Genomic DNA, 72,089 nt, shown 5'->3' with positions numbered 1-72,089 from the left:
CCTCCCCCCTGTAAGGTGGAGCACTGTTGAGCCCTCAACCCAAAGCGGGTATATAATTTGGAATAATTCCAAAAAAGCGACAAAAAAAAATGCCTCTACTGCTACCTGTGCCCCTGGCAGTTCTGCCACTGCTGACGCTACCAATCCTACTGCCCTTGCAGCATCCGTGCCGAGCCAGATGACTCTGCACGAGATTCTCAAGGAGCAGCGGGAAAAAACTCGCAAAGGAGAGGAAGTGATGGCCATGCTGAAGGCCGAGTCGGAGGCCCGTAATAAGAAGCGGACGACCACCCTGCCTCGCCGATTACAAAGTGTCGGCCAGGATGGTCAAACGGATAGTATCCTCGAATGAGAAGCGGGACCCCAACCAGATGAGTACAACAAATTATTACAATATTCTTTCTGATGCTGATATGGATGTGGATGCTGACTGCAGCGAGGGAGAGACGGAAGCCGAGGAACCTGTTCCCACAAACAGGCCCTCTACTTCTCATACCACCCCCCGCCTGCCCTACTACTGCGCACGCTAACAATGCTGCTGCTACTGCTGACGCCAAAATTGTGCGGCCAGCCCCATTTACATTCCTAATGTCACAGATATTTTTTCCCCTACTACAGTGCTTTGATAATGCCATTGGCGCTGGTACATATGATACCAGGCCGGCTGCTAATAGGTCTTTAAAGGTAATGTGCCACACCATAGATGGACATAGGGCCCTGATCCGGCTCCTAAATGAGGGACAAGGTGTCGAACACCACACGTTTCGCCTGAAAAGCGAGAGGGGAATGCGTATTGTTATACGCCACCTGCACCGCTCCACACCACAGATTGGGTGCGTGAACAGCTCGGAAGACTCGGATATAAAGTGAGGCATATTGCCAATATCTTTAAAAGGTTTACAAAGGAGCCACTGGACCTATTCGAGGTTGAGCTAGAGCCTCAGGATATTAACAATAACATCTATGAACTAACGGCAATCTGCAGCCAACGGGTCAAGGTGGAGAAGCCCATACGTGCGCCAGTGTTCCTCAGTGCCATAAGTGTCAGATGTTTGGGCACTCGAAGAATTACTGCAACCGTGCAGTTATTTGTTTGAAGTGCGGCGATAAGCACGACCCTAAGGACTGCCCAAGAAGCGGGAGGAGGTGCCGAAATGCGCAAATTGTGATGGTCCCCATGTTGCCAGCTACCGTGGCTGTGTGAAGTATAAGGAGTACTGCAACAAAAGAAGAAATGGGTTAGATCAGACCAACAGATGCTAAATAAACTTTCGATGCCTACCTTACCCGCCACTCAGGCGTTTGCGGCGTCCCCGCCAGCCACCCGTCATGAACCAGCAGGATTTCCAGCACTGCAGCAACCTAGCCGCCGGCGAGCGCGCTCTGGCGCAAGAGCTCCTGCTCCTCCAGTTCAAATGAGCAGTTATGCCGATGCACTCCGCACACGGCAACCAGCGAGTCATTCCCAGCCTCTTCCTGGGAGCAAGTATGGCATTCGGTGCCGCAGCAGCGACCACAACTGGATTCCAGCCCGTGGCGAGCAGTCAGAGTGTCCGTCCTAGCGATGAGCTCAGCCAGAAACTGGACTATCTCATCACCCTGCTGACTCAGGAGCGGATCCAGCATGCGGCGCCGCTGCTGAATCTACTCAAAAGCTGGAAGGAAAAATGGATGTGTTAATTGCTCAAATGACAAAGCTTACAGATGTTTATACGCTAGCATTCAGGCGAATTCATTTGCCAGAAATGTATAATCCTAATGCTAACTACTCTACCCGCCACCACAGCAATCTAAAGATTGTATTTTGAACGCCTCGGGACTCCGAGGAAGACAGCTGAACTTGCGGCATTTGCATGCAGACACGAAGTTGACGTTCTGATGGTCTCTGAGTCTCATTTTAAAAACTCAGAGACCTTCAGCGTCAATGGATACTGTACTTACGGTGCCAATCACCCATCTGGGACTGGTCGTGGGGGATCCCTGCTCTTAATCAGAGCTGGAATCCTTCATATTGCCCTGCCAAACATAACAACGGACCACATTCAGTGTGCATCCGCTACCCTGACCCTGCCTGATGGTGGCCGACTGGTGGTCTCTTCCATTTACTGCCCCCAATGCAGGAATGGACTGAGGAGGACTTCTTGGCATTGTTTGGTCAGTTGGGGCCGAGATTTGTTGCTGCTGGCGATTGGAACGCGAAGAACTCGTGGTGGGGAAACGCAAGGCGTGCAGAAGAGGCGGAAAGCTGCTCAGGCCGTTCAGGAAAGTAGCTGCAACATCCTGGCTACTGGATCTCCAACCCACTACCCATATAACACTCGGCACACACCATCGGCAATCGACTTCGCGGTCTACAAGGGCGTGAGGATGAGTTGCTGCATATCTCCCATCTGAATGACCTCTCATCTGATCATCTCCCAATGGTGGTTCAGTTGAGCATGTCTCCAGCGGAGGCGGTGAACAGGAGACGCCTCTTGCCCCAGGGTCCAGCATTGCGAGGTTCCAATCTTGGCTTGACTCGCACATCCATCTGAATACCGAGCTCAGGTCAGCAGAGGATGTTGATGACGCAGCTAGCATTCTGGAGAGGAACGTGTTGGAGGCAGCTGAACATGCCACAAGCGGTTTGAGGAGGCCCGTCCGACCTAGAGTCCAAGCTGAGTACCAGGTCAGCAATCGCATACGGCTGATGATTGCCACCAAGAGGCGCCTGAGGAATCTACTGAAGCGGAACCATGATCCGGCAGTGCGGCACCTGTACAACATGCTAGCCAACAGGATTCATAAGGAGCTGGAAGCGGACAAAGCCAGACGCGCGGACGCAATCATTGGTTCAATCGATCCCACTGATCGCTACAGCATGGCAAAGCTGTGGAGATTGACCAATGGATTGAAGCGGCAGCCAGCAGCCAACTTGCCTGTCCGAAAGTTTTGCGCCGATGGAGATGACAATTCAGACGATCCCTGGTGTAAGAGCACGGAGGAGAAGGCAGAGTCCTTTGCGAGGCATCTGGAGCAGCGTTTCAAGCCTGTACTGACCAGCGCGGCAGCCGACATACGAGCAATCGAGGAGTCTCTTGAAGAGTTTGGATCCCCTGGTCCCAATTTGAGATTCAGGGCGATCACTCTTCCTGAGATTGAGGCACAAGTCAAGGTACTGAAGGTAAAAAAGGCCCCTGGAATGGACAGGATTGACAATCGGACGATAAAAGCTCTACCCAAGTCTGCTCTCCTGTATTTTGCACTCATATGCAACAGCTCCCTTAGGATTGGTTGCTTTCCTAACAGGTGGAAACACGCGGCAGTTAGTATGATCCCCAAGCCAGGAAAACCCGCCGATAAGTTGGCATCTTATCGCCCCATCAGTCTGCTTTCGGTCTGTCCAAACTGTTTGAGCGTCTCATTCTGACCAGGATGATGGAAGCTGATGGATTTGTCGAGGCTATTCCAAACCATCAGTTCGGCTTCAGACAGGGTGCACGCGGCTGAACACCAATTGGGGAGAGTCTCGAAGTTCATTTTGTCCACATATGAGAACAACCTGTACTGCTCAGCCATCTACATGGACATACAGGAGGCATTCGACCGAGTCTGGCATTCGGGCCTGAAGTACAAGATGAAGCAGCTGTTGCCGGCAGCAATATACAGAGTCTTGTCCCACTACTTGGACGATCGAACTTTCTATGTGGAATGCACAGGCGGAGTCAAGTCAGGGTACAAAAGATTGCAGCAGGCGTTCCTCAGGGCAGCGTACTTGGCCAGTTCTATTACAATCTGTATACATACGACATGCCGCTTCCTCGCGACAGGGGTATGCTCTTGGCTACCTATGCTGACGACACAGCAATCCTGGCGACTGGCATGAATCAGCTCATGGCTACCCAAAAGCTCAACCGCTTCCTGCTCAGCATCTCCAACTGGGCAAGCAATGGGGCATCACCATCAATGCCTCCAAAACTGTGCATATAGTGCATACGTTGCGCACGATCAGCAGCCAGATGATGATTTGCAGCCGCACATCGCCGACCAGCGAATCAGTAGCGTCGCCGTGCACTCATATCTGGGGGTCAAGCTGGACGCCAAGCTACAGTTCCACCTGCACATCAGCAACGTCGTCACAAAGGTCAGGGCAAGGGTCCAAAAACTGCGCTGGCTCCTGAACACAAGCAGCAAATTGAACCTCAAAACCAAGTAATGCTGTACAAGCAGATGATCGCACCGATCTGGCAGTACACATTGGCCGTATGGGGTCCATTAGCTACCAGCGCAGAATTTGGACGGATCCAGGTTGAGCAGAACAAGACCCTTCGACTGATATGTAACGCTCCATGGTATGTGAGGAATGACACCATCCACAGGGACCTGGAAGTGGACACGGTTGAGGCAGTTTACGAGAGGACGTGCAAGAGTACACGGGGCAAATGAGATCCCACCACAACATTGAGGCAGCCAAAGTGGTCAATGACCCCTACGTACCGCACCGAATCTCTAGACCCCGGTATTCCGAGTATCTTGCCAAACACCTTCCCAAAGAACTCGCGAAACACGAATGGAACCGAATTGAGATGATCCCTAATCAGCGCCCGTACACGGAAGAGACCAAATCAGCCACGACAGGAACCTTGATGAAATGCGGAGGATGCTGATCAGGATGGATCGCCCAGTGTCGCCACCACAAGAGTATAACTACTACACAGAGGTCATACTCCCAAGACGAAGGTTACTGGAGCCTGCTCCCATAGCCACAATAGACTTGACGATCAGCAGCAGAAGACAGCGATTAGAGCAATTGGGCCTGGCAATTGAAGCAGCTTTGAATGATATATCCACTGATCTAACGGCTGACACACATTCGCGGCATAGCGAGAACGGCCAAGGCAATGGAAGCGCACACACACACACCAGCACAAATGCCATGAAGTCAACCACCGTCAGCAACAGGAACAAGAAGCACTGAAAACAACAACCAAAATGCTCAGCAGCAGTGAATACTTACCGCCAACAAATTCCCGTTCAGCCCTAAGAAGGCAACAACCATGGCTGCCCCTTTTGGACACAGCACACACAAACGCACGAAAGAAAACACAAATATATGCGAGCGCGACGAATGCCCCGGACAAAGCAGACACCGAAATGGCCGTTACGGAAGATCACTCCGATTAATATGTTCTTAAGCGATCAACTAAGGATACTAGAATGGACAACTGCGAATTATCAAAAAGCAGTAGAAAGACTCATGCGAACGATTGCCAAAAACGCGTCCGAACAAGGCGCTGCTGTTCAAAGCTATGAGCGTTAGCATTTCTGCTGCGCAATTTCTGTCTCCTCCTTCTCCTATAGATCTCGAATTGCCGCCAGTGAACTCCCTGAGAGGAAGAGAGAAGCCAACAACAACTGGAAGGTGGTGGACTTCGGCCATTTCACTGATGAGACAACGGACCGATTGCGCACATACAAGCGCACATACAAACGCACATCCACACAAACGCTCAACTCAATGCTTGGCTGCCCCGGACCAGAGGGCGGAACAGTAACGAAGGAAGAAATGAAGACAGAAACAAAACAAGCAATAGCTCTGGCTGCCCCGGACCAGTGGGCAGAGAGAAACAAAAACAAACAAAACAAATAGAATACAACACATAGAATAGATAACATAATATATGTATACAATCTCCCTTTTCTGCAATGAAGGCAACCAAATGTTCCCCTTAATTATAATCTACTTTTAAATCTATCTATAGTATCAAGAGTATTATGCTTTAGCTCTACCCACTCCCTCTCCCCCCTCTGGCAAACGGACTGTTTACCAAAGTGGAGAGATTTCCCAAAAATATGTTTGCGCCGGCAGCACTGCTGGCAATGGAGAATTCGCGCTGTAAAAAAAAAAAAAGCATTGTATTTGCTGCCTACGGCTGCTAACAGCAGCTTGTAGACAGCTATTTACAAATATTTATAAGATACAGCCTCAACATATTGTACCTAAAATGCTAGATTAAGTATTGGTATAAATAAAGTCCCCATAGCGCAACGTAACTCTGGCTCCCCTAACCTGCTGGATCAGGCCAAGGCTCGAGCTGGGTTACGTTACGTTATGTTAGTTACGTATCGCCTCCGCTGCATACGACACACAAAAAAAAAAAAAATAATTAATATTAAATAGCCAAAATCGCCACAAATCCCCGAACAATATTGCACATGTATAATTATACACTGTGCAATATTCAGTAAATACATTCCGGGCAACGCGAAGTGTTGTGCCGTTTAGAAGTTTTCAACATACATACTACATAACCAAAGTGCCAAAGTGAAAAAACGTGGGGTAGGCTTCAGCCGCTGCTGACCACCCCCCCCCCCCCCCCCCCCCCCCCCCCCCCCCCCCCCCCCCCCCCCCCCCCCCCCCCCCCCCCCCCCCCCCCCCCCCCCCCCCCCTCCGCCTATATTAACACTTGTGTCTGTTTTGCACCAATAAAGCTACGGAAAACAAACAATGGTACGTAAACCGTGCCCCAAATCCAAAAAGAAGACCAATTTGGCCTCGAGTGCTCCGTGTTCGGACAACGAAATCGATCTTCTCTCCCCCCTCGGTACCAATGTCGGGTATATCGCAGAGTGATCTACGCCCCCTTTCCTGTCGCTCGAGCTCATTGGCAGATTTGACCAGCGACATGCCATCAACCTCAGCTGCCGCTGCAGCCAAGTTGATGCAGGCCCCGATCACTGTGAAGCCATTGCTAGCCCCCCCCTCTGCCATGCTGACCAGAGCCTCTGCTGCTACTGCCTCTGCTGCTACTGCCTGTGCTGCCATTCCTGGTGCTGCTGCTAAAGCCACCGCCCCTACTCGCGTAGCTGCCGCCACAGCTAAACGCCCATCAACATCTACAGTTCCTAGTACTGCTCGTGTAGTTGCTGCTCAACGCACGCCAGTTTCTACTGGTGCTGCCCGTGCTGCTGCTGCCTCTACTGCTACCTGTGCCCCTGGCAGTTCTGCCACTGCTGACGCTACCAATCCTACTGCCCTTGCAGCATCCGTGCCGAGCAGATGACTCTGCACGAGATTCTCAAGGAGCAGCGGGAAAAAACTCGCAAAGGAGAGGAAGGTGATGCCATGCTGAAGGCCGAGTCGGAGGCCCGTAATAAGAAGCGGACGACACCCTGGCCTCGCGATTACAAAGGTGTCGGCCAGGATGGTCAACGGATAGTATCCTCGAATGAGAAGCGGGACCCCAACCAGATGAGTACAACAAATTATTACAATATTCTTTCTGATGCTGATATGGATGTGGATGCTGACTGCAGCGAGGAGAGACGGAAGCCGAGGAACCTGTTCCACAAACAGGCCCTCTACTTCTCATACCACCCCCCGCCTGCCCCTACTACTGCGCACGCTAACAATGCTGCTGCTACTGCTGACGCCAAAATTGTGCGGCCAGCCCCCATTACATTCCTAATGTCACAGATATTTTTCCCCTACTACAGTGCTTTGATAATGCCATTGGCGCTGGTACATATGATACCAGGCCGGCTGCTAATAGGTCTTTAAAGGTAATGTGCCACACCATAGATGGACATAGGGCCCTGATCCGGCTCCTAAATGAGGACAAGGTGTCGAACACCACACGTTTCGCCTGAAAAGCGAGAGGGGAATGCGTATTGTTATACGCCACCTGCACCGCTCCACACCCACAGATTGGGTGCGTGAACAGCTCGGAAGACTCGGATATAAAGTGAGGCATATTGCCAATATCTTTAAAAGGTTTACAAAGGAGCCACTGGACCTATTCGAGTTGAGCTAGAGCCTCAGGATATTAACAATAACATCTATGAACTAACGGCAATCTGCAGCCAACGGGTCAAGGTGGAGAAGCCCATACGTGCGCCAGGTGTTCCTCAGTGCCATAAGTGTCAGATGTTTGGGCACTCGAAGAATTACTGCAACCGTGCAGTTATTTGTTTGAAGTGCGGCGATAAGCACGACCCTAAGGACTGCCCCAAGAAGCGGGAGGAGGTGCCGAAATGCGCAAATTGTGATGGTCCCCATGTTGCCAGCTACCGTGGCTGTGTGAAGTATAAGGAGTACTGCAACAAAAGAAGAAATGGGTTAGATCAGACCAACAAGATGCTAAATAAACTTTCGATGCCTACCTTACCCGCCACTCAGGTTTGCGGCGTCCCCGCCAGCCACCCGTCATGAACCAGCAGGGATTTCCAGCACTGCAGCAACCTAGCCGCCGGCGAGCGCGCTCTGGCGCAAGAGCTCCTGCTCCTCCAGTTCAAATGAGCAGTTATGCCGATGCACTCCGCACACGGCAACCAGCGAGTCATTCCCAGCCTCTTCCTGGGAGGCAAGTATGGCATTCGGTGCCGCCAGCAGCGACCACAACTGGATTCCAGCCCGTGGCGAGCAGTCAGAGTGTCCGTCCTAGCGATGAGCTCAGCCAGAAACTGGACTATCTCATCACCCTGCTGACTCAGGAGCGGATCCAGCATGCGGCCGCCGCTGCTGAATCTACTCAAAAGCTGGAAGGAAAAATGGATGTGTTAATTGCTCAAATGACAAAGCTTACAGACTGTTTATACGCTAGCATTCAGGCGAATTCATTTGCCAGAAATGTATAATCCTAATGCTAACTACTCTACCCGCCACCACAGCAATCTAAAGATTGTATTTTGGAACGCCTCGGGACTCCGAGGGAAGACAGCTGAACTTGCGGCATTTGCATGCAGACACGAAGTTGACGTTCTGATGGTCTCTGAGTCTCATTTTAAAAACTCAGAGACCTTCAGCGTCAATGGATACTGTACTTACGGTGCCAATCACCCATCTGGGACTGGTCGTGGGGATCCTGCTCTTAATCAGAGCTGGAATCCTTCATATTGCCCTGCCAAACATAACAACGGACCACATTCAGTGTGCATCCGCTACCCTGACCCTGCCTGATGGTGGCCGACTGGTGGTCTCTTCCATTTACTGCCCCCCAATGCAGGAATGGACTGAGGAGGACTTCTTGGCATTGTTTGGTCAGTTGGGCCGAGATTTGTTGCTGCTGGCGATTGGAACGCGAAGAACTCGTGGTGGGGAAACGCAAGGGCGTGCAGAAGAGGCGGAAAGCTGCTCAGGGCCGTTCAGGAAAGTAGCTGCAACATCCTGGCCACTGGATCTCCTACTCACTACCCGTACAATACTCGGCACACACCATCGGCAATTGACTTCGCGGTCTACAAGGGCGTGAGGGACGAATTGCTGCATATCTCCCATCTGAAACACTCTCTTCTGATCATCTCCCAATGGTGATTGAGTTGAGCATGTCTCCAGCGGAGGCGGTGACTAACAGGAGACGCCTCTTGCCACCAGGGTCCAGCATTTCGAGGTTCCAATCGTGGCTTGACTCGCACATCCATCTGAATACTGAGCTCAGGTCAGCAGAGGATGTTGATGACGCGGCTAGCATTCTGGAGAGGAACGTGTTAGAGGCAGCCGAACATGCCACAAGCGAGTCTGAGGAGGCCCGTCCGACCTAGAGTCCAAGCTGAGTACCAGGTCAGCAATCGCATACGGCTGATGATTGCCACCAAGAGACGCCTGAGGAATCTGCTGAAGCGGAACCATGACCCGGCAGTGCGGCACAGCTGTACAATCATGCTTGCCAACAGGATACATAAGGAGCTAGAAGCGGACAAAGCCAGACGCGCTGACGCTATCATTGCTTCAATCGATCCTACAGATCGCTATCAGTATGCAGAAGCTATGGAGATTGACCAATGGTTTGAAGCGGCAGCCAGCAGCCAATCTTGCCTGTGAGGAAGTATTGTGCGCGATGGAGATGATAATGCAGACGATCCCTGGTGCAAGAGCACTGAGGAGAAGGCAGAGTCTTTTGCGTTGCATCTGGAGCAGAGATTCAAGCCTGTTTTGACCAGCGCGGCAGCCGACAGACGAGTCATCGAGGAGTCTCTTGAAGAGTTTGGATCCCCTGGGCCCAATCTGGGCATTCAGGGCGATCACTCTTCCTGAGATTGAGGCACAAGTCAAGGTACTGAAGCTAAAAAAGGCCCCTGGAATGGACAGGATTGACAATCGGACCATAAAAGCTCTACCTAAGTCTGCTCTTCTATATTTGCAGCTCATATGCAACAGCTCCCTTAGGATTGGTTGTTTTCCTAACAGATGGAAAGCACGCGGCTGTTAGCATGATCCCCAAGCCAGGAAAACCCGCCGATAAGTTGGCATCTTATCGCCCCATCAGCCTGCTTTCGGGCCTGTCCAAGCTGTTTGAGCGACTTATTCTGACCAGGATGATGGAAGCTGATGGATTTGTTGAGTCTATTCCAAACCATCAGTTTGGCTTCAGACATGTGCACGCGGCTGAACACCAATTGGGGAGAGTCACAAAGTTCATCTGTCCACCTACGAGAACAACCTGTACTGCTCTGCCATCTATAGGACATACAGGAGGCTTCGATCGAGTCTGGCATGCGGGTTGAAGCACAAGATGAAGCAGTTGTTGCCGGCAGCGATATACAGAGTCTTGTCCCACTACTTGATGATCGGTCTTTCTATGTTGAATGCACAGGCGGCGTCAAATCGGGAAATAAAATGATTGCAGCAGGCGTTCCACAGGGCAGCGTACTTGGACCTGTACTATATAATCTGTACACATACGGACATGCCTCTTCCTCGCGACAGTGGTATGCTCTTGGCCACTTATGCTGACGACACAGCAATCCTGGCCACTGGCATGAACCAGCTCATGGCTACCAACAAGCTCAACCGCTTCCTACAGAGCATCTCCAACTGGGCAAAGCAATGGGGCATCACCATCAATGCCTCCAAAACTGTGCATATAGTGCATACATTGCGCGCGATCCAACAGCCAGTGGCTGAATTGCAGCCGCACATTGCTGATCAGCGGATTAGTAGCATCGCTGTGCATTCGTATTTGGGGTCAAGCTGGACGCTAAGCTCCAGTTCCACCAACACATAACCAACGTCATCACAAAGGTCAGGCAAGGGTCCAAAAACTGCGCTGGCTCCTAAACTCAAACAGCAAATTGAAACCTCAACACAAAGGTAATGTTGTACAAGCAGATGATTGCACCTATTCTGGCAGTACACATTTGGCCGTATGGGGTCCATTAGCTAGCAGCGCGGAATTTGGACGGATTCAAGTTGAGCAGAACAAGACTCTTCGCCTGATCTGCAATGCTCCATGGTATGTGAGGAACGACACCATTCACAGGGACCTGGAAGTGACACGGTTGAGGCAGTTTACGAGAGGACGTGCAAGAGGTACACGGGGCAAATGAGATCCCACCACAACATTGAGGCAGCCAAAGTGGTCAATGACCCCTACGTACCGCACCGAATCTCTAGACCCCGGTATTCCGAGTATCTTGCCAAACACCTTCCCAAAGAACTCGCGAAACACGAATGGAACCGAATTGAGATGATCCCTAATCAGCGCCCGTACACGGAAGAGGACCAAATCAGCCACGACAGGAACCTTGATGAAATGCGGAGGATGCTGATCAGGATGGATCGCCCAGTGTCGCCACACAAGAGTATAACTACTACACAGAGGTCATACTCCCAAGACGAAGGTTACTGGAGCCTGCTCCCATAGCCACAATAGACTTGACGATCAGCAGCAGAAGACAGCGATTAGAGCAATTGGGCCTGGCAATTGAAGCAGCTTTGAATGATATATCCACTGATCTAACGGCTGACACAACATTCGCGGCATAGCGAGAACGGCCAAGGCAATGGAAGCGCACACACACACACCAGCACAAATGCCCATTGAAAGTCAACCACCGTCAGCAACAGGAACAAGAAGCACTGAAAACAACAACAAAATGCTCAGCAGCAGTGAATACTTACCGCCAACAAATTCCCGTTCAGCCCCTAAGAAGGCAACAACCATGGCTGCCCCTTTTGGACACAGCACACACAAACGCACGAAAGAAAACACAAATATATGCGAGCGCGACGAATGCCCCGGACAAAGCAGACACCGAAATGGCCGTTACGGAAAGATCACTCCGATTAATATGTTCTTAAGGCCGATTCAACTAAGGATACTAGAATGGACAACTGCGAATTATCAAAAAGAGTAGAAGACTCATGCGAACGATTGCCAAAAACGCGTCCGAACAAGGCGCTGCTGTTCAAAGCTATGAGCGTTAGCATTTCTGCTGCGCAATTTCTGTCTCCTCCTTCTCCTATAGATCTCGAATTGCCGCCAGTGAACTCCCTGAGAGGAAGAGAGAAGCCAACAACAACTGGAAGGTGGTGGACTTCGGCCATTTCCACTGATGAGACAACTGACCGTTGCGCACATACAAGCGCACATACAAACGCACATCCACACAAACGCTCAACTCAATGCTGGCTGCCCCGGACCAGAGGGCGGAACAGTAACGAAAGAAGAAAGAAGACCAAACCATAATAAGCAATAGCTCTGGCTGCCTCGGACCAGTGGGCAGAGGAGAAACAAAAACAAACAAAACAAATAGAATACAACACATAGAATAGATAACATATATATGTATACAATCTCCCTTTTCTGCCAATGAAGGCAACCAAAATGTTCCCCTTAATTATAATCTACTTTTAAATCTATCTATAGTATCAAGAGTATTATGCTTTAGCTCTACCCACTCCCTCTCCCCCCTCTGGCAAACGGACTGTTTACCAAAGTGGAGAGATTTTCCCAAAAATATGTTTGCGCCGGCAGCACTGCTGGCAATGGAGAATTCGCGCTGTAAAAAAAAAAAAAAAGCATTGTATTTGCTGCCTACGGCTGCTAACAGCAGCTTGTAGACAGCTATTTACAAATATTTATAAGATACAGCCTCAACATATTGTACCTAAAATGCTAGATTAAGTATTGGTATAAATAAAGTCCCCATAGCGCAACGTAACTCTGGCTCCCCTAACCTGCTGGATCAGGCCAAGGCTCGAGCTGGGTTACGTTGCGTTATGTTAGTTACGTATCGCCACCGCTGCATACGACACACAAAAAAACGTTCCGCAATAATTAATTATTAAATAGCCAAAATCGCCACAAAATCCCCGAAACAATATTGCACATGTATAATTATACACTGTGCAATATTCAGTAAATACATTCCGGGCAACGCGAAGTGTTGTGCCGTTTAGAAGTTTTCAACATACAAATACTACATAACCAAAGTGCCAAAAGTGAAAAAACGTGGGGTAGGCTTCAGCCGCTGCTGACCACCCCCCCCCCCCTCCGCTATATTAACACTTGTGTCTGTTTTGCACCAATAAAGCTACGGAAAACAAACAATGGTACGTAAACCGTGCCCAAATCCAAAAGAAGACCAATTTGGCCTCGAGTGCTCCGTGTTCGGACAACGAAATCGATCTTCTCTCCCCCTCGGTACCAATGTCGGGTATATCGCAGAGTGATCTACGCCCCCTTTCCTGTCGCTCGAGCTCATTGGCAGATTTGACCAGCGACATGCCATCAACCTCAGCTGCCGCTGCAGCCAAGTTGATGCAGGCCCCGATCACTGTGAAGCCATTGCTAGCCCCCCCCTCTGCCATGCTGACCAGAGCCTCTGCTGCTACTGCCTCTGCTGCTACTGCCTGTGCTGCCATTCCTGGTGCTGCTGCTAAAGCCACCGCCCCTACTCGCGTAGCTGCCGCCACAGCTAAACGCCCATCAACATCTACAGTTCCTAGTACTGCTCGTGTAGGTGCTGCTCAACGCACGCCAGTTTCTACTGGTGCTGCCCGTGCTGCTGCTGCCTCTACTGCTACCTGTGCCCCTGGCAGTTCTGCCACTGCTGACGCTACCAATCCTACTGCCTTGCAGCATCCGTGCCGAGCCAGATGACTCTGCACGAGATTCTCAAGGAGCAGCGGGAAAAACTCGCAAAGGAGAGGAAGGTGATGGCCATGCTGAAGGCCGAGTCGGAGGCCCGTAATAAGAAGCGGACGACCACCCTGGCCTCGCCGATTACAAAGGTGTCGGCCAAGATGGTCAAACGGATAGTATCCTCGAAGGAGAAGCGGGACCCCAACCAGATGAGTACAACAAATTATTACAATATTCTTTCTGATGCTGATATGGATGTGGATGCTGACTGCAGCGAGGAGAGACGGAAGCCGAGGAACCTGTTCCACAAACAGGCCCTCTACTTCTCATACCACCCCCCCGCCTGCCCCTACTACTGCGCACGCTAACAATGCTGCTGCTACTGCTGACGCCAAAATTGTGCGGCCAGCCCCCATTTACATTCCTAATGTCACAGATATTTTTCCCCTACTACAGTGCTTTGATAATGCCATTGGCGCTGGTACATATGATACCAGGCCGGCTGCTAATAGGTCTTTAAAGGTAATGTGCCACACCATAGATGGACATAGGGCCCTGATCCGGCTCCTAAATGAGGGACAAGGTGTCGAACACCACACGTTTCGCCTGAAAAGCGAGAGGGGAATGCGTATTGTTATACGCCACCTGCACCGCTCCACACCCACAGATTGGGTGCGTGAACAGCTCGGAAGACTCGGATATAAAGTGAGGCATATTGCCAATATCTTTAAAAGGTTTACAAAGGAGCCACTGGACCTATTCGAGGTTGAGCTAGAGCCTCAGGATATTAACAATAACATCTATGAACTAACGGCAATCTGCAGCCAACGGGTCAAGGTGGAGAAGCCCATACGTGCGCCAGGTGTTCCTCAGTGCCATAAGTGTCAGATGTTTGGGCACTCGAAGAATTACTGCAACCGTGCAGTTATTTGTTTGAAGTGCGGCGATAAGCACGACCCTAAGGACTGCCCCAAGAAGCGGGAGGAGGTGCCGAAATGCGCAAATTGTGATGGTCCCCATGTTGCCAGCTACCGTGGCTGTGTGAAGTATAAGGAGTACTGCAACAAAAGAAGAAATGGGTTAGATCAGACCAACAAGATGCTAAATAAACTTTCGATGCCTACCTTACCCGCCACTCAGGGTTTGCGGCGTCCCCGCCAGCCACCCGTCATGAATCAGCAGGGATTTCCAGCACTGCAGCAACCTAGCCGCCGGCGAGCGCGCTCTGGCGCAAGAGCTCCTGCTCCTCCAGTTCAAATGAGCAGTTATGCCGATGCACTCCGCACACGGCAACCAGCGAGTCATTCCCAGCCTCTTCCTGGGAGGCAAGTATGGCATTCGGTGCCGCCAGCAGCGACCACAACTGGATTCCAGCCCGTGGCGAGCAGTCAGAGTGTCCGTCCTAGCGATGAGCTCAGCCAGAAACTGGACTATCTCATCACCCTGCTGACTCAGGAGCGGATCCAGCATGCGGCCGCCGCTGCTGAATCTACTCAAAAGCTGGAAGGAAAAATGGATGTGTTAATTGCTCAAATGACAAGCTTACAGACTGTTTATACGCTAGCATTCAGGCGAATTCATTTGCCAGAAATGTATAATCCTAATGCTAACTACTCTACCCGCCACCACAGCAATCTAAAGATTGTATTTTGGAACGCCTCGGGACTCCGAGGGAAGACAGCTGAACTTGCGGCATTTGCATGCAGACACGAAGTTGACGTTCTGATGGTCTCTGAGTCTCATTTTAAAAACTCAGAGGCCTTCAGCGTCAATGGATACTGTACTTACGGTGCCAATCACCCATCTGGGACTGGTCGTGGGGATCCCTGCTCTTAATCAGAGCTGGAATCCTTCATATTGCCCTGCCAAACATAACAACGGACCACATTCAGTGTGCATCCGCTACCCTGACCCTGCCTGATGGTGGCCGACTGGTGGTCTCTTCCATTTACTGCCCCCCAATGCAGGAATGGACTGAGGAGGACTTCTTGGCATTGTTTGGTCAGTTGGGGCCGAGATTTGTTGCTGCTGGCGATTGGAACGCGAAGAACTCGTGGTGGGGAAACGCAAGGGCGTGCAGAAGAGGCGGAAAGCTGCTCAGGGCCGTTCAGGAAAGTAGCTGCAACATCCTGGCTACTGGATCTCCAACCCACTACCCATATAACACTCGGCACACACCATCGGCAATCGACTTCGCGGTCTACAAGGGCGTGAGGGATGAGTTGCTGCATATCTCCCATCTGAATGACCTCTCATCTGATCATCTCCCAATGGTGGTTCAGTTGAGCATGTCTCCAGCGGAGGCGGTGAACAGGAGACGCCTCTTGCCCCCAGGGTCCAGCATTGCGAGGTTCCAATCTTGGCTTGACTCGCACATCCATCTGAATACCGAGCTCAGGTCAGCAGAGGATGTTGATGACGCAGCTAGCATTCTGGAGAGGAACGTGTTGGAGGCAGCTGAACATGCCACAAGCGGTTTGAGGAGGCCCGTCCGACCTAGAGTCCAAGCTGAGTACCAGGTCAGCAATCGCATACGGCTGATGATTGCCACCAAGAGGCGCCTGAGGAATCTACTGAAGCGGAACCATGATCCGGCAGTGCGGCACCTGTACAACATGCTAGCCAACAGGATTCATAAGGAGCTGGAAGCGGACAAAGCCAGACGCGCGGACGCAATCATTGGTTCAATCGATCCCACTGATCGCTACAGCATGGCAAAGCTGTGGAGATTGACCAATGGATTGAAGCGGCAGCCAGCAGCCAACTTGCCTGTCCGAAAGTTTTGCGCCGATGGAGATGACAATTCAGACGATCCCTGGTGTAAGAGCACGGAGGAGAAGGCAGAGTCCTTTGCGAGGCATCTGGAGCAGCGTTTCAAGCCTGTACTGACCAGCGCGGCAGCCGACATACGAGCAATCGAGGAGTCTCTTGAAGAGTTTGGATCCCCTGGTCCCAATTTGAGATTCAGGGCGATCACTCTTCCTGAGATTGAGGCACAAGTCAAGGTACTGAAGGTAAAAAAGGCCCCTGGAATGGACAGGATTGACAATCGGACGATAAAAGCTCTACCCAAGTCTGCTCTCCTGTATTTTGCACTCATATGCAACAGCTCCCTTAGGATTGGTTGCTTTCCTAACAGGTGGAAACACGCGGCAGTTAGTATGATCCCCAAGCCAGGAAAACCCGCCGATAAGTTGGCATCTTATCGCCCCATCAGTCTGCTTTCGGGTCTGTCCAAACTGTTTGAGCGTCTCATTCTGACCAGGATGATGGAAGCTGATGGATTTGTCGAGGCTATTCCAAACCATCAGTTCGGCTTCAGACAGGTGCACGCGGCTGAACACCAATTGGGGAGAGTCTCGAAGTTCATTTTGTCCACATATGAGAACAACCTGTACTGCTCAGCCATCTACATGGACATACAGGAGGCATTCGACCGAGTCTGGCATTCGGGCCTGAAGTACAAGATGAAGCAGCTGTTGCCGGCAGCAATATACAGAGTCTTGTCCCACTACTTGGACGATCGAACTTTCTATGTGGAATGCACAGGCGGAGTCAAGTCAGGGTACAAAAAGATTGCAGCAGGCGTTCCTCAGGGCAGCGTACTTGGGCCAGTTCTATACAATCTGTATACATACGACATGCCGCTTCCTCGCGACAGGGGTATGCTCTTGGCTACCTATGCTGACGACACAGCAATCCTGGCGACTGGCATGAATCAGCTCATGGCTACCCAAAAGCTCAACCGCTTCCTGCTCAGCATCTCCAACTGGGCAAAGCAATGGGCATCACCATCAATGCCTCCAAAACTGTGCATATAGTGCATACGTTGCGCACGATCCAGCAGCCAGATGATGATTTGCAGCCGCACATCGCCGACCAGCGAATCAGTAGCGTCGCCGTGCACTCATATCTGGGGGTCAAGCTGGACGCCAAGCTACAGTTCCACCTGCACATCAGCAACGTCGTCACAAAGGTCAGGGCAAGGGTCCAAAAACTGCGCTGGCTCCTGAACACAAGCAGCAAATTGAACCTCAAAACCAAGGTAATGCTGTACAAGCAGATGATCGCACCGATCTGGCAGTACACATTGGCCGTATGGGGTCCATTAGCTACCAGCGCAGAATTTGGACGGATCCAGGTTGAGCAGAACAAGACCCTTCGACTGATATGTAACGCTCCATGGTATGTGAGGAATGACACCATCCACAGGGACCTGGAAGTGGACACGGTTGAGGCAGTTTACGAGAGGACGTGCAAGAGGTACACGGGGCAAATGAGATCCCACCACAACATTGAGGCAGCCAAAGTGGTCAATGACCCCTACGTACCGCACCGAATCTCTAGACCCCGGTATTCCGAGTATCTTGCCAAACACCTTCCCAAAGAACTCGCGAAACACGAATGGAACCGAATTGAGATGATCCCTAATCAGCGCCCGTACACGGAAGAGGACCAAATCAGCCACGACAGGAACCTTGATGAAATGCGGAGGATGCTGATCAGGATGGATCGCCCAGTGTCGCCACCACAAGAGTATAACTACTACACAGAGGTCATACTCCCAAGACGAAGGTTACTGGAGCCTGCTCCCATAGCCACAATAGACTTGACGATCAGCAGCAGAAGACAGCGATTAGAGCAATTGGGCCTGGCAATTGAAGCAGCTTTGAATGATATATCCACTGATCTAACGGCTGACACACATTCGCGGCATAGCGAGAACGGCCAAGGCAATGGAAGCGCACACACACACACCAGCACAAATGCCCATGAAAGTCAACCACCGTCAGCAACAGGAACAAGAAGCACTGAAAACAACAACCAAAATGCTCAGCAGCAGTGAATACTTACCGCCAACAAATTCCCGTTCAGCCCCTAAGAAGGCAACAACCATGGCTGCCCCTTTTGGACACAGCACACACAAACGCACGAAAGAAAACACAAATATATGCGAGCGCGACGAATGCCCCGGACAAAGCAGACACCGAAATGGCCGTTACGGAAAGATCACTCCGATTAATATGTTCTTAAGCCGATCAACTAAGGATACTAGAATGGACAACTGCGAATTATCAAAAAGAGTAGAAGACTCATGCGAACGATTGCCAAAAACGCGTCCGAACAAGGCGCTGCTGTTCAAAGCTATGAGCGTTAGCATTTCTGCTGCGCAATTTCTGTCTCCTCCTTCTCCTATAGATCTCGAATTGCCGCCAGTGAACTCCCTGAGAGGAAGAGAGAAGCCAACAACAACTGGAAGGTGGTGGACTTCGGCCATTTCCACTGATGAGACAACTGACCGTTGCGCACATACAAGCGCACATACAAACGCACATCCACACAAACGCTCAACTCAATGCTGGCTGCCCCGGACCAGAGGGCGGAACAGTAACGAAGGAAGAAATGAAGACAGAAACAAAACAAGCAATAGCTCTGGCTGCCCCGGACCAGTGGGCAGAGGAGAAACAAAAACAAACAAAACAAATAGAATACAACACATAGAATAGATAACATATATATGTATACAATCTCCCTTTTCTGCCAATGAAGGCAACCAAAATGTTCCCCTTAATTATAATCTACTTTTAAATCTATCTATAGTATCAAGAGTATTATGCTTTAGCTCTACCCACTCCCTCTCCCCCCTCTGGCAAACGGACTGTTTACCAAAGTGGAGAGATTTTCCCAAAAATATGTTTGCGCCGGCAGCACTGCTGGCAATGGAGAATTCGCGCTGTAAAAAAAAAAAAAAGCATTGTATTTGCTGCCTACGGCTGCTAACAGCAGCTTGTAGACAGCTATTTACAAATATTTATAAGATACAGCCTCAACATATTGTACCTAAAATGCTAGATTAAGTATTGGTATAAATAAAGTCCCCATAGCGCAACGTAACTCTGGCTCCCCTAACCTGCTGGATCAGGCCAAGGCTCGAGCTGGGTTACGTTACGTTATGTTAGTTACGTATCGCCTCCGCTGCATACGACACATCAAAGACACATCAAAACAAAAAAAACGTTCCGCAATAATTAATTATTAAATAGCCAAAATCGCCACAAAATCCCCGAAACAATATTGCACATGTATAATTATACACTGTGCAATATTCAGTAAATACATTCCGGGCAACGCGAAGTGTTGTGCCGTTTAGAAGTTTTCAACATACAAATACTACATAACCAAAGTGCCAAAAGTGAAAAAACGTGGGGTAGGCTTCAGCCGCTGCTGACCACCCCCCCCCCCCTCCGCTATATTAACACTTGTGTCTGTTTTGCACCAATAAAGCTACGGAAAACAAACAATGGTACGTAAACCGTGCCCCAAATCCAAAAAGAAGACCAATTTGGCCTCGAGTGCTCCGTGTTCGGACAACGAAATCGATCTTCTCTCCCCCTCGGTACCAATGTCGGGTATATCGCAGAGTGATCTACGCCCCCTTTCCTGTCGCTCGAGCTCATTGGCAGATTTGACCAGCGACATGCCATCAACCTCAGCTGCCGCTGCAGCCAAGTTGATGCAGGCCCCGATCACTGTGAAGCCATTGCTAGCCCCCCCCTCTGCCATGCTGACCAGAGCCTCTGCTGCTACTGCCTCTGCTGCTACTGCCTGTGCTGCCATTCCTGGTGCTGCTGCTAAAGCCACCGCCCCTACTCGCGTAGCTGCCGCCACAGCTAAACGCCCATCAACATCTACAGTTCCTAGTACTGCTCGTGTAGGTGCTGCTCAACGCACGCCAGTTTCTACTGGTGCTGCCCGTGCTGCTGCTGCCTCTACTGCTACCTGTGCCCCTGGCAGTTCTGCCACTGCTGACGCTACCAATCCTACTGCCCTTGCAGCATCCGTGCCGAGCCAGATGACTCTGCACGAGATTCTCAAGGAGCAGCGGGAAAAACTCGCAAAGGAGAGGAAGGTGATGGCCATGCTGAAGGCCGAGTCGGAGGCCCGTAATAAGAAGCGGACGACCACCCTGGCCTCGCCGATTACAAAGGTGTCGGCCAAGATGGTCAAACGGATAGTATCCTCGAAGGAGAAGCGGGACCCCAACCAGATGAGTACAACAAATTATTACAATATTCTTTCTGATGCTGATATGGATGTGGATGCTGACTGCAGCGAGGGAGAGACGGAAGCCGAGGAACCTGTTCCACAAACAGGCCCTCTACTTCTCATACCACCCCCCCGCCTGCCCCTACTACTGCGCACGCTAACAATGCTGCTGCTACTGCTGACGCCAAAATTGTGCGGCCAGCCCCCATTTACATTCCTAATGTCACAGATATTTTTCCCCTACTACAGTGCTTTGATAATGCCATTGGCGCTGGTACATATGATACCAGGCCGGCTGCTAATAGGTCTTTAAAGGTAATGTGCCACACCATAGATGGACATAGGGCCCTGATCCGGCTCCTAAATGAGGGACAAGGTGTCGAACACCACACGTTTCGCCTGAAAAGCGAGAGGGGAATGCGTATTGTTATACGCCACCTGCACCGCTCCACACCCACAGATTGGGTGCGTGAACAGCTCGGAAGACTCGGATATAAAGTGAGGCATATTGCCAATATCTTTAAAAGGTTTACAAAGGAGCCACTGGACCTATTCGAGGTTGAGCTAGAGCCTCAGGATATTAACAATAACATCTATGAACTAACGGCAATCTGCAGCCAACGGGTCAAGGTGGAGAAGCCCATACGTGCGCCAGGTGTTCCTCAGTGCCATAAGTGTCAGATGTTTGGGCACTCGAAGAATTACTGCAACCGTGCAGTTATTTGTTTGAAGTGCGGCGATAAGCACGACCCTAAGGACTGCCCCAAGAAGCGGGAGGAGGTGCCGAAATGCGCAAATTGTGATGGTCCCCATGTTGCCAGCTACCGTGGCTGTGTGAAGTATAAGGAGTACTGCAACAAAAGAAGAAATGGGTTAGATCAGACCAACAAGATGCTAAATAAACTTTCGATGCCTACCTTACCCGCCACTCAGGGTTTGCGGCGTCCCCGCCAGCCACCCGTCATGAACCAGCAGGGATTTCCAGCACTGCAGCAACCTAGCCGCCGGCGAGCGCGCTCTGGCGCAAGAGCTCCTGCTCCTCCAGTTCAAATGAGCAGTTATGCCGATGCACTCCGCACACGGCAACCAGCGAGTCATTCCCAGCCTCTTCCTGGGAGGCAAGTATGGCATTCGGTGCCGCCAGCAGCGACCACAACTGGATTCCAGCCCGTGGCGAGCAGTCAGAGTGTCCGTCCTAGCGATGAGCTCAGCCAGAAACTGGACTATCTCATCACCCTGCTGACTCAGGAGCGGATCCAGCATGCGGCCGCCGCTGCTGAATCTACTCAAAAGCTGGAAGGAAAAATGGATGTGTTAATTGCTCAAATGACAAAGCTTACAGACTGTTTATACGCTAGCATTCAGGCGAATTCATTTGCCAGAAATGTATAATCCTAATGCTAACTACTCTACCCGCCACCACAGCAATCTAAAGATTGTATTTTGGAACGCCTCGGGACTCCGAGGGAAGACAGCTGAACTTGCGGCATTTGCATGCAGACACGAAGTTGACGTTCTGATGGTCTCTGAGTCTCATTTTAAAAACTCAGAGACCTTCAGCGTCAATGGATACTGTACTTACGGTGCCAATCACCCATCTGGGACTGGTCGTGGGGGATCCCTGCTCTTAATCAGAGCTGGAATCCTTCATATTGCCCTGCCAAACATAACAACGGACCACATTCAGTGTGCATCCGCTACCCTGACCCTGCCTGATGGTGGCCGACTGGTGGTCTCTTCCATTTACTGCCCCCCAATGCAGGAATGGACTGAGGAGGACTTCTTGGCATTGTTTGGTCAGTTGGGGCCGAGATTTGTTGCTGCTGGCGATTGGAACGCGAAGAACTCGTGGTGGGGAAACGCAAGGGCGTGCAGAAGAGGCGGAAAGCTGCTCAGGGCCGTTCAGGAAAGTAGCTGCAACATCCTGGCTACTGGATCTCCAACCCACTACCCATATAACACTCGGCACACACCATCGGCAATCGACTTCGCGGTCTACAAGGGCGTGAGGGATGAGTTGCTGCATATCTCCCATCTGAATGACCTCTCATCTGATCATCTCCCAATGGTGGTTCAGTTGAGCATGTCTCCAGCGGAGGCGGTGAACAGGAGACGCCTCTTGCCCCCAGGGTCCAGCATTGCGAGGTTCCAATCTTGGCTTGACTCGCACATCCATCTGAATACCGAGCTCAGGTCAGCAGAGGATGTTGATGACGCAGCTAGCATTCTGGAGAGGAACGTGTTGGAGGCAGCTGAACATGCCACAAGCGGTTTGAGGAGGCCCGTCCGACCTAGAGTCCAAGCTGAGTACCAGGTCAGCAATCGCATACGGCTGATGATTGCCACCAAGAGGCGCCTGAGGAATCTACTGAAGCGGAACCATGATCCGGCAGTGCGGCACCTGTACAACATGCTAGCCAACAGGATTCATAAGGAGCTGGAAGCGGACAAAGCCAGACGCGCGGACGCAATCATTGGTTCAATCGATCCCACTGATCGCTACAGCATGGCAAAGCTGTGGAGATTGACCAATGGATTGAAGCGGCAGCCAGCAGCCAACTTGCCTGTCCGAAAGTTTTGCGCCGATGGAGATGACAATTCAGACGATCCCTGGTGTAAGAGCACGGAGGAGAAGGCAGAGTCCTTTGCGAGGCATCTGGAGCAGCGTTTCAAGCCTGTACTGACCAGCGCGGCAGCTGACATACGAGCAATCGAGGAGTCTCTTGAAGAGTTTGGATCCCCTGGTCCCAATTTGAGATTCAGGGCGATCACTCTTCCTGAGATTGAGGCACAAGTCAAGGTACTGAAGGTAAAAAAGGCCCCTGGAATGGACAGGATTGACAATCGGACGATAAAAGCTCTACCCAAGTCTGCTCTCCTGTATTTTGCACTCATATGCAACAGCTCCCTTAGGATTGGTTGCTTTCCTAACAGGTGGAAACACGCGGCAGTTAGTATGATCCCCAAGCCAGGAAAACCCGCCGATAAGTTGGCATCTTATCGCCCCATCAGTCTGCTTTCGGGTCTGTCCAAACTGTTTGAGCGTCTCATTCTGACCAGGATGATGGAAGCTGATGGATTTGTCGAGGCTATTCCAAACCATCAGTTCGGCTTCAGACAGGTGCACGCGGCTGAACACCAATTGGGGAGAGTCTCGAAGTTCATTTTGTCCACATATGAGAACAACCTGTACTGCTCAGCCATCTACATGGACATACAGGAGGCATTCGACCGAGTCTGGCATTCGGGCCTGAAGTACAAGATGAAGCAGCTGTTGCCGGCAGCAATATACAGAGTCTTGTCCCACTACTTGGACGATCGAACTTTCTATGTGGAATGCACAGGCGGAGTCAAGTCAGGGTACAAAAAGATTGCAGCAGGCGTTCCTCAGGGCAGCGTACTTGGGCCAGTTCTATACAATCTGTATACATACGACATGCCGCTTCCTCGCGACAGGGGTATGCTCTTGGCTACCTATGCTGACGACACAGCAATCCTGGCGACTGGCATGAATCAGCTCATGGCTACCCAAAAGCTCAACCGCTTCCTGCTCAGCATCTCCAACTGGGCAAAGCAATGGGGCATCACCATCAATGCCTCCAAAACTGTGCATATAGTGCATACGTTGCGCACGATCCAGCAGCCAGATGATGATTTGCAGCCGCACATCGCCGACCAGCGAATCAGTAGCGTCGCCGTGCACTCATATCTGGGGGTCAAGCTGGACGCCAAGCTACAGTTCCACCTGCACATCAGCAACGTCGTCACAAAGGTCAGGGCAAGGGTCCAAAAACTGCGCTGGCTCCTGAACACAAGCAGCAAATTGAACCTCAAAACCAAGGTAATGCTGTACAAGCAGATGATCGCACCGATCTGGCAGTACACATTGGCCGTATGGGGTCCATTAGCTACCAGCGCAGAATTTGGACGGATCCAGGTTGAGCAGAACAAGACCCTTCGACTGATATGTAACGCTCCATGGTATGTGAGGAATGACACCATCCACAGGGACCTGGAAGTGGACACGGTTGAGGCAGTTTACGAGAGGACGTGCAAGAGGTACACGGGGCAAATGAGATCCCACCACAACATTGAGGCAGCCAAAGTGGTCAATGACCCCTACGTACCGCACCGAATCTCTAGACCCCGGTATTCCGAGTATCTTGCCAAACACCTTCCCAAAGAACTCGCGAAACACGAATGGAACCGAATTGAGATGATCCCTAACCAGCGCCCGTTCACCGAAGAAGACCAAATCAGCCACGACCGGGACCTTGATGACATGCGGAGGATGCTGATCAGGATGGATCGCCCAGTGTCGCCGCCAACAGAGTTCAACTACTACACAGAGGTCATACTGCCAAGACGGAGGCAACTGGAGCCTGCCCCCATAGCCACGATCGATCTGACGGTCAGCAGCAGAAGGCAGCGACTAGAACGATTGGGACTGGCATTGAATGCAGCAATGAACGAGATAGCTGACACACACTCGCGGCACAGCGATAACGGCCAGGTCAATGGAAGCACACTCACACACACGAACACAAATGCCCAGGAACATCAACCACCGCCAGCAACGGGTACAAGAAACACAGAGAATAACAGCCAAAATGTACAGCAGCAATGAAGACTTACCGCCAGCAAAGTCCCGTTCAGCCCCTAAGAATGCAACAACCATGGCTGCCACATTCGTACACAGAAAACACACACGCACGGAAAAAAAAAAAAAACACAGAGGCATATGCGAGCGCGACAATTGGCCGTTACGGAATGATCACTCTGCTTAATATCTTCCTAAACCGATTAACTAACGACATAGAAATGGACAACTGCAAATTATTAAAAAGAGTAGAAGACTCATGCGAACGATTGCCAAAAACGCGTCCGAACAAGGCGCTGCTGTTCAAAGCTATGAGCGTTAGCATTTCTGCTGCGCAATTTCTGTCTCCTCCTTCTCCTATAGATCTCGAATTGCCGCCAGTGAACTCCCTGAGAGGAAGAGAGAAGCCAACAACAACTGGAAGGTGGTGGACTTCGGCCATTTCCACTGATGAGACAACGGACCGTTGCGCACATACAAGCGCACATACAAACACTCATCCACACAAACGCTCAACTCAATGCTGGCTGCCCCGGACCAGAGGGCGGAACAGTAACGAAGGAAGAAATGAAGACAGAAACAAAACAAGCAATAGCTCTGGCTGCCCCGGACCAGTGGGCAGAGGAGAAACAAAAACAAGACAAAACAAATAAAAGACAAGACATAGAATAGATAACATATATATGTATATAATCTCCCTTTTCTGCCAATGAAGGCAACCAAAATGTTCCCCTTAATTATAATCTACATTTAAATCTATCTATAGTCTAGAGTATTATGCTTTAGCTCTACCCACTCCCTCTCCCCCCTCTGGCAAACGGACTGTTGCCAAAGTGGAGAGATTTCCCCATATGGACGATTGCGCCGGCAACACTGCCGGCAATGGAGATTTCGTGCTGTTTAAAGCATCGTATTTGCTGCCTACGGCTGCTGTTAGCAACCGTAGACAGCTATTTACATACATTTATATTAAGTAACAGCCTCAACAAATTGTACCTAAAATGCTATATTAAGTATTGGTATAAATAAAGTCCACATAGCGTAACGTAGCCCTGGCTCCCCTAACCTGCTGGACAGGCCAAGGCTCGAGCCGGGTTACGTTACGTTATGATAGTTACGTATCGCCTCCGCTGCATACGACACATCAAACGTTCCGCAATAATTAATTATTAAATAGCCAAAATCGCCACAAAATCCCCGAAACAATATTGCACATGTATAATTATACACTGTGCAATATTCAGTAAATACATTCCGGGCAACGCGAAGTGTTGTGCCGTTTAGAAGTTTTCAACATACAAATACTACATAACCAAAGTGCCAAAAGTGAAAAAACGTGGGGTAGGCTTCAGCCGCTGCTGACCACCCCCCCCCCCCTCCGCTATATTAACACTTGTGTCTGTTTTGCACCAATAAAGCTACGGAAAACAAACAATGGTACGTAAACCGTGCCCCAAATCCAAAAAGAAGACCAATTTGGCCTCGAGTGCTCCGTGTTCGGACAACGAAATCGATCTTCTCTCCCCCTCGGTACCAATGTCGGGTATATCGCAGAGTGATCTACGCCCCCTTTCCTGTCGCTCGAGCTCATTGGCAGATTTGACCAGCGACATGCCATCAACCTCAGCTGCCGCTGCAGCCAAGTTGATGCAGGCCCCGATCACTGTGAAGCCATTGCTAGCCCCCCCCTCTGCCATGCTGACCAGAGCCTCTGCTGCTACTGCCTCTGCTGCTACTGCCTGTGCTGCCATTCCTGGTGCTGCTGCTAAAGCCACCGCCCCTACTCGCGTAGCTGCCGCCACAGCTAAACGCCCATCAACATCTACAGTTCCTAGTACTGCTCGTGTAGGTGCTGCTCAACGCACGCCAGTTTCTACTGGTGCTGCCCGTGCTGCTGCTGCCTCTACTGCTACCTGTGCCCCTGGCAGTTCTGCCACTGCTGACGCTACCAATCCTACTGCCCTTGCAGCATCCGTGCCGAGCCAGATGACTCTGCACGAGATTCTCAAGGAGCAGCGGGAAAAACTCGCAAAGGAGAGGAAGGTGATGGCCATGCTGAAGGCCGAGTCGGAGGCCCGTAATAAGAAGCGGACGACCACCCTGGCCTCGCCGATTACAAAGGTGTCGGCCAAGATGGTCAAACGGATAGTATCCTCGAAGGAGAAGCGGGACCCCAACCAGATGAGTACAACAAATTATTACAATATTCTTTCTGATGCTGATATGGATGTGGATGCTGACTGCAGCGAGGGAGAGACGGAAGCCGAGGAACCTGTTCCCACAAACAGGCCCTCTACTTCTCATACCACCCCCCCGCCTGCCCCTACTACTGCGCACGCTAACAATGCTGCTGCTACTGCTGACGCCAAAATTGTGCGGCCAGCCCCCATTTACATTCCTAATGTCACAGATATTTTTCCCCTACTACAGTGCTTTGATAATGCCATTGGCGCTGGTACATATGATACCAGGCCGGCTGCTAATAGGTCTTTAAAGGTAATGTGCCACACCATAGATGGACATAGGGCCCTGATCCGGCTCCTAAATGAGGGACAAGGTGTCGAACACCACACGTTTCGCCTGAAAAGCGAGAGGGGAATGCGTATTGTTATACGCCACCTGCACCGCTCCACACCCACAGATTGGGTGCGTGAACAGCTCGGAAGACTCGGATATAAAGTGAGGCATATTGCCAATATCTTTAAAAGGTTTACAAAGGAGCCACTGGACCTATTCGAGGTTGAGCTAGAGCCTCAGGATATTAACAATAACATCTATGAACTAACGGCAATCTGCAGCCAACGGGTCAAGGTGGAGAAGCCCATACGTGCGCCAGGTGTTCCTCAGTGCCATAAGTGTCAGATGTTTGGGCACTCGAAGAATTACTGCAACCGTGCAGTTATTTGTTTGAAGTGCGGCGATAAGCACGACCCTAAGGACTGCCCCAAGAAGCGGGAGGAGGTGCCGAAATGCGCAAATTGTGATGGTCCCCATGTTGCCAGCTACCGTGGCTGTGTGAAGTATAAGGAGTACTGCAACAAAAGAAGAAATGGGTTAGATCAGACCAACAAGATGCTAAATAAACTTTCGATGCCTACCTTACCCGCCACTCAGGGTTTGCGGCGTCCCGCCAGCCACCCGTCATGAACCAGCAGGGATTTCCAGCACTGCAGCAACCTAGCCGCCGGCGAGCGCGCTCTGGCGCAAGAGCTCCTGCTCCTCCAGTTCAAATGAGCAGTTATGCCGATGCACTCCGCACACGGCAACCAGCGAGTCATTCCCAGCCTCTTCCTGGGAGGCAAGTATGGCATTCGGTGCCGCCAGCAGCGACCACAACTGGATTCCAGCCCGTGGCGAGCAGTCAGAGTGTCCGTCCTAGCGATGAGCTCAGCCAGAAACTGGACTATCTCATCACCCTGCTGACTCAGGAGCGGATCCAGCATGCGGCCGCCGCTGCTGAATCTACTCAAAAGCTGGAAGGAAAAATGGATGTGTTAATTGCTCAAATGACAAAGCTTACAGACTGTTTATACGCTAGCATTCAGGCGAATTCATTTGCCAGAAATGTATAATCCTAATGCTAACTACTCTACCCGCCACCACAGCAATCTAAAGATTGTATTTTGGAACGCCTCGGGACTCCGAGGGAAGACAGCTGAACTTGCGGCATTTGCATGCAGACACGAAGTTGACGTTCTGATGGTCTCTGAGTCTCATTTTAAAAACTCAGAGACCTTCAGCGTCAATGGATACTGTACTTACGGTGCCAATCACCCATCTGGGACTGGTCGTGGGGATCCCTGCTCTTAATCAGAGCTGGAATCCTTCATATTGCCCTGCCAAACATAACAACGGACCACATTCAGTGTGCATCCGCTACCCTGACCCTGCCTGATGGTGGCCGACTGGTGGTCTCTTCCATTTACTGCCCCCCAATGCAGGAATGGACTGAGGAGGACTTCTTGGCATTGTTTGGTCAGTTGGGGCCGAGATTTGTTGCTGCTGGCGATTGGAACGCGAAGAACTCGTGGTGGGGAAACGCAAGGGCGTGCAGAAGAGGCGGAAAGCTGCTCAGGGCCGTTCAGGAAAGTAGCTGCAACATCCTGGCTACTGGATCTCCAACCCACTACCCATATAACACTCGGCACACACCATCGGCAATCGACTTCGCGGTCTACAAGGGCGTGAGGGATGAGTTGCTGCATATCTCCCATCTGAATGACCTCTCATCTGATCATCTCCCAATGGTGGTTCAGTTGAGCATGTCTCCAGCGGAGGCGGTGAACAGGAGACGCCTCTTGCCCCCAGGGTCCAGCATTGCGAGGTTCCAATCTTGGCTTGACTCGCACATCCATCTGAATACCGAGCTCAGGTCAGCAGAGGATGTTGATGACGCAGCTAGCATTCTGGAGAGGAACGTGTTGGAGGCAGCTGAACATGCCACAAGCGGTTTGAGGAGGCCCGTCCGACCTAGAGTCCAAGCTGAGTACCAGGTCAGCAATCGCATACGGCTGATGATTGCCACCAAGAGGCGCCTGAGGAATCTACTGAAGCGGAACCATGATCCGGCAGTGCGGCACCTGTACAACATGCTAGCCAACAGGATTCATAAGGAGCTGGAAGCGGACAAAGCCAGACGCGCGGACGCAATCATTGGTTCAATCGATCCCACTGATCGCTACAGCATGGCAAAGCTGTGGAGATTGACCAATGGATTGAAGCGGCAGCCAGCAGCCAACTTGCCTGTCCGAAAGTTTTGCGCCGATGGAGATGACAATTCAGACGATCCCTGGTGTAAGAGCACGGAGGAGAAGGCAGAGTCCTTTGCGAGGCATCTGGAGCAGCGTTTCAAGCCTGTACTGACCAGCGCGGCAGCCGACATACGAGCAATCGAGGAGTCTCTTGAAGAGTTTGGATCCCCTGGTCCCAATTTGAGATTCAGGGCGATCACTCTTCCTGAGATTGAGGCACAAGTCAAGGTACTGAAGGTAAAAAAGGCCCCTGGAATGGACAGGATTGACAATCGGACGATAAAAGCTCTACCCAAGTCTGCTCTCCTGTATTTTGCACTCATATGCAACAGCTCCCTTAGGATTGGTTGCTTTCCTAACAGGTGGAAACACGCGGCAGTTAGTATGATCCCCAAGCCAGGAAAACCCGCCGATAAGTTGGCATCTTATCGCCCCATCAGTCTGCTTTCGGGTCTGTCCAAACTGTTTGAGCGTCTCATTCTGACCAGGATGATGGAAGCTGATGGATTTGTCGAGGCTATTCCAAACCATCAGTTCGGCTTCAGACAGGTGCACGCGGCTGAACACCAATTGGGGAGAGTCTCGAAGTTCATTTTGTCCACATATGAGAACAACCTGTACTGCTCAGCCATCTACATGGACATACAGGAGGCATTCGACCGAGTCTGGCATTCGGGCCTGAAGTACAAGATGAAGCAGCTGTTGCCGGCAGCAATATACAGAGTCTTGTCCCACTACTTGGACGATCGAACTTTCTATGTGGAATGCACAGGCGGAGTCAAGTCAGGGTACAAAAAGATTGCAGCAGGCGTTCCTCAGGGCAGCGTACTTGGGCCAGTTCTATACAATCTGTATACATACGACATGCCGCTTCCTCGCGACAGGGGTATGCTCTTGGCTACCTATGCTGACGACACAGCAATCCTGGCGACTGGCATGAATCAGCTCATGGCTACCCAAAAGCTCAACCGCTTCCTGCTCAGCATCTCCAACTGGGCAAAGCAATGGGGCATCACCATCAATGCCTCCAAAACTGTGCATATAGTGCATACGTTGCGCACGATCCAGCAGCCAGATGATGATTTGCAGCCGCACATCGCCGACCAGCGAATCAGTAGCGTCGCCGTGCACTCATATCTGGGGGTCAAGCTGGACGCCAAGCTACAGTTCCACCTGCACATCAGCAACGTCGTCACAAAGGTCAGGGCAAGGGTCCAAAAACTGCGCTGGCTCCTGAACACAAGCAGCAAATTGAACCTCAAAACCAAGGTAATGCTGTACAAGCAGATGATCGCACCGATCTGGCAGTACACATTGGCCGTATGGGGTCCATTAGCTACCAGCGCAGAATTTGGACGGATCCAGGTTGAGCAGAACAAGACCCTTCGACTGATATGTAACGCTCCATGGTATGTGAGGAATGACACCATCCACAGGGACCTGGAAGTGGACACGGTTGAGGCAGTTTACGAGAGGACGTGCAAGAGGTACACGGGGCAAATGAGATCCCACCACAACATTGAGGCAGCCAAAGTGGTCAATGACCCCTACGTACCGCACCGAATCTCTAGACCCCGGTATTCCGAGTATCTTGCCAAACACCTTCCCAAAGAACTCGCGAAACACGAATGGAACCGAATTGAGATGATCCCTAACCAGCGCCCGTTCACCGAAGAAGACCAAATCAGCCACGACCGGGACCTTGATGACATGCGGAGGATGCTGATCAGGATGGATCGCCCAGTGTCGCCGCCAACAGAGTTCAACTACTACACAGAGGTCATACTGCCAAGACGGAGGCAACTGGAGCCTGCCCCCATAGCCACGATCGATCTGACGGTCAGCAGCAGAAGGCAGCGACTAGAACGATTGGGACTGGCATTGAATGCAGCAATGAACGAGATAGCTGACACACACTCGCGGCACAGCGATAACGGCCAGGTCAATGGAAGCACACTCACACACACGAACACAAATGCCCAGGAACATCAACCACCGCCAGCAACGGGTACAAGAAACACAGAGAATAACAGCCAAAATGTACAGCAGCAATGAAGACTTACCGCCAGCAAAGTCCCGTTCAGCCCCTAAGAATGCAACAACCATGGCTGCCACATTCGTACACAGAAAACACACACGCACGGAAAAAAAAAAAAACACAGAGGCATATGCGAGCGCGACAATTGGCCGTTACGGAATGATCACTCTGCTTAATATCTTCCTAAACCGATTAACTAACGACATAGAAATGGACAACTGCAAATTATTAAAAAGAGTAGAAGACTCATGCGAACGATTGCCAAAAACGCGTCCGAACAAGGCGCTGCTGTTCAAAGCTATGAGCGTTAGCATTTCTGCTGCGCAATTTCTGTCTCCTCCTTCTCCTATAGATCTCGAATTGCCGCCAGTGAACTCCCTGAGAGGAAGAGAGAAGCCAACAACAACTGGAAGGTGGTGGACTTCGGCCATTTCCACTGATGAGACAACGGACCGTTGCGCACATACAAGCGCACATACAAACACTCATCCACACAAACGCTCAACTCAATGCTGGCTGCCCCGGACCAGAGGGCGGAACAGTAACGAAGGAAGAAATGAAGACAGAAACAAAACAAGCAATAGCTCTGGCTGCCCCGGACCAGTGGGCAGAGGAGAAACAAAAACAAGACAAAACAAATAAAAGACAAGACATAGAATAGATAACATATATATGTATATAATCTCCCTTTTCTGCCAATGAAGGCAACCAAAATGTTCCCCTTAATTATAATCTACATTTAAATCTATCTATAGTCTAGAGTATTATGCTTTAGCTCTACCCACTCCCTCTCCCCCCTCTGGCAAACGGACTGTTGCCAAAGTGGAGAGATTTCCCCATATGGACGATTGCGCCGGCAACACTGCCGGCAATGGAGATTTCGTGCTGTTTAAAGCATCGTATTTGCTGCCTACGGCTGCTGTTAGCAACCGTAGACAGCTATTTACATACATTTATATTAAGTAACAGCCTCAACAAATTGTACCTAAAATGCTATATTAAGTATTGGTATAAATAAAGTCCACATAGCGTAACGTAGCCCTGGCTCCCCTAACCTGCTGGACAGGCCAAGGCTCGAGCCGGGTTACGTTACGTTATGATAGTTACGTATCGCCTCCGCTGCATACGACACATCAAAAAACCAAAATCGCCACAAAATCCCCGAAACAATATTGCACATGTATAATTATACACTGTGCAATATTCAGTAAATACATTCCGGGCAACGCGAAGTGTTGTGCCGTTTAGAAGTTTTCAACATACAAATACTACATAACCAAAGTGCCAAAAGTGAAAAAACGTGGGGTAGGCTTCAGCCGCTGCTGACCACCCCCCCCCTCCGCTATATTAACACTTGTGTCTGTTTTGCACCAATAAAGCTACGGAAAACAAACAATGGTACGTAAACCGTGCCCCAAATCCAAAAAGAAGACCAATTTGGCCTCGAGTGCTCCGTGTTCGGACAACGAAATCGATCTTCTCTCCCCCTCGGTACCAATGTCGGGTATATCGCAGAGTGATCTACGCCCCCTTTCCTGTCGCTCGAGCTCATTGGCAGATTTGACCAGCGACATGCCATCAACCTCAGCTGCCGCTGCAGCCAAGTTGATGCAGGCCCCGATCACTGTGAAGCCATTGCTAGCCCCCCCCTCTGCCATGCTGACCAGAGCCTCTGCTGCTACTGCCTCTGCTGCTACTGCCTGTGCTGCCATTCCTGGTGCTGCTGCTAAAGCCACCGCCCCTACTCGCGTAGCTGCCGCCACAGCTAAACGCCCATCAACATCTACAGTTCCTAGTACTGCTCGTGTAGGTGCTGCTCAACGCACGCCAGTTTCTACTGGTGCTGCCCGTGCTGCTGCTGCCTCTACTGCTACCTGTGCCCCTGGCAGTTCTGCCACTGCTGACGCTACCAATCCTACTGCCCTTGCAGCATCCGTGCCGAGCCAGATGACTCTGCACGAGATTCTCAAGGAGCAGCGGGAAAAACTCGCAAAGGAGAGGAAGGTGATGGTCATGCTGAAGGCCGAGTCGGAGGCCCGTAATAAGAAGCGGACGACCACCCTGGCCTCGCCGATTACAAAGGTGTCGGCCAAGATGGTCAAACGGATAGTATCCTCGAAGAGAAGCGGGACCCCAACCAGATGAGTACAACAAATTATTACAATATTCTTTCTGATGCTGATATGGATGTGGATGCTGACTGCAGCGAGGGAGAGACGGAAGCCGAGGAACCTGTTCCACAAACAGGCCCTCTACTTCTCATACCACCCCCCCGCCTGCCCCTACTACTGCGCACGCTAACAATGCTGCTGCTACTGCTGACGCCAAAATTGTGCGGCCAGCCCCCATTTACATTCCTAATGTCACAGATATTTTTCCCCTACTACAGTGCTTTGATAATGCCATTGGCGCTGGTACATATGATACCAGGCCGGCTGCTAATAGGTCTTTAAAGGTAATGTGCCACACCATAGATGGACATAGGGCCTGATCCGGCTCCTAAATGAGGGACAAGGTGTCGAACACCACACGTTTCGCCTGAAAAGCGAGAGGGGAATGCGTATTGTTATACGCCACCTGCACCGCTCCACACCCACAGATTGGGTGCGTGAACAGCTCGGAAGACTCGGATATAAAGTGAGGCATATTGCCAATATCTTTAAAAGGTTTACAAAGGAGCCACTGGACCTATTCGAGGTTGAGCTAGAGCCTCAGGATATTAACAATAACATCTATGAACTAACGGCAATCTGCAGCCAACGGGTCAAGGTGGAGAAGCCCATACGTGCGCCAGGTGTTCCTCAGTGCCATAAGTGTCAGATGTTTGGGCACTCGAAGAATTACTGCAACCGTGCAGTTATTTGTTTGAAGTGCGGCGATAAGCACGACCCTAAGGACTGCCCCAAGAAGCGGGAGGAGGTGCCGAAATGCGCAAATTGTGATGGTCCCCATGTTGCCAGCTACCGTGGCTGTGTGAAGTATAAGGAGTACTGCAACAAAAGAAGAAATGGGTTAGATCAGACCAACAAGATGCTAAATAAACTTTCGATGCCTACCTTACCCGCCACTCAGGGTTTGCGGCGTCCCCGCCAGCCACCCGTCATGAATCAGCAGGGATTTCCAGCACTGCAGCAACCTAGCCGCCGGCGAGCGCGCTCTGGCGCAAGAGCTCCTGCTCCTCCAGTTCAAATGAGCAGTTATGCCGATGCACTCCGCACACGGCAACCAGCGAGTCATTCCCAGCCTCTTCCTGGGAGGCAAGTATGGCATTCGGTGCCGCCAGCAGCGACCACAACTGGATTCCAGCCCGTGGCGAGCAGTCAGAGTGTCCGTCCTAGCGATGAGCTCAGCCAGAAACTGGACTATCTCATCACCCTGCTGACTCAGGAGCGGATCCAGCATGCGGCCGCCGCTGCTGAATCTACTCAAAAGCTGGAAGGAAAAATGGATGTGTTAATTGCTCAAATGACAAAGCTTACAGACTGTTTATACGCTAGCATTCAGGCGAATTCATTTGCCAGAAATGTATAATCCTAATGCTAACTACTCTACCCGCCACCACAGCAATCTAAAGATTGTATTTTGGAACGCCTCGGGACTCCGAGGAAGACAGCTGAACTTGCGGCATTTGCATGCAGACACGAAGTTGACGTTCTGATGGTCTCTGAGTCTCATTTTAAAAACTCAGAGACCTTCAGCGTCAATGGATACTGTACTTACGGTGCCAATCACCCATCTGGGACTGGTCGTGGGGATCCCTGCTCTTAATCAGAGCTGGAATCCTTCATATTGCCCTGCCAAACATAACAACGGACCACATTCAGTGTGCATCCGCTACCCTGACCCTGCCTGATGGTGGCCGACTGGTGGTCTCTTCCATTTACTGCCCCCCAATGCAGGAATGGACTGAGGAGGACTTCTTGGCATTGTTTGGTCAGTTGGGGCCGAGATTTGTTGCTGCTGGCGATTGGAACGCGAAGAACTCGTGGTGGGAAACGCAAGGGCGTGCAGAAGAGGCGGAAAGCTGCTCAGGGCCGTTCAGGAAAGTAGCTGCAACATCCTGGCTACTGGATCTCCAACCCACTACCCATATAACACTCGGCACACACCATCGGCAATCGACTTCGCGGTCTACAAGGGCGTGAGGGATGAGTTGCTGCATATCTCCCATCTGAATGACCTCTCATCTGATCATCTCCCAATGGTGGTTCAGTTGAGCATGTCTCCAGCGGAGGCGGTGAACAGGAGACGCCTCTTGCCCCCAGGGTCCAGCATTGCGAGGTTCCAATCTTGGCTTGACTCGCACATCCATCTGAATACCGAGCTCAGGTCAGCAGAGGATGTTGATGACGCAGCTAGCATTCTGGAGAGGAACGTGTTGGAGGCAGCTGAACATGCCACAAGCGGTTTGAGGAGGCCCGTCCGACCTAGAGTCCAAGCTGAGTACCAGGTCAGCAATCGCATACGGCTGATGATTGCCACCAAGAGGCGCCTGAGGAATCTACTGAAGCGGAACCATGATCCGGCAGTGCGGCACCTGTACAACATGCTAGCCAACAGGATTCATAAGGAGCTGGAAGCGGACAAAGCCAGACGCGCGGACGCAATCATTGGTTCAATCGATCCCACTGATCGCTACAGCATGGCAAAGCTGTGGAGATTGACCAATGGATTGAAGCGGCAGCCAGCAGCCAACTTGCCTGTCCGAAAGTTTTGCGCCGATGGAGATGACAATTCAGACGATCCCTGGTGTAAGAGCACGGAGGAGAAGGCAGAGTCCTTTGCGAGGCATCTGGAGCAGCGTTTCAAGCCTGTACTGACCAGCGCGGCAGCCGACATACGAGCAATCGAGGAGTCTCTTGAAGAGTTTGGATCCCCTGGTCCCAATTTGAGATTCAGGGCGATCACTCTTCCTGAGATTGAGGCACAAGTCAAGGTACTGAAGGTAAAAAAGGCCCCTGGAATGGACAGGATTGACAATCGGACGATAAAAGCTCTACCCAAGTCTGCTCTCCTGTATTTTGCACTCATATGCAACAGCTCCCTTAGGATTGGTTGCTTTCCTAACAGGTGGAAACACGCGGCAGTTAGTATGATCCCCAAGCCAGGAAAACCCGCCGATAAGTTGGCATCTTATCGCCCCATCAGTCTGCTTTCGGTCTGTCCAAACTGTTTGAGCGTCTCATTCTGACCAGGATGATGGAAGCTGATGGATTTGTCGAGGCTATTCCAAACCATCAGTTCGGCTTCAGACAGGTGCACGCGGCTGAACACCAATTGGGGAGAGTCTCGAAGTTCATTTTGTCCACATATGAGAACAACCTGTACTGCTCAGCCATCTACATGGACATACAGGAGGCATTCGACCGAGTCTGGCATTCGGGCCTGAAGTACAAGATGAAGCAGCTGTTGCCGGCAGCAATATACAGAGTCTTGTCCCACTACTTGGACGATCGAACTTTCTATGTGGAATGCACAGGCGGAGTCAAGTCAGGGTACAAAAAGATTGCAGCAGGCGTTCCTCAGGGCAGCGTACTTGGGCCAGTTCTATACAATCTGTATACATACGACATGCCGCTTCCTCGCGACAGGGGTATGCTCTTGGCTACCTATGCTGACGACACAGCAATCCTGGCGACTGGCATGAATCAGCTCATGGCTACCCAAAAGCTCAACCGCTTCCTGCTCAGCATCTCCAACTGGGCAAAGCAATGGGGCATCACCATCAATGCCTCCAAAACTGTGGCATATAGTGCATACGTTGCGCACGATCCAGCAGCCAGATGATGATTTGCAGCCGCACATCGCCGACCAGCGAATCAGTAGCGTCGCCGTGCACTCATATCTGGGGGTCAAGCTGGACGCCAAGCTACAGTTCCACCTGCACATCAGCAACGTCGTCACAAAGGTCAGGGCAAGGGTCCAAAAACTGCGCTGGCTCCTGAACACAAGCAGCAAATTGAACCTCAAAACCAAGGTAATGCTGTACAAGCAGATGATCGCACCGATTCTGGCAGTACACATTGGCCGTATGGGGTCCATTAGCTACCAGCGCAGAATTTGGACGGATCCAGGTTGAGCAGAACAAGACCCTTCGACTGATATGTAACGCTCCATGGTATGTGAGGAATGACACCATCCACAGGGACCTGGAAGTGGACACGGTTGAGGCAGTTTACGAGAGGACGTGCAAGAGGTACACGGGGCAAAATGAGATCCCACCACAACATTGAGGCAGCCAAAGTGGTCAATGACCCCTACGTACCGCACCGAATCTCTAGACCCCGGTATTCCGAGTATCTTGCCAAACACCTTCCCAAAGAACTCGCGAAACACGAATGGAACCGAATTGAGATGATCCCTAACCAGCGCCCGTTCACCGAAGAAGACCAAATCAGCCACGACCGGGACCTTGATGACATGCGGAGGATGCTGATCAGGATGGATCGCCCAGTGTCGCCGCCAACAGAGTTCAACTACTACACAGAGGTCATACTGCCAAGACGGAGGCAACTGGAGCCTGCCCCCATAGCCACGATCGATCTGACGGTCAGCAGCAGAAGGCAGCGACTAGAACGATTGGGACTGGCATTGAATGCAGCAATGAACGAGATAGCTGACACACACTCGCGGCACAGCGATAACGGCCAGGTCAATGGAAGCACACTCACACACACGAACACAAATGCCAGGAACATCAACCACCGCCAGCAACGGGTACAAGAAACACAGAGAATAACAGCCAAAATGTACAGCAGCAATGAAGACTTACCGCCAGCAAAGTCCCGTTCAGCCCCTAAGAATGCAACAACCATGGCTGCCACATTCGTACACAGAAAACACACACGCACGGAAAAAAAAAACACAGAGGCATATGCGAGCGCGACAATTGGCCGTTACGGAATGATCACTCTGCTTAATATCTTCCTAAACCGATTAAACTAACGACATAGAAATGGACAACTGCAAATTATTAAAAGAGTAGAAGACTCATGCGAACGATTGCCAAAAACGCGTCCGAACAAGGCGCTGCTGTTCAAAGCTATGAGCGTTAGCATTTCTGCTGCGCAATTTCTGTCTCCTCCTTCTCCTATAGATCTCGAATTGCCGCCAGTGAACTCCTGAGAGGAAGAGAGAAGCCAACAACAACTGGAAGGTGGTGGACTTCGGCCATTTCCACTGATGAGACAACGGACCGTTGCGCACATACAAGCGCACATACAAACACTCATCCACACAAACGCTCAACTCAATGCTGGCTGCCCCGGACCAGAGGGCGGAACAGTAACGAAGAAGAAATGAAGACAGAAACAAAACAAGCAATAGCTCTGGCTGCCCGGACCAGTGGGCAGAGGAGAAACAAAAACAAGACAAAACAAATAAAAGACAAGACATAGAATAGATAACATATATATGTATATAATCTCCCTTTTCTGCCAATGAAGGCAACCAAAATGTTCCCCTTAATTATAATCTACATTTAAATCTATCTATAGTCTAGAGTATTATGCTTTAGCTCTACCCACTCCCTCTCCCCCCTCTGGCAAACGGACTGTTGCCAAAGTGGAGAGATTTCCCCATATGGACGATTGCGCCGGCAACACTGCCGGCAATGGAGATTTCGTGCTGTTTAAAGCATCGTATTTGCTGCCTACGGCTGCTGTTAGCAACCGTAGACAGCTATTTACATACATTTATATTAAGTAACAGCCTCAACAAATTGTACCTAAAATGCTATATTAAGTATTGGTATAAATAAAGTCCCCATAGCGTAACGTGACTCTGGCTCCCCTAACCTGCTGGATCAGGCCAAGGCTCGAGCTGGGTTACGTTACGTTATGTTAGTTACGTATCGCCTCCGCTGCATTACGACACACAAATATCTTCCTAAACCGATTAACTAACGACATAGAAATGGACAACTGCAAATTATTAAAAAGAGTAGAAGACTCATGCGAACGATTGCCAAAAACGCGTCCGAACAAGGCGCTGCTGTTCAAAGCTATGAGCGTTAGCATTTCTGCTGCGCAATTTCTGTCTCCTCCTTCTCCTATAGATCTCGAATTGCCGCCAGTGAACTCCCTGAGAGGAAGAGAGAAGCCAACAACAACTGGAAGGTGGTGGACTTCGGCCATTTCCACTGATGAGACAACGGACCGTTGCGCACATACAAGCGCACATACAAACACTCATCCACACAAACGCTCAACTCAATGCTGGCTGCCCCGGACCAGAGGGCGGAACAGTAACGAAGGAAGAAATGAAGACAGAAACAAAACAAGCAATAGCTCTGGCTGCCCCGGACCAGTGGGCAGAGGAGAAACAAAAACAAGACAAAACAAATAAAAGACAAGACATAGAATAGATAACATATATATGTATATAATCTCCCTTTTCTGCCAATGAAGGCAACCAAAATGTTCCCCTTAATTATAATCTACATTTAAATCTATCTATAGTCTAGAGTATTATGCTTTAGCTCTACCCACTCCCTCTCCCCCTCTGGCAAACGGACTGTTGCCAAAGTGGAGAGATTTCCCCATATGGACGATTGCGCCGGCAACACTGCCGGCAATGGAGATTTCGTGCTGTTTAAAGCATCGTATTTGCTGCCTACGGCTGCTGTTAGCAACCGTAGACAGCTATTTACATACATTTATATTAAGTAACAGCCTCAACAAATTGTACCTAAAATGCTATATTAAGTATTGGTATAAATAAAGTCCACATAGCGTAACGTAGCCCTGGCTCCCCTAACCTGCTGGACAGGCCAAGGCTCGAGCTTACGTTATTATTATACGTATCGCCTCCGCTGCATACGACACACAAAAAAAAAAATAATTAATTATTAAATAGCCAAAATCGCCACAAAATCCCCGAAACAATATTGCACATGTATAATTATACACTGTGCAATATTCAGTAAATACATTCCGGGCAACGCGAAGTGTTGTGCCGTTTAGAAGTTTTCAACATACAAATACTACATAACCAAAGTGCCAAAAGTGAAAAAACGTGGGGTAGGCTTCAGCCGCTGCTGACCACCCCCCCCCTCCGCTATATTAACACTTGTGTCTGTTTTGCACCAATAAAGCTACGGAAAACAAACAATGGTACGTAAACCGTGCCCCAAATCCAAAAAGAAGACCAATTTGGCCTCGAGTGCTCCGTGTTCGGACAACGAAATCGATCTTCTCTCCCCCTCGGTACCAATGTCGGGTATATCGCAGAGTGATCTACGCCCCCTTTCCTGTCGCTCGAGCTCATTGGCAGATTTGACCAGCGACATGCCATCAACCTCAGCTGCCGCTGCAGCCAAGTTGATGCAGGCCCCGATCACTGTGAAGCCATTGCTAGCCCCCCCCTCTGCCATGCTGACCAGAGCCTCTGCTGCTACTGCCTCTGCTGCTACTGCCTGTGCTGCCATTCCTGGTGCTGCTGCTAAAGCCACCGCCCCTACTCGCGTAGCTGCCGCCACAGCTAAACGCCCATCAACATCTACAGTTCCTAGTACTGCTCGTGTAGGTGCTGCTCAACGCACGCCAGTTTCTACTGGTGCTGCCCGTGCTGCTGCTGCCTCTACTGCTACCTGTGCCCCTGGCAGTTCTGCCACTGCTGACGCTACCAATCCTACTGCCCTTGCAGCATCCGTGCCGAGCCAGATGACTCTGCACGAGATTCTCAAGGAGCAGCGGGAAAAACTCGCAAAGGAGAGGAAGGTGATGGCCATGCTGAAGGCCGAGTCGGAGGCCCGTAATAAGAAGCGGACGACCACCCTGGCCTCGCCGATTACAAAGGTGTCGGCCAAGATGGTCAAACGGATAGTATCCTCGAAGGAGAAGCGGGACCCCAACCAGATGAGTACAACAAATTATTACAATATTCTTTCTGATGCTGATATGGATGTGGATGCTGACTGCAGCGAGGGAGAGACGGAAGCCGAGGAACCTGTTCCCACAAACAGGCCCTCTACTTCTCATACCACCCCCCCGCCTGCCCCTACTACTGCGCACGCTAACAATGCTGCTGCTACTGCTGACGCCAAAATTGTGCGGCCAGCCCCCATTTACATTCCTAATGTCACAGATATTTTTCCCCTACTACAGTGCTTTGATAATGCCATTGGCGCTGGTACATATGATACCAGGCCGGCTGCTAATAGGTCTTTAAAGGTAATGTGCCACACCATAGATGGACATAGGGCCCTGATCCGGCTCCTAAATGAGGGACAAGGTGTCGAACACCACACGTTTCGCCTGAAAAGCGAGAGGGGAATGCGTATTGTTATACGCCACCTGCACCGCTCCACACCCACAGATTGGGTGCGTGAACAGCTCGGAAGACTCGGATATAAAGTGAGGCATATTGCCAATATCTTTAAAAGGTTTACAAAGGAGCCACTGGACCTATTCGAGGTTGAGCTAGAGCCTCAGGAGATTAACAATAACATCTATGAACTAACGGCAATCTGCAGCCAACGGGTCAAGGTGGAGAAGCCCATACGTGCGCCAGGTGTTCCTCAGTGCCATAAGTGTCAGATGTTTGGGCACTCGAAGAATTACTGCAACCGTGCAGTTATTTGTTTGAAGTGCGGCGATAAGCACGACCCTAAGGACTGCCCCAAGAAGCGGGAGGAGGTGCCGAAATGCGCAAATTGTGATGGTCCCCATGTTGCCAGCTACCGTGGCTGTGTGAAGTATAAGGAGTACTGCAACAAAAGAAGAAATGGGTTAGATCAGACCAACAAGATGCTAAATAAACTTTCGATGCCTACCTTACCCGCCACTCAGGGTTTGCGGCGTCCCCGCCAGCCACCCGTCATGAACCAGCAGGGATTTCCAGCACTGCAGCAACCTAGCCGCCGGCGAGCGCGCTCTGGCGCAAGAGCTCCTGCTCCTCCAGTTCAAATGAGCAGTTATGCCGATGCACTCCGCACACGGCAACCAGCGAGTCATTCCCAGCCTCTTCCTGGGAGCAAGTATGGCATTCGGTGCCGCCAGCAGCACCACAACTGGATTCCAGCCCGTGGCGAGCAGTCAGAGTGTCCGTCCTAGCGATGAGCTCAGCCAGAAACTGGACTATCTCATCACCCTGCTGACTCAGGAGCGGATCCAGCATGCGGCCGCCGCTGCTGAATCTATCCAAAAGCTGGAAGGAAAAATGGATGTGTAATTGCTCAAATGACAAAGCTTACAGACTGTTTATACGCTAGCATTCAGGCGAATTCATTTGCCAGAAATGTATAATCCTAATGCTAACTACTCTACCCGCCACCACAGCAATCTAAAGATTGTATTTTGGAACGCCTCGGGACTCGAGGAAGACAGCTGAACTTGCGGCATTTGCATGCAGACACGAAGTTGACGTTCTGATGGTCTCTGAGTCTCATTTTAAAAACTCAGAGACCTTCAGCCGTCAATGGATACTGTACTTACGTGCCAATCACCCATCTGGACTGGTCGTGGGATCCCTGCTCTTAATCAGAGCTGGAATCCTTCATATTGCCCTGCCAAACATAACAACGGACCACATTCAGTGTGCATCCGCTACCCTGACCCTGCCTGATGGTGGCCGACTGGTGGTCTCTTCCATTTACTGCCCCCCAATGAGGAATGGACTGAGGAGGACTTCTTGGCATTGTTTGGTCAGTTGGGCCGAGATTTGTTGCTGCTGGCGATTGGAACGCGAAGAACTCGTTGGTGGGAAACGCAAGGGCGTGCAGAAGAGCGGAAAGCTGCTCAGGGCCGTTCAGGAAAGTAGCTGCAACATCCTGGCTACTGGATCTCCAACCCACTACCCATATAACACTCGGCACACACCATCGCAATCGACTTCGCGGTCTACAAGGGCGTGAGGGATGAGTTGCTGCATATCTCCCATCTGAATGACCTCTCATCTGATCATCTCCCAATGGTGTTCAGTTGAGCATGTCTCCAGCGGAGGCGGTGAACAGGAGACGCCTCTTGCCCCCAGGTCCAGCATTGCGAGGTTCCAATCTTGGCTTGACTCGCACATCCATCTGAATACCGAGCTCAGGTCAGCAGAGGATGTTGATGACGCAGCTAGCATTCTGGAGAGGAACGTGTTGGAGGCAGCTGAACATGCCACAAGCGGTTTGAGGAGGCCCGTCCGACCTAGAGTCCAAGCTGAGTACCAGGTCAGCAATCGCATACGGCTGATGATTGCCACCAAGAGGCGCCTGAGGAATCTACTGAAGCGAACCATGATCCGCAGTGCGGCACCTGTACAACATGCTAGCCAACAGGATTCATAAGGAGCTGGAAGCGGACAAAGCCAGACGCGCGGACGCAATCATTGGTTCAATCGATCCCACTGATCGCTACAGCATGGCAAAGCTGTGGAGATTGACCAATGGATTGAAGCGGCAGCCAGCAGCCAACTTGCCTGTCCGAAAGTTTTGCGCCGATGGAGATGACAATTCAGACGATCCCTGGTGTAAGAGCACGGAGGAGAAGGCAGAGTCCTTTGCGAGGCATCTGGAGCAGCGTTTCAAGCCTGTACTGACCACGCGGCAGCCGACATACGAGCAATCAGGAGTCTCTTGAAGAGTTTGGATCCCCTGGTCCCAATTTGAGATTCAGGGCGATCACTCTTCCTGAGATTGAGGCACAAGTCAAGGTACTGAAGGTTAAAAAAGGCCCCTGGAATGGACAGATTGACAATCGACGATAAAAGCTCTACCCAAGTCTGCTCTCCTGTATTTTGCACTTCATATGCAACAGCTCCCTTAGGATTGGTTGCTTTCCTAACAGGTGGAAACACGCGGCAGTTTAGTATGATCCCCAAGCCAGGAAAACCGCCGATAAGTTGGCATCTTATCGCCCCATCAGTCTGCTTTCGGTCTGTCCAAACTGTTGAGCGTCTCATTCTGACCAGGATGATGGAAGCTGATGGATTTGTCGAGCTATTCCAAACCATCAGTTCGGCTTCAGACAGGTGCACGCGCTGAACACCAATTGGGAGAGTCTCGAAGTTCATTTTGTCCACATATGAGAACAACCTGTACTGCTCAGCCATCTACATGGACATACAGGAGGCATTCGACCGAGTCTGGCATTCGCGCCTGAAGTACAAGATGAAGCAACTGTTGCCGGCAGCAATATACAGAGTCTTGTCCCACTACTTGGACGATCGAACTTCTATGTGGAATGCACAGGCGGAGTCAAGTCAGGGTACAAAAAGATTGCAGCAGGCGTTCCTCAGGCAGCGTACTTGGGCAGTTCTATACAATCTGTTATACATACGACATGCCGCTTCCTCGCGACAGGTATGCTCTTGGCTACTATGCTGACGACACAGCAATCCTGGCGACTGCATGAATCAGCTCATGGCTACCCAAAAGCTCAACCGCTTCCTGCTCAGCATCTCCAACTGGCAAAGCAATGGGGCATCACCAATCAATGCCTCCAAAACTGTGCATATAGTGCATACGTTGCGCACGATCCAGCAGCCAGATGATATTGCAGCCGCACATCGCCGACCAGCGAATCAGTAGGCGTCGCCGTGCACTCATATCTGGGGTCAAGCTGGACGCCAAGCTACAGTTCCACCTGCACATCAGCAACGTCGTCACAAAGGTCAGGGCAAGGTCCAAAAACTGCGCTGGCTCCTGAACACAAGCAGCAAATTGAACCTCAAAACCAAGTAATGCTGTACAAGCAGATGATCGCACCGATCTGGCAGTTACACATTGGCCGTATGGGTCCATTAGCTACCAGCGCAGAATTTGACGGATCCAGTTGAGCAGAACAAGACCCTTCGACTGATATGTAACGCTCCATGTATGTGAGAATGACACCATCCACAGGACTGGAAGTGACACGGTTGAGGCAGTTTACGAGAGGACGTGCAAGAGGTACACGGGGCAAATGAAATCCACCACAACATTGAGCACCAAGTGGTCAATGACCCCTACTACCGCACCGAATCTCTAGACCCGTATTCCGAGTATCTTGCCAAACACCTTCCCAAAGAACTCGCGAAACACGAATGAACCGAATTGAGATGATCCCTAACCAGCGCCCGTTCACCGAGAAGACCAAATCAGCACGACCGGGACCTTGATGACATGCGGGAGGATGCTGATCAGGATGGATCGCCCAGTGTCGCCGCCAACAGAGTTCAACTACTACACAGAGTCATACTGCCAAGACGGAGGCAACTGGAGCCTGCCCCCATAGCCACGATCGATCTGACGGTCAGCACAGAAGGCAGCGACTAGAACGATTGGGACTGCATTGAATGCAGCAATGAACGAGATAGCTGACACACACTCGCGCACAGCGATAACGGCCAGGTCAAATGGAAGCACACTCACACACACGAACACAAATGCCAGGAACATCAACCACCGCAGCAACGGGTACAAGAAACACAGAGAATAACAGCCAAAATGTACAGCAGCAATGAAGACTTACCGCCAGCAAAGTCCCGTTCAGCCCCTAAGAATGCAAACAACCATGGCTGCCACATTCGTACACAGAAAACACACACGCACGGAAAAAAAAAAACACAGAGCATATGCGAGCGCGACAATTGGCCGTACGGAATGATCACTCTGCTTAATATCTTCCTAAACCGATTAACTAACGACATAGAAATGGACAACTGCAATTATTAAAAAGAGTAGAAGACTCATGCGAACGATTGCCAAAAAACGCGTCCGAACAAGGCGCTGCTGTTCAAAGCTATGAGCGTTAGCATTTTCTGCTGCGCAATTTCTGTCTCCTCCTTCTCCTATAGATCTCGAATTGCCGCCATGAACTCCCTGAGAGGAAGAGAGAAGCCAACAACAACTGGAAGGTGGTGGACTTCGGCCATTTCCACTGATGAGACAACGGACCGTTGCGCACATACAAGCGCACATACAAACACTCATCCACACAAACGCTCAACTCAATGCTGGCTGCCCCGGACCAGAGGGCGGAACAGTAACGAAGGAAGAAATGAAGACAGAAACAAAACAAGCAATAGCTCTGGCTGCCCCGGACCAGTGGGCAGAGGAAACAAAAAACAAGACAAAACAAATAAAAGACAAGACATAGAATAGATAACATATATATGTATATAATCTCCCTTTTCTGCCAATGAAGGCAACCAAAATGTTCCCCTTAATTATAATCTACATTTAAATCTATCTATAGTCTAGAGTATTATGCTTTAGCTCTACCCACTCCCTCTCCCCCCTCTGGCAAACGGACTGTTGCCAAAGTGGAGAGATTTCCCCATATGACGATTGCGCCGCAACACTGCCGCAATGGAGATTTCGTGCTGTTTAAAGCATCGTATTTGCTGCCTACGGCTGCTGTTAGCAACCGTAGACAGCTATTTACATACATTTATATTAAGTAACAGCCTCAACAAACTGTACCTAAAATGCTATATTAAGTATTGGTATAAATAAAGTCCCCATAGCGTAACGTAACTCTGGCTCCCTAACCTGCTGGATCAGGCCAAGGCTCGAGCTGGGTTACGTTACGTTATGTTAGTTACGTATCGCCTCCGCTGCATACGACACACAAAAAAAAAAAAAAAAAAACATCAAAAAATTAATTATTAAATAGCCAAAATCGCCACAAAATCCCCGAAACAATATTGCACATGTATAATTATACACTGTGCAATATTCAGTAAATACATTCCGGGCAACGCGAAGTGTTGTGCCGTTTAGAAGTTTTCAACATACAAATACTACATAACCAAAGTGCCAAAAGTGAAAAAACGTGGGTAGGCTTCAGCCGCTGCTGACCACCCCCCCCCTCCGCTATATTAAACACTTGTGTCTGTTTTGCACCAATAAAGCTACGGAAAACAAACAATGGTACGTAAACCGTGCCCCAAATCCAAAAAGAAGACCAATTTGGCCTCGAGTGCTCCGTGTTCGGACAACGAAATCGATCTTCTCTCCCCCTCGGTACCAATGTCGGGTATATCGCAGAGTGATCTACGCCCCCTTTCCTGTCGCTCGAGCTCATTGGCAGATTTGACCAGCGACATGCCATCAACCTCAGCTGCCGCTGCAGCCAAGTTGATGCAGGCCCGATCACTGTGAAGCCATTGCTAGCCCCCCCCTCTGCCATGCTGACCAGAGCCTCTGCTGCTACTGCCTCTGCTGCTACTGCCTGTGCTGCCATTCTGGTGCTGCTGCTAAAGCCACCGCCCCTACTCGCGTAGCTGCCGCCACAGCTAAACGCCCATCAACATCTACAGTTCCTAGTACTGCTCGTGTAGGTGCTGCTCAACGCACGCCAGTTTCTACTGGTGCTGCCCGTGCTGCTGCTGCCTCTACTGCTACCTGTGCCCTGGCAGTTCTGCCACTGCTGACGCTACCAATCCTACTGCCCTTGCAGCATCCGTGCGAGCCAGATGACTCTGCACGAGATTCTCAAGGAGCAGCGGGAAAAACTCGCAAAGGAGAGGAAGGTGATGGCCATGCTGAAGCCGAGTCGGAGGCCCGTAATAAGAAGCGGACGACCACCCTGCCTCGCCGATTACAAAGGTGTCGGCCAAGATGGTCAACGGATAGTATCCTCGAAGAGAAGCGGACCCCAACCAGATGAGTACAACAAATTATTACAATATTCTTCTGATGCTGATATGGATGTGGATGCTGACTGCAGCGAGGAGAGACGGAAGCCGAGGAACCTGTTCCCACAAACAGGCCCTCTACTTCTCATACCACCCCCCCGCCTGCCCCTACTACTGCGCACGCTAACAATGCTGCTGCTACTGCTGACGCCAAAATTGTGCGGCCAGCCCCCATTTACATTCCTAATGTCACAGATATTTTTCCCCTACTACAGTGCTTTGATAATGCCATTGGCGCTGGTACATATGATACCAGGCCGGCTGCTAATAGGTCTTTAAAGGTAATGTGCCACACCATAGATGGACATAGGCCCTGATCCGGCTCCTAAATGAGGGACAAGGTGTCGAACACCACACGTTTCGCCTGAAAAGCGAGAGGGGAATGCGTATTGTTATACGCCACCTGCACCGCTCCACACCCACAGATTGGGTGCGTGAACAGCTCGGAAGACTCGGATATAAAGTGAGGCATATTGCCAATATCTTTAAAAGGTTTACAAAGAGCCACTGGACCTATTCGAGTTGAGCTAGAGCCTCAGGAGATTAACAATAACATCTATGAACTAACGGCAATCTGCAGCCAACGGGTCAAGGTGGAGAAGCCCATACGTGCGCCAGTGTTCCTCAGTGCCATAAGTGTCAGATGTTTGGGCACTCGAAGAATTACTGCAACCGTGCAGTTATTTGTTTGAAGTGCGGCGATAAGCACGACCCTAAGGACTGCCCCAAGAAGCGGGAGGAGGTGCCGAAATGCGCAAATTGTGATGGTCCCCATGTTGCCAGCTACCGTGGCTGTGTGAAGTATAAGAGTACTGCAACAAAAGAAGAAATGGGTTAGATCAGACCAACAAGATGCTAAATAAACTTTCGATGCCTACCTTACCCGCCACTCAGGGTTTGCGGCGTCCCCGCCAGCCACCCGTCATGAACCAGCAGGGATTTCCAGCACTGCAGCAACCTAGCCGCCGGCGAGCGCGCTCTGGCGCAAGAGCTCCTGCTCCTCCAGTTCAAATGAGCAGTTATGCCGATGCACTCCGCACACGGCAACCAGCGAGTCATTCCCAGCCTCTTCCTGGGAGGCAAGTATGGCATTCGGTGCCGCCAGCAGCGACCACAACTGGATTCCAGCCGTGGCGAGCAGTCAGAGTGTCCGTCCTAGCGATGAGCTCAGCCAGAAACTGGACTATCTCATCACCCTGCTGACTCAGGAGCGGATCCAGCATGCGGCCGCCGCTGCTGAATCTACCCAGAAACTGGAAGGGAAGATAGATGTACTAATTGCACAGATGACTAAGCTGACAGATTGCTTATACGCTAGCATCCAGGCAAATTCTTATGCCAGTAATGTATAGTACTAGTACTAATTACTCCAATTGACAAGCAATAGCTCTGGCTGCCCCGGACCAGTGGGCAGAAGAGAAACGTAAACAAGACAAAAACAAATAAGAAGACAAGAATTAGAATAGAAAACATACATATATAATCTCCCTTTTCTGCCAAAATGTTTCCCCTTAGTCGATAATGTAAACTTAAACTTAATTTAAAGTCTAGAGTATTTTATGCTTTGGCTCTGCCCACTCCCTCTCCCCGCTCTGGCTAACGGACTGTTGCCAAAGTGGAGAGATTTCCCCCAATGATGATTGCGCCGCAGCACTGCCGCAGAGGAATTTCGTGCTGTTCAAAGCATCGTATTTGCTGCCTACGGCTGCTAACAGCAGCTCGTAGACAGCTATTTACATATATTTATAAGCTACAGCCCCAACAATTTGTACTAAAAATGCTGTTATAGTATAGGTACAATAAAGTCCCCATAGCGCAACGTAACTCTGGCTCCCCTAACCTGCTGGATCAGGCCAAGGCTCGAGCTGGGTTACGTTGCGTTATGTTAGTTACGTATCGCCACCGCTGCATACGACACAAGAAAACAACGTCTCTGAAATCGTTCCCCTGCTCCAATGCATTGACAATGCCATTGGCGCAGGCACATATGACACTAAGACTGCCAACAATGGATCTCTTAAAGTCATGTGCCATACAATAGATGGCTATAGGCCCTAATTCGGCTCTTATCTGAGGGGAAGGTGTGGATTACCATACATTTCGACTGCGAAGCGAGAGGGGTATGCGTATCGTCATACGTCACCTGCACCGTTCCACACCCACAGACTGGGTGCGTGAACAGCTTGGTAGACTCGGATATAAGGTGAGGCATATTGCCAATATACATAAAAGATTTACAAAGGAGCCATTGGACCTATTCGAGGTTGAGCTTGAGCCACAGGAGAGCAACAATGGTATTTATGAGCTAACGGCAATTTGCAGCCAACGGGTCAAGGTAGAGAAGCCCATACGCGCGCCAGGTGTTCCCCAGTGTCATAAGTGTCAGATGTTTGGGCACTCGAAGAACTACTGCAGCCGTGCAGTTGTATGTCTCAAGTGTGGGAGAAGCATGACCCCAAGGACTGCCCCAAGAAGCGGGAGGATGTGCCGAAATGCGCCAACTGTAATGGTCCCCATGTTGCCAGCTACCGTGTTGCATCAAATATAAAGAATACTGCAACAGAAGGAAAAATGGGTTAGAACAGACCAACAGGATGTTGAGCAAACTTTCAATGCCTACCTTACCCGCCGCTCAGGTTTGCGGCGTCCCCGCCAGCCACCCGTCATGAACCAGCAGGGCTTTCCAGCACTGCAGCAGCCAAGCCGCCGGCGAGCGCGCTCAGGCGCAAGAGCTCCTGCTCCTCCAGCTCAGATGAGCAGCTATGCCGATGCACTCCGCACAAGGCAGCCAGCGAGTCATTCCCAGCCTCTTCCAGGGAGGCAAGTATGGCAGTCGGTGCCACCCACAGCGACCACAATCGGATTCCAGCCCACTGTGAGCAGTCAGAGTGTCCGTCCTAGCGATGAACTCAGCCAGAAACTGGACTACCTCATCACACTGCTGACACAGGAGCGGATCCAGCATGCGGCCGCCGCTGCTGAATCTACCCAGAAACTGGAAGGAAGATAGATGTACTAATTGCACAGATGACTAAGCTGACAGATTGCTTATACGCTAGCATCCAGGCAAATTCTTATGCCAGTAATGTATAGTACTAGTACTAATTACTCCAATTGACAAGCAATAGCTCTGGCTGCCCCGACCAGTGGCAGAAGAGAAACGTAAACAAGACAAAAACAAATAAGAAGACAAGAATTAGAATAGAAAACATACATATATAATCTCCCTTTTCTGCCAAAATGTTTCCCTTAGTCGATAATGTAAACTTAAACTTAATTTAAAGTCTAGAGTATTTTATGCTTTGGCTCTGCCCACTCCCTCTCCCCGCTCTGGCTAACGGACTGTTGCCAAAGTGGAGAGATTTCCCCCAATGATGATTGCGCCGGCAGCACTGCCGGCAGAGGAGATTTCGTGCTGTTCAAAGCATCGTATTTGCTGCCTACGGCTGCTAACAGCAGCTCGTAGACAGCTATTTACATATATTTATAAGCTACAGCCCCAACAATTTGTACTAAAAATGCTGTTATAGTATAGGTACAATAAAGTCCCCATAGCGCAACGTAACTCTGGCTCCCCTAACCTGCTGGATCAGGCCAAGGCTCGAGCTGGGTTACGTTGCGTTATGTTAGTTACGTATCGCCACCGCTGCATACGACACAACAAAAACAAAAAATCAAACGTTCCGCAATAATTAATTATTAAATAGCCAAAATCGCCACAAAATCCCCGAAACAATATTGCACATGTATAATTATACACTGTGCAATATTCAGTAAATACATTCCGGGCAACGCGAAGTGTTGTGCCGTTTAGAAGTTTTCAACATACAAATACTACATAACCAAAGTGCCAAAAGTGAAAAAACGTGGGGTAGGCTTCAGCCGCTGCTGACCACCCCCCCCCTCCGCTATATTAACACTTGTGTCTGTTTTGCACCAATAAAGCTACGGAAAACAAACAATGGTACGTAAACCGTGCCCCAAATCCAAAAAGAAGACCAATTTGGCCTCGAGTGCTCCGTGTTCGGACAACGAAATCGATCTTCTCTCCCCCTCGGTACCAATGTCGGGTATATCGCAGAGTGATCTACGCCCCCTTTCCTGTCGCTCGAGCTCATTGGCAGATTTGACCAGCGACATGCCATCAACCTCAGCTGCCGCTGCAGCCAAGTTGATGCAGGCCCCGATCACTGTGAAGCCATTGCTAGCCCCCCCCTCTGCCATGCTGACCAGAGCCTCTGCTGCTACTGCCTCTGCTGCTACTGCCTGTGCTGCCATTCCTGGTGCTGCTGCTAAAGCCACCGCCCCTACTCGCGTAGCTGCCGCCACAGCTAAACGCCCATCAACATCTACAGTTCCTAGTACTGCTCGTGTAGGTGCTGCTCAACGCACGCCAGTTTCTACTGGTGCTGCCCGTGCTGCTGCTGCCTCTACTGCTACCTGTGCCCTGGCAGTTCTGCCACTGCTGACGCTACCAATCCTACTGCCCTTGCAGCATCCGTGCCGAGCCAGATGACTCTGCACGAGATTCTCAAGGAGCAGCGGGAAAAACTCGCAAAGGAGAGGAAGGTGATGGCCATGCTGAAGGCCGAGTCGGAGGCCCGTAATAAGAAGCGGACGACCACCCTGGCCTCGCCGATTACAAAGGTGTCGGCCAAGATGGTCAAACGGATAGTATCCTCGAAGGAGAAGCGGGACCCCAACCAGATGAGTACAACAAATTATTACAATATTCTTTCTGATGCTGATATGGATGTGGATGCTGACTGCAGCGAGGGAGAGACGGAAGCCGAGGAACCTGTTCCCACAAACAGGCCCTCTACTTCTCATACCACCCCCCCGCCTGCCCCTACTACTGCGCACGCTAACAATGCTGCTGCTACTGCTGACGCCAAAATTGTGCGGCCAGCCCCCATTTACATTCCTAATGTCACAGATATTTTTCCCCTACTACAGTGCTTTGATAATGCCATTGGCGCTGGTACATATGATACCAGGCCGGCTGCTAATAGGTCTTTAAAGGTAATGTGCCACACCATAGATGGACATAGGGCCCTGATCCGGCTCCTAAATGAGGGACAAGGTGTCGAACACCACACGTTTCGCCTGAAAAGCGAGAGGGGAATGCGTATTGTTATACGCCACCTGCACCGCTCCACACCCACAGATTGGGTGCGTGAACAGCTCGGAAGACTCGGATATAAAGTGAGGCATATTGCCAATATCTTTAAAAGGTTTACAAAGGAGCCACTGGACCTATTCGAGGTTGAGCTAGAGCCTCAGGAGATTAACAATAACATCTATGAACTAACGGCAATCTGCAGCCAACGGGTCAAGGTGGAGAAGCCCATACGTGCGCCAGGTGTTCCTCAGTGCCATAAGTGTCAGATGTTTGGGCACTCGAAGAATTACTGCAACCGTGCAGTTATTTGTTTGAAGTGCGGCGATAAGCACGACCCTAAGGACTGCCCCAAGAAGCGGGAGGAGGTGCCGAAATGCGCAAATTGTGATGGTCCCCATGTTGCCAGCTACCGTGGCTGTGTGAAGTATAAGGAGTACTGCAACAAAAGAAGAAATGGGTTAGATCAGACCAACAAGATGCTAAATAAACTTTCGATGCCTACCTTACCCGCCACTCAGGGTTTGCGGCGTCCCCGCCAGCCACCCGTCATGAACCAGCAGGGATTTCCAGCACTGCAGCAACCTAGCCGCCGGCGAGCGCGCTCTGGCGCAAGAGCTCCTGCTCCTCCAGTTCAAATGAGCAGTTATGCCGATGCACTCCGCACACGGCAACCAGCGAGTCATTCCCAGCCTCTTCCTGGGAGGCAAGTATGGCATTCGGTGCCGCCAGCAGCGACCACAACTGGATTCCAGCCCGTGGCGAGCAGTCAGAGTGTCCGTCCTAGCGATGAGCTCAGCCAGAAACTGGACTATCTCATCACCCTGCTGACTCAGGAGCGGATCCAGCATGCGGCCGCCGCTGCTGAATCTACTCAAAAGCTGGAAGGAAAAATGGATGTGTTAATTGCTCAAATGACAAAGCTTACAGACTGTTTATACGCTAGCATTCAGGCGAATTCATTTGCCAGAAATGTATAATCCTAATGCTAACTACTCTACCCGCCACCACAGCAATCTAAAGATTGTATTTTGGAACGCCTCGGGACTCCGAGGGAAGACAGCTGAACTTGCGGCATTTGCATGCAGACACGAAGTTGACGTTCTGATGGTCTCTGAGTCTCATTTTAAAAACTCAGAGACCTTCAGCGTCAATGGATACTGTACTTACGGTGCCAATCACCCATCTGGGACTGGTCGTGGGGGATCCCTGCTCTTAATCAGAGCTGGAATCCTTCATATTGCCCTGCCAAACATAACAACGGACCACATTCAGTGTGCATCCGCTACCCTGACCCTGCCTGATGGTGGCCGACTGGTGGTCTCTTCCATTTACTGCCCCCCAATGGAGGAATGGACTGAGGAGGACTTCTTGGCATTGTTTGGTCAGTTGGGGCCGAGATTTGTTGCTGCTGGCGATTGGAACGCGAAGAACTCGTGGTGGGGAAACGCAAGGGCGTGCAGAAGAGGCGGAAAGCTGCTCAGGGCCGTTCAGGAAAGTAGCTGCAACATCCTGGCTACTGGATCTCCAACCCACTACCCATATAACACTCGGCACACACCATCGGCAATCGACTTCGCGGTCTACAAGGGCGTGAGGGATGAGTTGCTGCATATCTCCCATCTGAATGACCTCTCATCTGATCATCTCCCAATGGTGGTTCAGTTGAGCATGTCTCCAGCGGAGGCGGTGAACAGGAGACGCCTCTTGCCCCCAGGGTCCAGCATTGCGAGGTTCCAATCTTGGCTTGACTCGCACATCCATCTGAATACCGAGCTCAGGTCAGCAGAGGATGTTGATGACGCAGCTAGCATTCTGGAGAGGAACGTGTTGGAGGCAGCTGAACATGCCACAAGCGGTTTGAGGAGGCCCGTCCGACCTAGAGTCCAAGCTGAGTACCAGGTCAGCAATCGCATACGGCTGATGATTGCCACCAAGAGGCGCCTGAGGAATCTACTGAAGCGGAACCATGATCCGGCAGTGCGGCACCTGTACAACATGCTAGCCAACAGGATTCATAAGGAGCTGGAAGCGGACAAAGCCAGACGCGCGGACGCAATCATTGGTTCAATCGATCCCACTGATCGCTACAGCATGGCAAAGCTGTGGAGATTGACCAATGGATTGAAGCGGCAGCCAGCAGCCAACTTGCCTGTCCGAAAGTTTTGCGCCGATGGAGATGACAATTCAGACGATCCCTGGTGTAAGAGCACGGAGGAGAAGGCAGAGTCCTTTGCGAGGCATCTGGAGCAGCGTTTCAAGCCTGTACTGACCAGCGCGGCAGCCGACATACGAGCAATCGAGGAGTCTCTTGAAGAGTTTGGATCCCCTGGTCCCAATTTGAGATTCAGGGCGATCACTCTTCCTGAGATTGAGGCACAAGTCAAGGTACTGAAGGTAAAAAAGGCCCCTGGAATGGACAGGATTGACAATCGGACGATAAAAGCTCTACCCAAGTCTGCTCTCCTGTATTTTGCACTCATATGCAACAGCTCCCTTAGGATTGGTTGCTTTCCTAACAGGTGGAAACACGCGGCAGTTAGTATGATCCCCAAGCCAGGAAAACCCGCCGATAAGTTGGCATCTTATCGCCCCATCAGTCTGCTTTCGGGTCTGTCCAAACTGTTTGAGCGTCTCATTCTGACCAGGATGATGGAAGCTGATGGATTTGTCGAGGCTATTCCAAACCATCAGTTCGGCTTCAGACAGGTGCACGCGGCTGAACACCAATTGGGGAGAGTCTCGAAGTTCATTTTGTCCACATATGAGAACAACCTGTACTGCTCAGCCATCTACATGGACATACAGGAGGCATTCGACCGAGTCTGGCATTCGGGCCTGAAGTACAAGATGAAGCAGCTGTTGCCGGCAGCAATATACAGAGTCTTGTCCCACTACTTGGACGATCGAACTTTCTATGTGGAATGCACAGGCGGAGTCAAGTCAGGGTACAAAAAGATTGCAGCAGGCGTTCCTCAGGGCAGCGTACTTGGGCCAGTTCTATACAATCTGTATACATACGACATGCCGCTTCCTCGCGACAGGGGTATGCTCTTGGCTACCTATGCTGACGACACAGCAATCCTGGCGACTGGCATGAATCAGCTCATGGCTACCCAAAAGCTCAACCGCTTCCTGCTCAGCATCTCCAACTGGGCAAAGCAATGGGGCATCACCATCAATGCCTCCAAAACTGTGCATATAGTGCATACGTTGCGCACGATCCAGCAGCCAGATGATGATTTGCAGCCGCACATCGCCGACCAGCGAATCAGTAGCGTCGCCGTGCACTCATATCTGGGGGTCAAGCTGGACGCCAAGCTACAGTTCCACCTGCACATCAGCAACGTCGTCACAAAGGTCAGGGCAAGGGTCCAAAAACTGCGCTGGCTCCTGAACACAAGCAGCAAATTGAACCTCAAAACCAAGGTAATGCTGTACAAGCAGATGATCGCACCGATCTGGCAGTACACATTGGCCGTATGGGGTCCATTAGCTACCAGCGCAGAATTTGGACGGATCCAGGTTGAGCAGAACAAGACCCTTCGACTGATATGTAACGCTCCATGGTATGTGAGGAATGACACCATCCACAGGGACCTGGAAGTGGACACGGTTGAGGCAGTTTACGAGAGGACGTGCAAGAGGTACACGGGGCAAATGAGATCCCACCACAACATTGAGGCAGCCAAAGTGGTCAATGACCCCTACGTACCGCACCGAATCTCTAGACCCCGGTATTCCGAGTATCTTGCCAAACACCTTCCCAAAGAACTCGCGAAACACGAATGGAACCGAATTGAGATGATCCCTAACCAGCGCCCGTTCACCGAAGAAGACCAAATCAGCCACGACCGGGACCTTGATGACATGCGGAGGATGCTGATCAGGATGGATCGCCCAGTGTCGCCGCCAACAGAGTTCAACTACTACACAGAGGTCATACTGCCAAGACGGAGGCAACTGGAGCCTGCCCCCATAGCCACGATCGATCTGACGGTCAGCAGCAGAAGGCAGCGACTAGAACGATTGGGACTGGCATTGAATGCAGCAATGAACGAGATAGCTGACACACACTCGCGGCACAGCGATAACGGCCAGGTCAATGGAAGCACACTCACACACACGAACACAAATGCCCAGGAACATCAACCACCGCCAGCAACGGGTACAAGAAACACAGAGAATAACAGCCAAAATGTACAGCAGCAATGAAGACTTACCGCCAGCAAAGTCCCGTTCAGCCCCTAAGAATGCAACAACCATGGCTGCCACATTCGTACACAGAAAACACACACGCACGGAAAAAAAAAAACACAGAGGCATATGCGAGCGCGACAATTGGCCGTTACGGAATGATCACTCTGCTTAATATCTTCCTAAACCGATTAACTAACGACATAGAAATGGACAACTGCAAATTATTAAAAAGAGTAGAAGACTCATGCGAACGATTGCCAAAAAACGCGTCCGAACAAGGCGCTGCTGTTCAAAGCTATGAGCGTTAGCATTTCTGCTGCGCAATTTCTGTCTCCTCCTTCTCCTATAGATCTCGAATTGCCGCCAGTGAACTCCCTGAGAGGAAGAGAGAAGCCAACAACAACTGGAAGGTGGTGGACTTCGGCCATTTCCACTGATGAGACAACGGACCGTTGCGCACATACAAGCGCACATACAAACACTCATCCACACAAACGCTCAACTCAATGCTGGCTGCCCCGGACCAGAGGGCGGAACAGTAACGAAGGAAGAAATGAAGACAGAAACAAAAACAAGCAATAGCTCTGGCTGCCCCGGACCAGTGGGCAGAGGAGAAACAAAAACAAGACAAAACAAATAAAAGACAAGACATAGAATAGATAACATATATATGTATATAATCTCCCTTTTCTGCCAATGAAGGCAACCAAAATGTTCCCCTTAATTATAATCTACATTTAAATCTATCTATAGTCTAGAGTATTATGCTTTAGCTCTACCCACTCCCTCTCCCCCCTCTGGCAAACGGACTGTTGCCAAAGTGGAGAGATTTCCCCATATGGACGATTGCGCCGGCAACACTGCCGGCAATGGAGATTTCGTGCTGTTTAAAGCATCGTATTTGCTGCCTACGGCTGCTGTTAGCAACCGTAGACAGCTATTTACATACATTTATATTAAGTAACAGCCTCAACAAACTGTACCTAAAATGCTATATTAAGTATTGGTATAAATAAAGTCCCCATAGCGTAACGTAACTCTGGCTCCCCTAACCTGCTGGATCAGGCCAAGGCTCGAGCTGGGTTACGTTACGTTATGTTAGTTACGTATCGCCTCCGCTGCATACGACACACAAAAAAAAAAAAAAAAAAAAAAAAAAAAAAACATCAAAAAATTAATTATTAAATAGCCAAAATCGCCACAAAATCCCCGAAACAATATTGCACATGTATAATTATACACTGTGCAATATTCAGTAAATACATTCCGGGCAACGCGAAGTGTTGTGCCGTTTAGAAGTTTTCAACATACAAATACTACATAACCAAAGTGCCAAAAGTGAAAAAACGTGGGGTAGGCTTCAGCCGCTGCTGACCACCCCCCCCCTCCGCTATATTAACACTTGTGTCTGTTTTGCACCAATAAAGCTACGGAAAACAAACAATGGTACGTAAACCGTGCCCCAAATCCAAAAAGAAGACCAATTTGGCCTCGAGTGCTCCGTGTTCGGACAACGAAATCGATCTTCTCTCCCCCTCGGTACCAATGTCGGGTATATCGCAGAGTGATCTACGCCCCCTTTCCTGTCGCTCGAGCTCATTGGCAGATTTGACCAGCGACATGCCATCAACCTCAGCTGCCGCTGCAGCCAAGTTGATGCAGGCCCCGATCACTGTGAAGCCATTGCTAGCCCCCCCCTCTGCCATGCTGACCAGAGCCTCTGCTGCTACTGCCTCTGCTGCTACTGCCTGTGCTGCCATTCCTGGTGCTGCTGCTAAAGCCACCGCCCCTACTCGCGTAGCTGCCGCCACAGCTAAACGCCCATCAACATCTACAGTTCCTAGTACTGCTCGTGTAGGTGCTGCTCAACGCACGCCAGTTTCTACTGGTGCTGCCCGTGCTGCTGCTGCCTCTACTGCTACCTGTGCCCCTGGCAGTTCTGCCACTGCTGACGCTACCAATCCTACTGCCCTTGCAGCATCCGTGCCGAGCCAGATGACTCTGCACGAGATTCTCAAGGAGCAGCGGGAAAAACTCGCAAAGGAGAGGAAGGTGATGGCCATGCTGAAGGCCGAGTCGGAGGCCCGTAATAAGAAGCGGACGACCACCCTGGCCTCGCCGATTACAAAGGTGTCGGCCAAGATGGTCAAACGGATAGTATCCTCGAAGGAGAAGCGGGACCCCAACCAGATGAGTACAACAAATTATTACAATATTCTTTCTGATGCTGATATGGATGTGGATGCTGACTGCAGCGAGGGAGAGACGGAAGCCGAGGAACCTGTTCCCACAAACAGGCCCTCTACTTCTCATACCACCCCCCCGCCTGCCCCTACTACTGCGCACGCTAACAATGCTGCTGCTACTGCTGACGCCAAAATTGTGCGGCCAGCCCCCATTTACATTCCTAATGTCACAGATATTTTTCCCCTACTACAGTGCTTTGATAATGCCATTGGCGCTGGTACATATGATACCAGGCCGGCTGCTAATAGGTCTTTAAAGGTAATGTGCCACACCATAGATGGACATAGGGCCCTGATCCGGCTCCTAAATGAGGGACAAGGTGTCGAACACCACACGTTTCGCCTGAAAAGCGAGAGGGGAATGCGTATTGTTATACGCCACCTGCACCGCTCCACACCCACAGATTGGGTGCGTGAACAGCTCGGAAGACTCGGATATAAAGTGAGGCATATTGCCAATATCTTTAAAAGGTTTACAAAGGAGCCACTGGACCTATTCGAGGTTGAGCTAGAGCCTCAGGAGATTAACAATAACATCTATGAACTAACGGCAATCTGCAGCCAACGGGTCAAGGTGGAGAAGCCCATACGTGCGCCAGGTGTTCCTCAGTGCCATAAGTGTCAGATGTTTGGGCACTCGAAGAATTACTGCAACCGTGCAGTTATTTGTTTGAAGTGCGGCGATAAGCACGACCCTAAGGACTGCCCCAAGAAGCGGGAGGAGGTGCCGAAATGCGCAAATTGTGATGGTCCCCATGTTGCCAGCTACCGTGGCTGTGTGAAGTATAAGGAGTACTGCAACAAAAGAAGAAATGGGTTAGATCAGACCAACAAGATGCTAAATAAACTTTCGATGCCTACCTTACCCGCCACTCAGGGTTTGCGGCGTCCCCGCCAGCCACCCGTCATGAACCAGCAGGGATTTCCAGCACTGCAGCAACCTAGCCGCCGGCGAGCGCGCTCTGGCGCAAGAGCTCCTGCTCCTCCAGTTCAAATGAGCAGTTATGCCGATGCACTCCGCACACGGCAACCAGCGAGTCATTCCCAGCCTCTTCCTGGGAGGCAAGTATGGCATTCGGTGCCGCCAGCAGCGACCACAACTGGATTCCAGCCCGTGGCGAGCAGTCAGAGTGTCCGTCCTAGCGATGAGCTCAGCCAGAAACTGGACTATCTCATCACCCTGCTGACTCAGGAGCGGATCCAGCATGCGGCCGCCGCTGCTGAATCTACCCAGAAACTGGAAGGGAAGATAGATGTACTAATTGCACAGATGACTAAGCTGACAGATTGCTTATACGCTAGCATCCAGGCAAATTCTTATGCCAGTAATGTATAGTACTAGTACTAATTACTCCAATTGACAAGCAATAGCTCTGGCTGCCCCGGACCAGTGGGCAGAAGAGAAACGTAAACAAGACAAAAACAAATAAGAAGACAAGAATTAGAATAGAAAACATACATATATAATCTCCCTTTTCTGCCAAAATGTTTCCCCTTAGTCGATAATGTAAACTTAAACTTAATTTAAAGTCTAGAGTATTTTATGCTTTGGCTCTGCCCACTCCCTCTCCCCGCTCTGGCTAACGGACTGTTGCCAAAGTGGAGAGATTTCCCCCAATGATGATTGCGCCGGCAGCACTGCCGGCAGAGGAGATTTCGTGCTGTTCAAAGCATCGTATTTGCTGCCTACGGCTGCTAACAGCAGCTCGTAGACAGCTATTTACATATATTTATAAGCTACAGCCCCAACAATTTGTACTAAAAATGCTGTTATAGTATAGGTACAATAAAGTCCCCATAGCGCGACGTAACTCTGGCTCCCCTAACCTGCTGGATCAGGCCAAGGCTCGAGCTGGGTTACGTTGCGTTATGTTAGTTACGTATCGCCACCGCTGCATACGACACAAAAAAAAAAAAAAAAAAAAACACACAACGACAATGCAGTTGGGTGGCCGGACCAGTGCCACTCGAGTGCAGCAGCCAACACCAACCAACGACAGATGCAACGTGGGCGGCCGGACCAGAGCCGCTCGCCATCTCCAACTTTTGCCCACGATGCACGCCATCTCCAAGTCCAGCCATCGCCACCAAGATCCCAGATGGTGCCACAAATCCTGCACAGGGGACAACAGAGCCGGCCGGTATGCGGCGCAATGTTCTGCATTGCGTTTGCCATGCCGGCCGGTGCTTCGTTGTAGTTGTCCTCCTGTTAAGAAATAGACGATATTTAAGTATGTTTATTGTTGTGTAAATGTATTGTAATTATTGTTTGTTTTACCTTGTATATATCTCTGTAGTTTTGTAGTCCTTATTTGTAGTAATTGTAGATAGTTTGTCCTTAGCTGTAATGTAATTTAATTAATTTTAGTTATTTATTTTATCATAATTACCTTTCATTCTTCCTCTTCTTTCCCAACTATCTCCCATTCCCCAATACCTGACAAGTGGTAACGCCATTAATGACCCAAAAATACCACGCCAATTAGAAAAATACCGCGCCGATAACACACCAAAAAAGCCAATTCAAAATGCATTTATTAATGCCGGTGTGTTATCGGCCGCCAACTTCGGCAATTACGCCCAGCCATTCCCCTTTTCACCCCCACCCATTTCAAACCCATAGCAGTTGAGCAGGACCAAAATGAACACTGCCATCCTTCGCCACTCTGCCAAATGCCCCAACAAAGCCATTTCAACCGCCCACAAGATGCTATGCGGTCGACTCTTCGGAGCGTCACGCGCCCGGATCGTAAGATCCGGAAGTTTACAGTATCCGGGCGGTTATACGGGAGCAGGCAAATTTCCCCCTTCCCTTCCCTTCCCCCTTATAACAGAGCAGCCAATACACGGAGCCAAGGAACACACAAGAACACTAGCCATTTACCAAAGACAACACACACAGCCACTAAATCAGGAAAGCCATTAAATTTCCATTGCCTACTTATCGGTGCTGCTGCCCTCGGACTACTTTCATCTCACTCAATATTGGGGTGAGTGAAAGTGGAACCGGGGGTGAGAGCACCGGTAAATGACGATCGGCGATCGGGTCTCTCGAGTGTGGGGGAGAGTGTGGGAGTTGGCGGACATGTGAGAGTTCCACCATGAACCTCGTCCGCCACTCTCATCTCGTCCACCCGCTCGAGAGGTCGCGTTCGTCGGACGTGCCAGAACCGTTTCGTGTCGTGTCGCTTCTTATTGTTCTGTGCCGTGTCGCCATTGACGTTTTTTCTGTGTTGCCCTGTTCTTTTTGTGGTGTCTGTTGTGTGCCGTGCCGTGCCGTGCCCCCTGACATGACAAAAGTCCCTTCCCCCCCCCACCACCACTGCTACTACCGACAAGCTTTCTGCTCCCCAATAAATAACATTAATGTAAATGCCAACAAATAACATTAATTTACATATATAAACACAAACCAACTAGAGAGTGTTGCCAACAAATAGCATTAAATAGTACACAAACCAACTAGAGGATGACATGCGGAGGATGCTGATCAGGATGGATCGCCCAGTGTCGCCGCCAACAGAGTTCAACTACTACACAGAGGTCATACTGCCAAGACGGAGGCAACTGGAGCCTGCCCCCATAGCCACGATCGATCTGACGGTCAGCAGCAGAAGGCAGCGACTAGAACGATTGGGACTGGCATTGAATGCAGCAATGAACGAGATAGCTGACACACACTCGCGGCACAGCGATAACGGCCAGGTCAATGGAAGCACACTCACACACACGAACACAAATGCCCAGGAACATCAACCACCGCCAGCAACGGGTACAAGAAACACAGAGAATAACAGCCAAAATGTACAGCAGCAATGAAGACTTACCGCCAGCAAAGTCCCGTTCAGCCCCTAAGAATGCAACAACCATGGCTGCCACATTCGTACACAGAAAACACACACGCACGGAAAAAAAAACACAGAGGCATATGCGAGCGCGACAAATGGCCGTTACGGAATGAGAACACTGACAAATATCTTCCCGAACCGACCAACTGGCGACATGGAAATGGACAGCTGCAAATTGTTTAAAAGAGTAGAAGACTCATGCGACCGACTGCCAAAAACGCGTCCGACCAAGGCGCCGCTGTTCAAAACTATGAGCGTTAGCATCTCTGCTGCGCAATTTCTGTTTCTCCTTCTCCTATAGACCCCGAACTGGTGCCAGTGATCTCCCTGAGAGGAAGAGAGAAGACAACAACAACCTCTGGAAGGTGGTGGATTCCTGCCATTTCCACTGCCGAGACAACTGTCTGCTGCGCACAACCACACACGCACATACACACATCCACACAGACACTCAACCCAATGCTGGCTGGCCCGGACCAGAGGGCGGAACAACAAAGAAAGAGGATGAAGAAGGGAACAAAACAAGCAATAGCTCTGGCTGCCCCGGACCAGTGGGCAGAGGAGATACAAAACAAGACAAAAAAGGAATTAGACAATAATTAGAATAAATAACATATATACATAATCGCCCTCCCTGCCAATTGTAAGGCAACCAAAATGTTTCCCCTTAATTATAGTCTATATATAAACCTAAACCTAGTCTAAGTCAAAGAGTGTTATGCTTTAACTCTACCCACTCCCCCTCCCCCCTTTGGCAAACGGACTGTTTACCAAAGCGGAGAGATTTAAACAACAAGATGATTGCGCCGGCAGAACTGCTGGCAGAAGAGATTTCTTGCTGGAAAAAAAAAGCATTGTATTTGCTGCCTACGGCTGCTAACAGCAGCCTGTAGACAGCTGTATACAAACATTTATACATTAACAGCCCCATTAGTTTGTACCTTAAATGCTAGTTGAAAGTATCTGTACAATAAAGTCCACATAGCGTAACGTAGCCCTGGCTCCCCTAACCTGCTGGACAGGCCAAGGCTCGAGCCGGGTTACGTTACGTTATGATAGTTACGTATCGCCTCCGCTGCATACGACACATCAAAAAAAAGAGGGTATGCGTATCGTCATACGTCACCTGCACCGTTCCACACCCACAGACTGGGTGCGTGAACAGCTTGGTAGACTCGGATATAAGGTGAGGCATATTGCCAATATACATAAAAGATTTACAAAGGAGCCATTGGACCTATTCGAGGTTGAGCTTGAGCCACAGGAGAGCAACAATGGTATCTATGAGCTAACGGCAATTTGCAGCCAGCGGATCAAGGTCGAGAAGCCCATACGCGCGCCAGGCGTTCCCCAGTGTCATAAGTGTCAGATGTTTGGGCACTCGAAGAACTACTGCAGCCGTGCAGTTGTATGTCTCAAGTGTGGGGAGAAGCATGACCCCAAGGACTGCCCCAAGAAGCGGGAGGATGTGCCGAAATGCGCCAACTGTAATGGTCCCCATGTTGCCAGCTACCGTGGTTGCATCAAATATAAAGAATACTGCAACAGAAGGAAAAATGGGTTAGAACAGACCAACAGGATGTTGAGCAAACTTTCAATGCCTACCTTACCCGCCGCTCAGGGTTTGCGGCGTCCCCGCCAGCCACCCGTCATGAACCAGCAGGGCTTTCCAGCACTGCAGCAGCCAAGCGCCGGCGAGCGCGCTCAGGCGCAAGAGCTCCTGCTCCTCCAGCTCAGATGAGCAGCTATGCCGATGCACTCCGCACAAGGCAGCCAGCGAGTCATTCCCAGCCTCTTCCAGGGAGGCAAGTATGGCAGTCGGTGCCACCCACAGCGACCACAATCGGATTCCAGCCCACTGTGAGCAGTCAGAGTGTCCGTCCTAGCGATGAACTCAGCCAGAAACTGGACTACCTCATCACACTGCTGACACAGGAGCGGATCCAGCATGCGGCCGCCGCTGCTGAATCTACCCAGAAACTGGAAGGGAAGATAGATGTACTAATTGCACAGATGACTAAGCTGACAGATTGCTTATACGCTAGCATCCAGGCAAATTCTTATGCCAGTAATGTATAGTACTAGTACTAATTACTCCAATTGACAAGCAATAGCTCTGGCTGCCCCGGACCAGTGGGCAGAAGAGAAACGTAAACAAGACAAAAACAAATAAGAAGACAAGAATTAGAATAGAAAACATACATATATAATCTCCCTTTTCTGCCAAAATGTTTCCCCTTAGTCGATAATGTAAACTTAAACTTAATTTAAAGTCTAGAGTATTTTATGCTTTGGCTCTGCCCACTCCCTCTCCCGCTCTGGCTAACGGACTGTTGCCAAAGTGGAGAGATTTCCCCCAATGATGATTGCGCCGGCAGCACTGCCGGCAGAGGAGATTTCGTGCTGTTCAAAGCATCGTATTTGCTGCCTACGGCTGCTAACAGCAGCTCGTAGACAGCTATTTACATATATTTATAAGCTACAGCCCCAACAATTTGTACTAAAAATGCTGTTATAGTATAGGTACAATAAAGTCCCCATAGCGCAACGTAACTCTGGCTCCCCTAACCTGCTGGATCAGGCCAAGGCTCGAGCTGGGTTACGTTGCGTTATGTTAGTTACGTAAAAAAAAAAACAAAAAAACAAAAACGTTCCGCAAAAATCAAAAAATTAAAGCATTAAACATTGCCAAAAATTCGCAAATTATATTGCACATGTATTAATATACATTGTGCAATATTCTGTAAATACATTCCGGGCAACGCGAAGTGTTGTGCCGTGTATAAGTTTTTCACTGACCTACAACATAACCAAAGTGCCGAAAGTGAAAAAACGTGGGGTAGGCTGCAGCCGCTGCTGCCCCCCCCCCCCCTTCACCATTCTCACACTTGTGTCAAATTGCGCTAATAAAGCCACAAAAAACAATAAACAATGGTACGCAAACCGTGTCCCAAGTCAAAGAAGAAGCCCACTGTGGCCTCACGTGCTCCCTTTTCGGACAGCGAAGATGATCTGCATTCCCCCCCGCAACTAATGCCGGGAATCTCACAGACTGACATGCGCCCCCTCTCCTATCGCTCGACCTCATTGGCGGATCTGACAAGTGACATGCCATCAACTTCAGCTGCCGCTGCAGCCAAGTCGATGCAGGCCCCGTCCGCTGCACTGTCAACCAAGCCATTGCTAGCCCCCCCCGCTGCCATGCTACCCAGAGCCTCTGCTGCAGCTGCCTGTGCTGCCATTCCTGCTGCTGCCAAAGCCACCGCCCATACTCGCGTAGCTGCCGCCGCAGCTAAACGCCCTCCAGCTGCAACAGCTCCTACTACTGCTAGTGCTGCTCGTGTAGCTGCCCACGCCGCTCAACGTCCTCCAGTTTCTACTGGTGCCCTTGCAGCACCTGTGCAGAGCCAGCCGACTCTGTGCGAGATCCTCAAGGTGCAGCGGGAGAAACTGGCATTGGAAAGGAAAGCAACTGCTAAGCTGATGGCAGAGTATGAGGCTCGGAACAAGAAGCGAACGACCACCTTGGGCTCGCCGATTACAAAGGCGTCGGCCAAGAAGATCAAGCGGACAGCAATCACCAAGGAGAAGCCTGACTCTAGCCAGAGGAGTATAACGAACTACTTCGAAATACTCTCGGATGCTGACGACGTAGCCAATGACGACATGGATATTGACACTGACTGCAGCGAGGGAGAGACGGAAGCCGAGGAACCTGTTCCCACAAACAGGCCCTCTACTCCTCACACCACCCCCCCGCCTGCCCCTACCACTGCGCACGCACCCAATGCTGCTGCTACTGCTGACGCCAGAATTGTGCGGCCAGCCCCTATATACATTCCCAACGTCTCTGAAATCGTTCCCCTGCTCCAATGCATTGACAATGCCATTGGCGCAGGCACATATGACACTAAGACTGCCAACAATGGATCTCTTAAAGTCATGTGCCATACAATAGATGGCTATAGGGCCCTAATTCGGCTCTTATCTGAGGGGAAGGTGTGGATTACCATACATTTCGACTGCGAAGCGAGAGGGTATGCGTATCGTCATACGTCACCTGCACCGTTCCACACCCACAGACTGGGTGCGTGAACAGCTTGGTAGACTCGGATATAAGGTGAGGCATATTGCCAATATACATAAAAGATTTACAAAGGAGCCATTGGACCTATTCGAGGTTGAGCTTGAGCCACAGGAGAGCAACAATGGTATCTATGAGCTAACGGCAATTTGCAGCCAGCGGATCAAGGTCGAGAAGCCCATACGCGCGCCAGGCGTTCCCCAGTGTCATAAGTGTCAGATGTTTGGGCACTCGAAGAACTACTGCAGCCGTGCAGTTGTATGTCTCAAGTGTGGGAGAAGCATGACCCAAGGACTGCCCCAAGAAGCGGGAGGATGTGCCGAAATGCGCCAACTGTAATGGTCCCCATGTTGCCAGCTACCGTGGTTGCATCAAATATAAAGAATACTGCAACAGAAGGAAAAATGGGTTAGAACAGACCAACAGGATGTTGAGCAAACTTTCAATGCCTACCTTACCCGCCGCTCAGGGTTTGCGGCGTCCCCGCCAGCCACCCGTCATGAACCAGCAGGGCTTTCCAGCACTGCAGCAGCCAAGCCGCCGGCGAGCGCGCTCAGGCGCAAGAGCTCCTGCTCCTCCAGCTCAGATGAGCAGCTATGCCGATGCACTCCGCACAAGGCAGCCAGCGAGTCATTCCCAGCCTCTTCCAGGGAGGCAAGTATGGCAGTCGGTGCCACCCACAGCGACCACAATCGGATTCCAGCCCACTGTGAGCAGTCAGAGTGTCCGTCCTAGCGATGAACTCAGCCAGAAACTGGACTACCTCATCACACTGCTGACACAGGAGCGGATCCAGCATGCGGCCGCCGCTGCTGAATCTACCCAGAAACTGGAAGGGAAGATAGATGTACTAATTGCACAGATGACTAAGCTGACAGATTGCTTATACGCTAGCATCCAGGCAAATTCTTATGCCAGTAATGTATAGTACTAGTACTAATTACTCCAATTGACAAGCAATAGCTCTGGCTGCCCCGGACCAGTGGGCAGAAGAGAAACGTAAACAAGACAAAAACAAATAAGAAGACAAGAATTAGAATAGAAAACATACATATATAATCTCCCTTTTCTGCCAAAATGTTTCCCCTTAGTCGATAATGTAAACTTAAACTTAATTTAAAGTCTAGAGTATTTTATGCTTTGGCTCTGCCCACTCCCTCTCCCCGCTCTGGCTAACGGACTGTTGCCAAAGTGGAGAGATTTCCCCCAATGATGATTGCGCCGGCAGCACTGCCGGCAGAGGAGATTTCGTGCTGTTCAAAGCATCGTATTTGCTGCCTACGGCTGCTAACAGCAGCTCGTAGACAGCTATTTACATATATTTATAAGCTACAGCCCCAACAATTTGTACTAAAAATGCTGTTATAGTATAGGTACAATAAAGTCCCCATAGCGCAACGTAACTCTGGCTCCCCTAACCTGCTGGATCAGGCCAAGGCTCGAGCTGGGTTACGTTGCGTTATGTTAGTTACGTATCGCCACCGCTGCATACGACACAACAAAATCTATTTGTGCTTTTCCTTTGGTTAATTTTAGCTACATTTTATTTGCAGGCTAAATTAATTTATTTAGAGGTTTGCGTTGAATTTGGTAAGTCAGTTTATTTCTGTTTTGGCTGATTTTGATTGTATTTTATTTGCAGGTTTTGATTGGTTTGTTTGGAAGCTAGTTTTTTTTTTAATGGTTTGACTGGCTCAGGGCACTTTAGAGTGACCTGAAGCTTTATTTATTAATGTTCTTATTACTATTGGCAACATATAACATTATTTATGGAAACATTTAACATTTTTTTTACATTTAGGTATTTTTTTTTTACTTTACGGTAACATTGATAATAACAGACAGAAAAATACTAGACAGTTATCAATTTGCTCTTGTAAACAAAAGGTAAGTTAAGATCGGCTTGTGTTTTCTTTTTTCTGGCTTAGGCATAAAAATTTTGTGACGCCGCTCCTGGACCCCTCATCCGGTGCGAAACGGAGGTATGGACGACAGGGAGACCTCCAAGCATCGGCAACGCAAGCGCGGCATCGCCTCGTCCCTCTTTTCCTGGCCGAATCCAACCGATGCAGCTCTAAGAAGAACGGCGGCGCATATGCTTCTTTCTGTGGATGATATGAAACTCCTGGCTGATTTTAATATTGTTTTATTTTCAGGTTTATGTTTTGTAGGTTTGGTGATCAAGTGTCAGGAATCCAGTTAGGTAATTTGTGTTGTTATATTTATTGGATTTTTAACCTTTGTTTTGACTGATTTTAATTATTTTCTATTTACAGGTTCGATTGGTCCATTGGGAGGTTTGCGTTGAGTTTGGTAAGTAAGTCTATTTGTGCTTTTCCTTTGGTTAATTTTAGCTACATTTTATTTGCAGGCTAAATTAATTTATTTAGAGGTTTGCGTTGAATTTGGTAAGTCAGTTTATTTCTGTTTTGGCTGATTTTGATTGTATTTTATTTGCAGGTTTTGATTGGTTTGTTTGGAAGCTAGCGTGGTAAGTATTAATTTGTGTTTTGACTGATTTTAATTGTATTTTATTTGCAGGTTCATTGGTTATATTTGGAGGTTTGCGTTGTATTTGGTAAGCGAGTCTATTTATGTTTTGGCTGATTTTGATTGTATTTTATTTGCAGGTTTTGATTGGTTTGTTTGGAAGCTAGCGTGGTAAGTAAATTAATTTGTGTTTTGACAGATTTTAATTGTATTTTATTTGCAGGTTCAATTGGTTTATTTGAAGGTGTGCGTTGAATTTGGTAAGCGAGTTTATTTCTGTTTTGGCTGATTTTGATTGTATTTTATTTGCAGGTTTTGATTGGTTTGTTTGGAAGCTAGCGTGGTAAGTAAATTAAATTGTGTTTTGACTGATTTTAATTGTATTTTATTTGCAGGTTCAATTGGTTTATTTGAAGGTGTGCGTTGAATTTGGTAAGCGAGTTTATTTCTGTTTTGGCTGATTTTGATTGTATTCCATTTGCAGGTTTTGATTGGTTTGTTTGGAAGCTAGCGTGGTAAGTAAATTAAATTGTGTTTTGACTGATTTTAATTGTATTTTATTTGCAGGTTCAATTGGTTTATTTGAAGGTGTGCGTTGAATTTGGTAAGCGAGTTTATTTCTGTTTTGGCTGATTTTGATTGTATTCCATTTGCAGGTTTTGATTGGTTTGTTTGGAAGCTAGCGTGGTAAGTAAATTAATTTGTGTTTTTACTGATTTTAATTGTATTTTATTTGCAGGTTCAATTGGTTATATTTGGAGGTTTGCGTTGTATTTGGTAAGCGAGTCTATTTATGTTTTGGCTGATTTTGATTGTATTTTATTTGCAGGTTTTGATTGGTTTGTTTGGAAGCTAGCGTGGTAAGTAAATTAATTTGTGTTTTGACAGATTTTAATTGTATTTTATTTGCAGGTTCAATTGGTTTATTTGAAGGTGTGCGTTGAATTTGGTAAGCGAGTTTATTTCTATTTTGGCTGATTTTGATTGTATTTTATTTGCAGGTTTTGATTGGTTTGTTTGGAAGCTAGCGTGGTAAGTAAATTAAATTGTGTTTTGACTGATTTTAATTGTATTTTATTTGCAGGTTCAATTGGTTTATTTGAAGGTGTGCGTTGAATTTGGTAAGCGAGTTTATTTCTGTTTTGGCTGATTTTGATTGTATTCCATTTGCAGGTTTTGATTGGTTTGTTTGGAAGCTAGCGTGGTAAGTAAAT

The 72,089-nt window shown here is 50.0% G+C and overlaps 2 protein-coding genes and 1 long non-coding RNA gene across 5 annotated transcripts; 1 reads left to right on the top strand and 2 right to left on the bottom strand.

Annotated features, from left to right (window-relative positions):
• Positions 1-28,622: 28,622 nt before the first annotated feature.
• LOC117189253 lies at positions 28,623-43,149 on the bottom strand. Of its 3 annotated transcripts, none has more exons than XM_033394428.1 (3): positions 43,060-43,149; positions 35,342-35,712; positions 28,623-28,964 (listed from the first exon to the last, which is right to left on the bottom strand). In XM_033394428.1, the coding sequence occupies exons 2-3, from the start codon at positions 35,680-35,682 to the stop codon at positions 28,958-28,960; spliced, it is 348 nt and encodes a 115-aa protein (XP_033250319.1). In that variant the 5' UTR covers positions 35,683-35,712; positions 43,060-43,149; the 3' UTR covers positions 28,623-28,957. The 3 variants fall into 3 exon arrangements, with proteins under 3 accessions (XP_033250319.1, XP_033250321.1, XP_033250320.1); XM_033394430.1 differs by lacking the exon at positions 43,060-43,149 and adding an exon at positions 39,053-39,159; XM_033394429.1 differs by lacking the exon at positions 43,060-43,149 and having other exon boundaries at positions 35,342-35,860.
• Positions 43,150-51,529: 8,380 nt separating this feature from the next.
• LOC117189222 lies at positions 51,530-61,409 on the bottom strand. The gene is made up of 3 exons (XM_033394306.1): positions 61,320-61,409; positions 54,518-54,888; positions 51,530-51,883 (listed from the first exon to the last, which is right to left on the bottom strand). Exons 2-3 carry the CDS (start codon positions 54,856-54,858, stop codon positions 51,814-51,816), a joined length of 411 nt encoding a protein of 136 aa, XP_033250197.1. The 5' UTR covers positions 54,859-54,888; positions 61,320-61,409; the 3' UTR covers positions 51,530-51,813.
• A 9,525-nt stretch (positions 61,410-70,934) lies between these two features.
• Positions 70,935-71,737, top strand: LOC117189223. Its single transcript, XR_004473294.1, has 3 exons — positions 70,935-70,963; positions 71,016-71,046; positions 71,615-71,737. It is a non-coding gene; the product is annotated as an uncharacterized LOC117189223 (long non-coding RNA).
• Positions 71,738-72,089: the final 352 nt, after the last annotated feature.

This window comes from Drosophila miranda, chromosome 5, assembly GCF_003369915.1.
Source record: "Drosophila miranda strain MSH22 chromosome 5, D.miranda_PacBio2.1, whole genome shotgun sequence".
NCBI lineage: Eukaryota > Metazoa > Arthropoda > Insecta > Diptera > Drosophilidae > Drosophila > Drosophila miranda.
This window is presented reverse-complemented; position numbering and strand designations above follow the sequence as displayed.

Coding starts and splice junctions, on each gene's coding strand:
- LOC117189253 (XM_033394428.1), bottom strand. CDS start 35,682: ATGCTGGATCCGCTCCTGAGTCAGCAGGGTGATGAGATAGTCCAGTTT.
- LOC117189222 (XM_033394306.1), bottom strand. CDS start 54,858: ATGCTGGATCCGCTCCTGAGTCAGCAGGGTGATGAGATAGTCCAGTTT. Junction 51,884..54,517: donor CCGCAAACCCTGAGTGGCGG/GTAAGGTAGGCA, acceptor TCTTCCTTCCAG/TTTCTGGGTAGATTCAGCAG.